This window comes from Hippoglossus stenolepis, chromosome 5, assembly GCF_022539355.2.
Source record: "Hippoglossus stenolepis isolate QCI-W04-F060 chromosome 5, HSTE1.2, whole genome shotgun sequence".
Classification (NCBI taxonomy): domain Eukaryota; kingdom Metazoa; phylum Chordata; class Actinopteri; order Pleuronectiformes; family Pleuronectidae; genus Hippoglossus; species Hippoglossus stenolepis.
In genome coordinates this window covers 17,510,752-17,582,840 of record NC_061487.1, presented here as the reverse complement: position 1 = coordinate 17,582,840, position 72,089 = coordinate 17,510,752, and the positions used below count along the sequence as shown (strand labels likewise).

At 41.9% G+C, this 72,089-nt stretch overlaps 2 protein-coding genes across 3 annotated transcripts in view; one reads left to right on the top strand and one right to left on the bottom strand.

Moving 5' to 3' along the window:
• The window catches only part of LOC118110071 (hepatocyte growth factor), an 18,387-nt gene extending 14,676 nt beyond the window's left edge, over positions 1-3,711 (top strand). The window contains exons 14-18 of the mRNA XM_035157652.2: positions 216-290; positions 498-647; positions 771-877; positions 1,366-1,508; positions 1,974-3,711. Of these exons, the coding sequence (XP_035013543.1) occupies positions 216-290; positions 498-647; positions 771-877; positions 1,366-1,508; positions 1,974-2,153 (655 nt within the window). The 3' untranslated portion in view covers positions 2,154-3,711. The remainder of the gene's footprint in view (positions 1-215; positions 291-497; positions 648-770; positions 878-1,365; positions 1,509-1,973) is intronic.
• Positions 3,712-21,990: 18,279 nt separating this feature from the next.
• Positions 21,991-45,392, bottom strand: lrrc4.2 (leucine rich repeat containing 4.2). 2 transcript variants are annotated; one of them, XR_004696896.2, is made up of 3 exons: positions 44,695-45,392; positions 42,327-44,545; positions 21,991-22,624 (listed from the first exon to the last, which is right to left on the bottom strand). XR_004696896.2 is itself a non-coding variant. In XM_035157906.2 (2 exons), the coding sequence occupies exon 2, from the start codon at positions 44,422-44,424 to the stop codon at positions 42,427-42,429; it is 1,998 nt and encodes a 665-aa protein (XP_035013797.1). In that variant the 5' UTR covers positions 44,425-44,545; positions 44,695-45,392; the 3' UTR covers positions 40,897-42,426. The 2 variants fall into 2 exon arrangements, 1 of the variants encoding a protein (XP_035013797.1); XM_035157906.2 differs by lacking the exon at positions 21,991-22,624 and having other exon boundaries at positions 40,897-44,545.
• Between the last annotated feature and the right edge of the window lie 26,697 nt (positions 45,393-72,089).

Genomic DNA, 72,089 nt, shown 5'->3' with positions numbered 1-72,089 from the left:
GCAGATAGGATGAACGGTTCTTGAGATATGTGAGCCACAGCCAGAGAGACAGACTGACAGCCAGAGAGACAGACAGCCAGACAGACAGATGTCTGGAAGTGGAAGATAGATACACTCCTCAACAATAACAGCAGTAATTCATGGGAAGTCTTTTACAGCTGCTGATGTACTGGATAAGTCTTCTATGTGCCATTCATGTCTTGTTCTTTCCCCAGCTCCGTGCACTGGTGCGGGGGTTCACTGATACGAGAGAAGTGGGTCCTCACTGACAGACAGTGCTTCTCCTCATGGTAACGCTCATCGTCTGTTAAATCTGAATTATTTTCTTCTGCTTAAACCTTCAACTGTCAATGTATTAAATGCAAAACGTATGAGTTCATTTCATATATATATCCCCCTATATTAAAGCTTAATAGACTGGTTTCAGTTGCTACTGTTCCCCAGTAATAAAGGGGGAATATTTTAAAAAGTACTAACTCTGTCTTCTGCGTCTCCAGTGTTCCGGACCTCAGCGAGTATCGGGTGTGGCTGGGAGTCTCTGATATTGGAGAGGGCGCTGCTGACTGGTCCAACAGACAGGAAGTCAGCATAGCTCATGTGATATGTGGCCCAGAAGGCTCGAGTTTAGCCCTCATAAGGCTGTCGAAGTGAGTGCCTGGAAAAATCATCTTGAGGATACACTACATTGATATGCAGCATGTTTGTGTGGGCGAGTGAATATGCGATGTTAATCGTGCTCCGCATTTTCTGTCTTCATTAAATATGTCCAGGCCTGCACTACCTGCAGACAACGTCCATACGATTCAGCTGCCTGTGGCCGGGTGCTCCATCCCAGAAGGAACGATATGTAAAATGTATGGATGGGGCGAGACCAAAGGTAGGGATATTCAATATTGATATTCTATATTTCATATTCACTGCAGCTGCTGCACACATCACTGCAGCTCTGCCAGGTTTACGATATATTGTATTTTTTCCCCCAGCAATCCTGATTTATTTTATTTATTTTATTTCCTTTAAATGATATACGGTGGAGGAGCGACTGTACTGTAACACAGTCGTCTCTTAATAGCTTAGGCCATATGTTTCTGTACCTTGGATGAGTACTGCTCATTGGGTGGCTTGATGTACAGACGGGGTCAAAGTTAAAATGTGTCTGCACGTTTCATTCAGACTTCCCTCTGTGTACTTGAAAAGGGAAGTAAACCTAATGTATCACTATATTATATTTATGTTTATTTATGTTATATTACAGGATCATGTGCACGCCAAACGCGTAGGAGTTCTCCAGCACAATGGCAGCATTTGTATCACATGTGCTGCAATACAATAGAAGCAATAACGTGCGACTTTTAACTCTTTCAGGCACTGGACATGACGATGTATTAAAAGTGGTTAACCTGCCCATCGTCAGCAACGAGCGGTGTCGAGAAATGCACAGAGGGAACTTCCACATCAGCGACACCAAGATCTGTGCAGGAGGCAGGAGGAATGAGGGAGTGTGTGAGGTAAACTGTTACTAAAGAACAATCCACAGTAGAAGTCATGGTGCATTCAGGACTTGTTGGTAAACATGAACAAGCCTTTACACCTTCAGATAAAGGGATTGTTCCCAGTGTGAGTTTCGGAGGATATTAGTGCCTTGGCTCCACATTGCACTTACAAAGCTCAGTTTGATCTAAATCTCAAACAAATGTTCTTTGAATCCAAAGGCTTAGTATTCAGTCTGTTGTAAATAGAGCAGCTGTAGAATGTTGCACTAAATTTCATCAGCGATTAAAGCCTCGGTTTTGTGGTTTCTAGCTTTGGAAAAGAGAGGTCCACGTTCACAAATGCTGCCGGCACTGTCTGTCGCTGAGGGCATAAAAAAAATATTTAGCTTTCATTAAACCCTCTGAAAATGTAAACATTGATGGCAGCCATGTCCTAACCACTGACCCAGAGAAATGTGCTATGTATTTCTTCTTCTGTAGAGGGATTATGGCGGCCCTCTTGTGTGTCAGGATCGAGACAGCAGGGTTATTGTCGGCGTGAGCGTCCATGGCAGAGGCTGCGCTCGGGCCAACCAGCCGGGCATCTTCATCAATGTGCCCTTCTACACCCAGTGGATCCACAAGGTCTTCAAATACTACCCCAACCCTGAGACTGATTAAAGTCAGAGGAGAATAAACCAGAACCAGGGGACAAAATCAAGCCCGGAGCCGCGACTTCTGTAAATCCAGCTGTGCATTAGGACACCAGATGTCTATGTTGTCCATAGCCCACAGGTCAATAAGCAACTGATCAGAGAACAGATGAATGGAAGGGGAAACATTATGATTAAAATGTATTATTAACAGACACCACAGTGATCCTGTGACTCACTGACAGGAATTATGAAGAGGAAAAGAAGTATTCGTATTTCAGAAATGGGAAATGAAGCTACAGCAAAAGAAAATGACCCGTTCCAAGTTTTATGTTACAGTTAAAAGGAAATTTGTCCTTGATTGAGTTTGAAGCACACCAGACAAAACATTTGGTTTTCATGTATTTTTTTTTGTCTTTTGTTTGGCGAAATTCACCAGAGCATGTGTGCATGTGAATACTCTTGATTCCTGGCATTACTTGAATGTTCTAAAACACCAAAGTGCAGTGGTTCAGCAGCTCCCTCGGTAGAGTACCTCAATAGGCCACTTAGAAAAACTATCCAATGGTAGGGCAACGTTAAGGGCACTCCCGCCATAAAGTGGCCCTTACTGTACATAGTATTTTAATGAGTGTATTTGTGACACTCTACAGGTGATTTGGGTCTTATAGATCTATAACAAGAGAAAAATGAATGTCGTGTTTGGCGGATGAATTATGTACAGAATGTTATCTACATTTCAGCTTTTAGCCATGTGTCTGTCTCATCATGCCGGCTCCACAACAAACTCCATGTTCAGTATTGTACTGTTATCACAATACCACTGACTGTATATCTATGGATGCTTGTAGCCTCCTGTGTAGATAAAGGAATGTAAGGCAGTCAGCAGAAAATGTAACGTTCACGTGTACACGCAAGCTTTTTCTATACAAAATCAAATATTTCCTTAATATGCTTATGTTAATTCATCATGGGTGTGTATGTTTGTGTGTTTGTGTGTGTGTGTGTGTGCATTTTTCTGCAGCAGTGCCTGTATGCAAAAAACAAACTGCAGAAGGAGAGTGTGTGTGTGTGCGTGTGCATGTGAGGTTGTACATGTTAGAGCCAGAGCTGAATGAATTATCCTCTCCCAACACTCAGGCCTTGGCAGTCCTCCAATTCCAATCCACTCTGGATATTAGCCTTGCAAAGTCCGTCACTTTAAACTTTGTCATGGAAAAGAAGGTTTGCTCTTTGTAACTGTGTTGTCTGTAATAGACGCTTCACTGAGATGACTGAAAGGCCCTTGAAACAAATTAACACCCCTCTTTTACCAGTGTAAATGATGGAGCTCGTTTTATATTGTAAATACGTTATGTTTGTTTAAGAGTGAGTGGGTAAATGTGTGTGTGTGTGTGTGTGCACTGAAAGATGCTGCAAGCTGCTATACCCTAAAGGTTGTACAGTGCTGTCTTCTGTTCTCTGTATAATGTACATTGACTATAAACTTCATGTCATTTTAACCAACACGCTAAATATAAAACATATTTCCAGCGATTATTTTGAATATTTTATGATGTCTGTCATATTAAATGTTTTTTATCAAATCCCTGAGTTTCCATTTGTCGCATTCTCTGAAAGCCACATTTCAGTGTTCTGAATGCAAATGTCACTCTCTCACTCGCTGTGTAATGAAGTCAAGGCTGTTGTGCTTCCCCACCAGAAGATGGCACCACAGTAGCACACTGCCTGTAAAATGTCGTCCTAATTTGACTAATCTCTCTGTCCCTCTCTCACACATACGTATCCCCACATATACTGACACATCCACTTCGATGGAAGTAAGAGATAGATATGAGGGGTAAAAGAGTTCATGTGTGTGTGTGTGTATAGGTGTGTGTGTGCGTGCGTATGTGCTAGTGTAGGTGTAAGGGCAGAAGAGCAAGAGTCTGACAGCTGTAGATTAAACGCTGAATCCGTCAATGCAGTATTGAGGAACTTATAGAGCAAGCATAAAATACATGGGGATCGACAAATTCTGTTGCTATGCACAATGTGTGCTGACACCACACACACATATGGTATATACACACACACACACACACAGACACACACACAAAGAGAGCGTTCTGTGATAACAGATACGGTAGAAGCATCAAAGGGGGATGAAGCGTAAGAAGATTGCTTTCATCTGCAGGTCAGCTGGACGGACAGAAAGACAGAAAATGCAGACATAACCAGGAAGGCAGATGGAAGGACAACTGTGCACACACACACACACACACACACACACACACACATACACAGAGAGCAAAAGAGAGAAAGAGAGAGAGAGAAAACGAGTGTGAGAATGAGCTGACTTCACCCTGGCTCAGTGCACCGTGAGATCTACAGCATACACGAGTCTAATGATCCAGAGAACATGGCTTGTGTCAGGGCTGTTCAGGCTGGCGTGAAAGCGCTTGTCTCTGTGTGTGTGTGTGTGTGTGTGTGTGTGTGTGTGTGTGTGTGTGTGTGTACACTAGACAGAGAACAGACTAGGAAGTGAGCATTCACTCATGACTCGCAGCTCTCTCAAGTGCATCTTAATTAACACATAAAAGTACCTAGATATCAAATATGTTAAAATTATATACATGTAAAGGACCAATAATAATACTAATATTAATAATAATGATAATAACTTTATACATCTTTCATAATCGATGTAGAAAATGTTACAAGCAGTTTAAAACATTTATGTGTAAAGATTACGCAGGTTAAGATTAAGATTAAACAGGGTAAACTCGTCATCAGGTAAAGCAAGAAATGAAAATGCAGATAAATAAAATAGAATCACGAAGAGAAACAATCATTGGAGAAGGCTGGTAAAACAGAACATGTCAAAAATATTTAGAGCATATGGGAAGAGTTAAGATTTATTCTGTCAGGATAAAATCCTTTAGATGGATCTTAACTTCTTCAAAGGAGTCCCAGAATACAGCGAATGAGTGTGTGTTTTTAATAAGGGCTACACTGGAGATTTCGTGAATTCTGCCGCTACTGCAAAGGACCATGAACATATTCGGAACGAGTTGTTTCCTCATGAATTTCAAACTAAATCTGGAGCTGGTCGGCCATTGAAATTCAGTCACAGTTGCAGGGCACTCTTACTGCATGCAGAGATCTAAGTGCAACTGGTGGCGTCTCGGTCGCTCTGTGTGTGTGTGTGTGTGTTACATGTGTGTGTGTGTGAGAGCGTGGTTGAAAGAGGGAGAAGGAAACTGAGAGAGACTGATTATCCCAGGGAGAAGCTTTTATAAGCCACAGGACTCCCATTACAGATCACTGAGTTTCAGACTTGGTTAGAATAAGAATATCTTTCATAATTTAATTGGGTTGTCTTTGTAATGTCATTTAACCTCTTTTTAGGCCCTCGCTCTCCTCTCTGTGGACTCCTCAGCTTTAGGTCTGAGGTGAGTAAGTGTGCGTGAGTGTATACATCTAGGTGTCATGTGTAGGGCTGCTCCCGTCGAGGCAGAGGAGAGTGTGTGTGAGATGAATAGCAAATTATCCTTCCTGTATCAGCATTTCATACTTGACACATGATCCTGTCCTCATGCTTAGTTTACCGTCAGGCGGATTCTCACTTTTCATAATGTGCTCAGTTGATAAAAAACACCAGTGAGTAGAAAGTTAAGCCTTAATAAACACCTCCAAAAGGAAAGGTACCGTTTGACTTAGACAATAACATTGAGTTCAACTCTTGACACCTTCAATATATATTTGAGCGTTGCTGGATATTGCAATTCAAAAAGTCGGGGACATTGAACTCTCCACATACAGTGAATACAACACGCACAGTCCCGAATCAGACAAAGGATTTGACTCTGTTCGACACTGACTAACTGCCTGCCTGACATCTCATTGTGGAAATGTTCATGTGGGAGATAACATGCAGCAAGCAGTCTTTTTCCAGCTTTTACTTCAGCACTGCGTGATCTTTCTATAATTCTTTACTCCTTATTATTACAACTTCTTACTGCTTACTTTACTCGTCAAACTTGTTTCCGGATGCAGCAGGCAGTTGTTTTCTGTTGTTTTGATAAGCTCCTCTCTGCTCTACCCGCGCAGCACAAAACAGCAGACACCACAAAGGCTTCTGGTGGAAATAGTGAAGCACTGGCCAGTTTAAGAGCCAAATATTCCCCTCGGGAACTAGAGGAGACCAAAACAGAGCTAAAAGGAAAGTGAATATTTAAATGATTATATTTAAGGCAGCTACACACAACCTCCTGGATGCCAACGCTGCTCAGCGTCTGTGGCTGAATGTGTCACACGTTAAAGTATATACACTAGGAGCATTATGTAAACTGTATATAATGTTACTTGGACTTTTTTAAGGGGGATTTTGACTGCTCATATAGATTATTTTTACAAATGCTTTGGTGCAGCTGACTCGAACTAAGATAGGGCTGGCAAACAATTTATTATAGATAATAAGAAAAACTTCATGATGACTCATTCCTGACAAAACGCAGCCTGATGGTAAGACTGATAAACTGAGACTAAAACCAAATTTCCAAAATAGCTGTGTAGGAGATACATCTTTGTGATTCAGGTCAACACAACACAATATGTAGAAAAAACAACCAATTTATGTGAATAGCAAAGTTGCCTCTACTTTTTCATCTGTACAATATATATATTTTCCGTTGTGTAGTTTACGTTACATTTTTGTTGATTTGTTGTGCTTGAAGATAGTTTGAACTGACGGGCGGGTTCGTGCCTGAACACACGATGGAGATAATTAATCTCACTTAAGGACAAGAGAAAGTCGGATATATTTATAGAAATAATTTGTTTTCAACAGTTGGATATTTAGTCGTGAACATTATTCTTCCATCATATTTGTGGGTGCACATATTGTAGCAGCCTGCTCTCTAATCAAGTCCTGTTGGAAATTAAATTGCTTATTTTACCACAAGTCAACTCTCATTCCTGGTTTTGATAGATCTCATAGGAACAGTGATGTGTTACCTGTGCAGCATAATCATATCATATCAATCATATAAATGATATCTTTATCAGTATCCTATTTTTGTATCTTAGTATCACTTTATGTCATCCTGTACCGCTGCACTTTACTAAAATATTTTTCTTCTATACAAACACTATTTTTCTGTAGTGAAGGGTGTATATTATGTACATATTCTGTATCTTTTTTTTATTCTGTTGACTTGGTTCATATTTTTATTCTCTTGTCTACCTCATTCTGACTTCTGACTGAATCTCCCCAGTGTGAGATCAGTTAAGTTTGATCTTATCTTGTCTTTATCCCGATGTTTGGAAAATCTCACTCGTATTGAGTCTGAGTAAAGAGCCCAATCTTTACTTAGCAACTGCTTTGCAAACATTGGGAGTAAATCACTTAAGCAAATAAATTTCATCTTAATTTTCAAACAAATTTACATTAATTTCACAGTGATATATTTTGGGCAGGTGTAAGAACAGTCGATTAAAGAGAGGAGTGCTTTGAATAGGAAAAAGAGAAATTCTCTTTAGGGTCTTTTTCAGCAATGCACACTGATTCTTGGGTTGTCGAGCTCAGATAATTTAGTCTCACAAAAACGTTGCCTGTGGTTCAATCTGCACCTTTTTTTCTGTGACATCTCAAGGTCTGGATCAATGGCTGCGGTAAATCAGTCGCTGTGTCAGTGGCTGTGTTGATATTAATCATTACTTATTCAATCTGGGGCCCCGGGAGCAGCACGACAGACTGAGAGACAGACTGCCAGACAGGCATAGACACAGCAGGGTGAATCATCAGAGGTGGCTGACAGGCTGGGGGACATTAAACAGGATTGTCTGGAAGATCACTAAATCCCAACGTGACAGCCAACTTCCCCAAGTCTTTTTCGCATCAAAAAACGAATCTCCATATGGAAAACTTGATGCATTTCTGATTCGGCGATGATGAGATTCTCCGTGACTGCAGCACACGGCTGAAACATTTGCTGTTGAAACACACGAATAAACAAAAATGCACACGTAGCAGAGTGTGTGTGTGTACACATGCAGCACATCCTCACTCTAAAGCATTTGGATGTTCTTGTTTGCTTGACTCACATTTAAAATGTTTTCAGAGTTAATGCTATACCCTTGTGGGTTGATGCATGCCGGGACATTATGATACCAGTTTCTGCTCTGTCATGTAAAGTATAGTTTGACACGAGGATTTGCCAAATGATATATACTGCATATTCTTATCCATTACGCTGTGACATGCATTTTTTATAAGGAGGTGATCCGCTATTCTGCCGGTCTTTTGTCTGTCAATCTGTCAGACAGTCTTTCTGCTACTTTCCCTTTCACCTTGCCACTATCTGTCTGAGTCTTTCTATCAGACACAGGGATGTTTTATCTTGGTAAAGTACACCATAGTGCGGTAATATCTCCCGAGACAGCCAGGGAGCTGATAGGTATCACTCTACAAACAGGCTGTTCCTTCCAGGGCGCTACACAGAGATAATGTGCTGCTTTCTCTTCCTCCTGTTTTCCCTTCTGTCTGCCTCTGTCTTTGACTCGGTCTCAGACCTTTTTTTCCCTCTCTCTGTCTGTCTGCCTCCCTCTCCGCATGTATCTCTCTCCCTTTCTCCCCTTTTCTATCTATCTCTCTCCGCCAGGACGCTCTCATGGGGATAGAGGTGTGTTACCTCTCCCAGTTGGAGATTCTGCAGATATTAGCCTTCTGTGCTCTCTCCAACCCAGGATGGAATTAGAAACACCTCCCTCTGTGTGAGCGAGACGTCAGTGCTGCATTCAGGTGCAGTGGAATCACATTATTGCCGGTATAGGTGCGTTTGTGTGCGTTTGTGCTGGGTGCCAGCTGTCCTGTAGCGTGTGTGTGTGTCTTGTGCGTCACCCAGCTTTCTCCAGCCCAGGTCCCTGGTGGTGTTCGGCATATGGTAACCATGGGACACGAGCTACAGATAACGCGATGTATCCCACCAACTATCCTTTGACGTCAGAGACCACTCCAATCCTCCATTAACCACTGTTTGACCCTTTCTATTGTGTTCAGAAAAAAAGTATATCCACTGTGCTTTAGATCAAATTGAAGTGCATGCACAAACAGGCAAATAATGACTTCAAATAAGTACAATTCATTGTGGCTTATCTGAGATCCTTAAGAGGATTCAAATTAATCGAATTCAGCAACTGTTTGATGAATATTTCTCATTAAACTTCTGATTATTCTTCTATTATTCTGATGCAGAAATGTTCACAATCTCCAATAGTTAAAATTTTTCGATCATTTTGTATTTCGTAAATACCAACAGCACACTGTGCGGAAGTTGACTTTTGTCAGGAGGCGAAGTTTCGCAGATATTCGGTCATAAATAAAAAAAATTGACACAAGTGTGACATGATGATAAGGTAATGAAGCGTAAGCCACTTTCAACTGTAGAAAATGTCTGTAAAATTGGGCCCAGCTATTTTTTTGCCTTTCACATATGAAGAACTCAGCAGGAGAATCAGACATTTTTTAAAACAACAGGAAAATGTCCAAAACGTTCAGGTGAGGGGAGGAGCCAAAGAAGAATACAGGAAGCAGGACATGACGTATAAATTCCAACACGGAATTGTTTATGTTTACATCACATAGAAACTTGCATCAGCCCCCAGCTCTCGAATCTCGTTTCCTTTTCAAGTTGACAGCTCCGTCGGTGTCTTCTACGTGTACGGCACCTCTTTTTCATCCTGACACATTAGTATTCTGCCAGTTTGTGCTCATGTTAGAAATGTCATCAACACGCCCACTCGCTCGCATAAAATTTTCCATAAATGCCGTAGTCTCACACGGGAACACTCAGAGATTTTGCTGATATTTTGTTGAAGGAAAAATTTGGAAAATGCTCAGAGCAAGTGACTTGGACATTTGTATTCTCACATACAGCCCTGTGTCTGGACTTCAGTGCACGTGTGATAGCAACTTTACATACTTTGCATGGCATCTATTTTTTAAATCATACTTTGACTTAAACTTAATGCTTGATTTTTTTTTATAAGGCTTTAATTTGGAGTACTTATTTAAAACTCCTAAACATTTTTACTCAGACTTATATTACTTGGTGTTAAACTTGTGTGTGCACTTGTACACATGTACTAGTATGTGTTCTCTCTGGAAACATTTTGTACTCTGCTCACTAATCGCTCCTTTTAGATTAGGTCAAAGAGTGATGCCCCAGCACTGCCCTTTGAATTGGCTCACAGCAACACGCTTAAAGTAATTTGTGTTCTGCTCATTTATCGCACTGTGCCACAGAAACCACTTTCTCTTGTTTTCTTCCCTCTCTCTCTCTCTCTCGTTGTGAACTCTTGGACCCTCTGAACAACATTGTTTGGTGACCTTTGAACTTCAGTAAAGAGAGCACTGATGACTGTGTTCCTCCCATATATCCGTGTATACAGCATGAGCCCCACTCCTCTGGCAGAGGCCCGACCGTGCTAACCTGTGACACTGGAGTAAACAGCCGGGGTGAAAAACGGACTGAAAGAAAGACAAGAACAACACTGCAGGGTCCTGTGGTCACATGGCTACACCTCCCACTAAAGCAAAGGGGACAAGCTATGGATCCAACTGCTCAAAGCCATTATGCACCTTGTCTATCCCCACGGCCCCAGAAAAAAATGATCTTAATGATTTTAGCTGTTAATATGATAATCAATTATACATGTGTCAGAACTAATGGCCTCAGCCAACACAAAAGGACATCAATGTTGAACTGAAAGACCAAAGGAATTATTAGAGGAAGCATTATTTCCCCAGGATGCGAGAGAGGATTAAACTCCAGAGCTTGTGGGAGACTGGAATTGTTTTTCCTGTCCCTGGGGTTATCTCAGGTAACAACTATTCAAGTATTATTAAAGAGCTAAAAATGGCCCACACAGTTATAGCAGCCTGAATTCGGGAGCCAAGGGGTATTTGCCCGTGTGTGTGTGTGTGTGTGTGTGTGTGGGTGGTGTGTGTGTGTCAGCGTGCATATGCCATGATTGTGCATGTGCCTTTGCATGCATGTATGAGAATGCCCTTGGAGACATGTGTTTTTGCGCGTTCTGGTGATGTGTGTGCTGACAGAGGCAGTTGGTAGCTGGGATATGTGTCTAATAAGAAAGCGGGGTGAGAAGACCTCCTTAAATGTGCACAGCTCTGCAGAAAACAACTTTGGCATTTGTGCTGGAGCACTGCAAATACACGCGCGCGATAAGTAGGTCTATTTTGTCAATGCAAGCACTGCATATATCCCACGGTATTGAGCAGTATTTTTCAATGATATTTAGTTAGTTTTTGCGCACTGAGAATACAGAGTCTGCTCCGGCTTGTGTCTGTCACAGCTCATGTTGTCAAATCAAGTCTTTTATCTCTCCCACTGCAGTTTTTACAAAAGTCTAGCTAAACTCATAACGTCTTTATCTTTTTTAACGTAGGCGCTAAGAGACGTGTACATAAACAGACACACACATGCACTCAGAGACACTTTTAGCAAGTACTCCAGTGGAGTGGTGGGTTGACCTCTTTCTTCTCCTCTCTGTCCGGCTCTCTCTTTTATCAGCCTCCGCTCCCATTCAGCCATTCATTGTGACATTGACTGTGCCCTCTTTATACGTAAACAAGATTTAATGCCTTTCTGTGCATGTTCGTGTGTGTTGGCACAGGAGGCGGAGGAGTGCTTTGGACATGGTGGAAATTAGGTCAATCACCAATACTGCTCATTATCCTGCACCATAATGGCAGCCATCCACGGACACGGATGACATTTATTGCTACTCTGATCTTAGTCGGAGAGTGCGGCGGCAGCGGTGGCAGCGTGTTTGTGCCTTTTGAAGCTTGTATGATGTATTAAGTGTCTCATCACATCGATAGCCGTGCCCTTGAGGAAATATACAGCAAAGACAAGTGTATCATTGTGTTTGTGCATGTGTGATCATGTCTCTTGATCTGTCTTGAGCTGCTTTGAGTGTACACTACTTGCCTGCGTTCCTGCAGATGTATGTGTATGTGTCTTTGAGTATCTCTACCCCCTTTAAGGCAGAATTCTCTGTAATCTCATCCTCACTGATCTGATGCGGGTTGAGAGCTGCTGACCTTGTGGAGTCTCGCTGGTGTCTAATGCCAAATCTGCTGCTGGCTTCACTCACATCTCGGCCACATTCACACTGCTGGCTGCTAACTTCAGTGGTCTGCTTCACGTCTTCTATCCAAGGCATCATTACAGGCAAGACGCTGCAGCATGATTTCTTGTGCCACTTCTTCTCCCACCACTAAATCCAAAAGCTTCCCATCTTGTTTGAAGTATCTCTGCTTGTTGATTTGAAATAAAAATGATCCATAAGAAGTTCCTACAGGCTGACTTTATTGTTTCCTTTCTCCCGTCTTATCTTCGGCGAAGACTCTCTTCAGAGGCAGGAGGCAGACGCGTCCCACTGAGTTCTGACTGTGTGCGTCTAAACTTGATGTGAGTATTACTAGACAGCTCCACAGCTACCTGTGTTCTTGACCCTCTCCCCTGGCCCGTTCCCTGGTGAGAGCCACTGAGTTCACCTGAAGTTCGCTGCACTCTCTGAAATCTTGTGAACTGACGTTTGTGTTGGGATTAGCCTGCCAGGCTGCAGGAAGACGCAAGGACCCTTGAGTACTTGACTGCATTCACGATTACTCTACTTTGTGTTGCCCTCAATCCCCCTCTTCTCCTTTCTACTCCACTTTCTTTTACAATGTTGGTTTTGGTATAATTCCTTCCATGGCGTGTTTGTTTGTCGGAGGGTCTTTGCGCCCCACTTGAGATTCTCAGACTACTGATGATTGGGTAAATGCCCGGTTATTTATCTCTCTTAGGGAGTGGGTGGGAAGGATAAGCAAACAGTGCTTAGGAACCATCGTTTTCATGCAAATCACATCTGAGTGGAAGTTCATCTCTGAAACTAAAATACATAGCTGCATCTTTATTTATTCAGTATCATTTATTCAACACCATTCGGATGGTAAGTTTTAATATGTATGAGATGACAAGTGAGTCTGGCATTGCGGGATCATAGGGTGTCATTATTTGCATAATTTCAAACAGATTTGCCTACACTTGTGTTTTCACTATAATCTCGACAGATATTGTAATAAGTATTGGTACAAGTCTCATATAGAAGAACTACATTGCTTGACAGGAGAATGATTATTTGTTATCAATAAATTATGGCTTTTTTTTTTTTGCTGTATGTTTATTTTATAAAAACTGGCAAGATATATGATGTAAGGGTTTTGTAAAAGCACTAAGCCAAACAAGGTCAGTTTACAGCTAAAGAGGTTTTAGGTAACAAATTTATTCAGTGACATTTCAACATTTCACAGTAGGAAAAGCACAGGTGTAAATCAAATCAATAATGGCTGCTTCCCTTTCAGGGTCCTGGTGTTGTTCCTGCTGGCTCACTGTCACACACTCGTGTCTTACTGGGGGCGACTGAACCCAACAGAGCCGTACTTCATGTTATCAATAGCACCTGTTGTTTTTCCAACTATGACAAATGTCAAAATGTCTGCTGTGAAAGAGGCTCGTGGTTGCCAGGCAACACACGGACGCAGCCACACACAGAACCAGTGGAGAGCACGAACACAGGGGCGATCATTTCTGGATATCGCCATTCATCGTCTACTTGTGGAAGCTGTCATCAGTTATGTCAGTGATCCTAATCGCAGGTTAGTTTATTGTCCCGAAGGAGAAATCCAGCCTCACAGCAGTGCACATTCACCCCTGCACACTTTGTTCATAGGACAAGAAACAGAGCAACACCTAGAAAACAGTACACACATCATGAGACAATAACAACGATAACAAACAACGACATCTCATAATCCTTAAACTATGGCAGATATCAAAGGGCTGAGTTCAGAGGTGCTGCCATGGCTGCAGGCACCAGGCTTTTGCTGAAGTGGGGCCTGTTGCACCTACACCTGTGTCCTGATGGCTTTATTTAGAGGACTATATAGTGATTAGTGAGTCATATTGTGACACAACCAAGGAGTCCTTTAAGTTTATGGATGACAGACAGTGACTCCATTGGTTCAGGCGCTGGAAATGTGTTTTAATTGCGTCGTAGCAGAAGCAGAGAAACCACTCCAGCATCTCCTTCTGTCGTTGTAGTTCCAGTGCCAGTAATGCTGTAGGAACGATTCACGTTTATGCTCCATCACTGGCGCAGTAATGCTAATGCAAAGCAGTCAAAGATGTGTGTTTATGGGGTATTTTACAACCTCTTCCAACGCGGCTCAGCCAATTATAATCAAGGACCAGAACTGTCTGTTTTATAAGAATCAATAAGCAAGGCTATGATTTGAGTATGGTGTGCCTGTGTGCCATGACTCCCAATGTCCCTCAGCTGCTCTAAAATCACTGTGAACCCCAGCTTCTATGATCTCATGATATCAGCTTTATTTAGACTCTATGAGCTGCTGAAGGCAGCTGTGTCTTCTATTTGTCCCTTGAGTCGCTTTTCAGAAGAATCTCTTTATCTCTGTATGTATGTGTGTGTGTGTGTGTGTGTGTGTGTGTGTGTGTGTGTGTGTGTGTGTGTGTGTGTGTGTGTTTGTGTGCTTATGTTTGTGTATTTGTCTGTGTGCGGTACGTCTCTCTGCCTTTAGAGTGTATTGATTGGGATCGGGCAGTTCTCTTACTTTATGTTCATCAAAGTGTTGCTGGAGGACTGAGATTGGCCAACCTCTGCTCGGACCAGCCTGCACCCTGACGACCATTTGTCTCAGATGTTTTGTGTCGTGTGTGTCTCTGCCTCTGGCTCTCTGTCAAAATGAGCCAGTACCCTCTCGGAACAAGTTATAATGTAATGTGTTGAACTATTTCTCTTATAAAAATACCACAGTCATTCAAGGCACAGGAATGGATGGTTAGGTGGGAGGTTTGGCCACTTTTGCAGAGCAGTGTAATTCTTCAGCAGTGACAGACACAACTGCTCAGGGTTCTGATGGCCTCCTACGTCTGTTAAAGTCCCACTGTTATAACTTTACAGAGCAATAAAATCTTGTCTCAAAAGCTTTGTGGGTCTTATTTCATGTCTAACTGGCACCTGAAACAACACCAGTGTTTCCTCTATACACATCTAACAGCATCGTCCGGGCACTGCTGAAATATGAGTGCCGCTGTTCATTTTATCATATTTTTTATGAGAGGACTTTAGAGAAGAGAAGAGAAGTCAGGAGAGTTGAGTACTGTGTCTCATATCTTCAGTCAGACGGAACTGCATGCCTCATAACTTCAAATGTTGGTAATTAAAGTCCAAATCAGTATTCAAATACTGCTTCTTTTTTTTTTTAAAGACATCTGGAATAACTTCCACATTTTGACGATGAACACAAAAGACAGACATGTCAAATGAACTGGAAATATTGACTTAACCAGTGTTAGAGTTAGTGTGACCTGCATGCTGACAAATGTTCAAGACAGAATTGCGTGGCCCCAATAAGGAACGGAAAATGGAGATGATTCCTACTGTATCGAAACTAGTGTTGTATTTTGGCACTTCATATCCAGGTCAATTCACACACCTGCAAGTAAAGCATTGAGACACTTTGCATATAGACCAACTATTGGGCAGAAGCCACTGTGAAGATAGCTGATGCTCATCACGGTTTTAGATTCATACTTCTGCAAACACATGGAGACAACTGCACACGAGTGTCAGAAAGTAATATTGCAGCAAACACTCTCATTTGATACGAATGCATAAGCAAACATAAATCTGTGAAATAAGCTTTGGATCCATCTTGACAAATATAGCAGGTATTCCACATGCACCTATCGCTTTCTTATCCCTGGAGACTGGCTGTACTAATAATATGGGACTCTGTGAGGGCAGCTGACACACTCCCACACAAAGAGATTAAATTTAAATACTATTTGGATAGGACTCCCTTAAAAAAACCAGTAAATTAAAGTTATTTTATGATGAACATTTTTATTATATAAATAAAAAAATTAACTGTTTAACAATAACTACAACAGTGTGTTGATGCAAGTGGCAAAATAACTTGAAGAGCAATTTTTTTAGGGGCTGTGGCTCAAACCCAAAGCCTCGTCTTAAATTGCGCACATGAGCAGTTTAAAGCATGTACTTAACAGCCTCACACAACATCAACGATATTTCGAAAGCTACAGTGTCACATGACAAGGGGGATAAGGCATTGCTCCACGTATTTCTTTTTGTTTTTGTCTCTCTGGACCATCCCATGTCTTGTATGGGATTTAGCAATCTAGTCTCGGCTGCCAAAACTCCATCCTTAAAGAAACGCTGAGCACAACCACCCTTGTAAATGCTTGTCTTGGTCTGAATGAATGATTAGATGAATCATATCTAATAATATCAACATCTAAAACATTTTCAGAAATACAACATGCAGAGCTGTTCTTATGAAATGCTAACTTACAGTGGGTTTTGAAATAAGACGAGACTGAGATGACTGACAATCCTCAATAGTTCTGCAAATTGAATAACTTAATAAATTAGTACATACACACACACACACACCCCAATACTGTTATCTGTGTCAGCCCTTGGGGCAATGCGATTGGGATGGATATAGGGTCGGTTGCAGCAGTTGCCTAGTAACCGTGTGGTTGATGCTGGGCCTGTGTGTGTGTGCGGGTGGGGTGTGGTTGGGGCAAGCTGAGGGTCAGGTCATCGAGATAATGAGCGTGCTCAATGGGCTTCGCTATAGCAGTCAATTCCTGTCAATTACCTCTTATCTGTGCTTCAGCGCTGAGTAATGGAACATTTCTATTGAATCATGAAGATATGATGGAGGTTTGGGGAAATTAAATCACATTTTCTTTGTGTTTGCTCACATCAACAGAGAAAATGAAATCTTTCTTACAGAACATTTAAAAAAAAGGATATCTGTATAACTTAGGAGCATGCTCTCAGTTAATAAAATCTACTCTTAACCCTGTTTATTTAGGTTAAGACTTAGAGCATTTTAAGAACACATTGACACCTCTTTCCAATATCTGCATAGCACGGAGGGCAAAGAAAAAGGATCAGGTGTACCAGGCATATAAATCATTCAAAAGTATGCATGTAAATCATAACAACATATGTGTTAACTAAAAGTATGGTGTTATGCTGCATTCACACCAAACATGAAGCAAATTTCCACGTTGCATTACACTTCAGGATCATTTGTGTTTACTCACGGTACTCCTGTGAGTAAACACAACCCACGAATATTCGCTCCGTTCTCCAAGTGAAAAGACGGGGGGGAGGACAACTGGCTGAAGTGACTACAATTGCTGCATTGTACCTATTGTGGAAATGCCAGAGAATGTGTGTAAGAGATGTGTGTCTGGAGGCACATAAAACTCAGGGGATTTCACTAACTTTTCCAGGATCTGTGTCTGGATGACGGCCAGTGCTACCTGAGGCCGAACAGTGGCCAGTTCGATCACCTGCTCCGATGATTTTAATTCCTAACCCTGATTGGCTCTCGCAAAATCAATTCACACACATTTTTCTCTCAGGCTCAAATATTTCACCTGGAGGAGGTGAAGCAAATAATGCAAAATGAATGTCTATTTGCATTGACTTTGTATGTAATCTCATTGCACTTGGTTTGGATGCAAAGTGACAAAAGTTGGAACATTTGACAAGTTCCCATTAAAAGCTACTATTTACAGCTTAGTGTAACATTTTGTTAATTGGTTTATAAGTGATGACGTCAGCACCTCAGCTATTCGTGTACAACTCTTTCCCCCAAGAGGATTCCTACAACACATGCATGCACACGCTGTCCATAGCAGGGCAGTGACATTCACTTAAAAACTGTTGCACTACATACAAGAAACACAGATAGAAAAACACAAAATCAAAGTAATAGCTTGAAATCGAAAGAATTTGCAGCGGCAGCTCAGATGAATGAATCCAGATCGCAGGTTTTAGAGCAACAATAGATCTAATGAGCGTACCAGCTGATCAATCAGGTAATCAAGAAGGCAATCACTTCAGTCTGTGGCTCCTTGTTCTTGGCTCGCTCAGATGAAAAGGTCTGTGTCATTTAAATTGCTTGGCTGGAAAAGAGAAGGGGGAAAACCACATGTTGCATACTAATGATTTATCATGTTGGGTAACACTCTCAGTTAATGTAAAACAGTCGGTCTTTCCATTATGTGTTTTTGTCCTATTTGTGCTGAGAGCAATTTTTCACAGAAGGGTCATAAAGCCAGATACCAGTACTATCAATTACACCAGTGATGTAATACTGTACATCGTGATGCTCTTTATCTCCACGTGTAACACAAAATGTGACTATTTAGCTGTAGGACTTTGATTCAGTCATGCATATTGATGGATAATAATAATAATAATCTTGTTAATTGTGCTCTGTGAAAAACCCCTTGGGGAGGCTTTTTGTGTTTGATAAGTGCGGTTTCTCTGGATATGCTCAGCGTTTTGTTTTGTGTGTGTGTGTCTGTGCTGTTTTAACTTTGGCTTCATGCTATTATGAGAGTCCTTGAAATTGCAATACAAAAATAAATGCACGCTGCTGTTTTTTGTCAGAACAAAAGCACTTTTGCTTTGTTTCTGCATGTTTTTTCACCCTGTAACAGATGCTACACAGACTCCAGTGTTATATAAATAAAACTGGCTTGACTTGACCTTGCTCATACATGTGCTCGACATGTCCAGCTGATCAGGATGAGCCCTTTCAAACCTGCTGGAGCCGTTCCTGTGAAAGAGCCAGGCTGACCTCATTCCTCGTCCCCTCTCTTCTTCAGTGACTCCTACATAATGGACAACTGGCCCTAAAATGTCAGGACAGGAAGGATCTGCTGGAAGATCCTGATCTCCCTGGATGGATTGTTTGGTGCCTTTATCTCAGAGCTGGTTTCTGCACCGCTGAGGCATCATCTTCCCTTCAAAGTAAGGCCTCCCCCACCATATCCTCTCAATGAAAATTCATGGTATCAATGAAGAGCAGAGAGAGGAACAGGATCTTTGGCCGGGCCGGCATCTGCGGCTTCCAGTCCACATCTGGAGAAGTGATCAAGGTGATCTCCTCAGTCGCCTGAGGTTGTATCTTGTGAGAGCATTTATTCATTGAAAAATTGTTTCAAAATAAAAGCACCCCTCTGGACTGTATTTCAAAGTGGATACACATCATCCACTTGAAGTGAAATTTGGACCCAGTATTATTTTGCACTCAAACCACTAAGAGAGGTCCGATATTCAGAGTGAAGATTTGTGAAAGAAAAGTAAACGGCCATAGCACCAACACTTACAGAGAGAAAGTGTTTTGCCTGTCAAGCCATTGCTAAAATAAATAAAATAGATCTGTTCCTATTAGACTGCTTGATGGTTCAGAGTAGAGAGTTCTTCAAATGACTTGTATTATCATAATCATCCACTCTTTTTCTTACCACTTGTTTGTGAATAGCAGTGACACATAGATAAAAGAGTGTTTGTCTTTAGTGATCAAACAGATGATTCCTGAACAAGTAACAGCTACAACATGTCTTCAGATACTAATAATGTTAAGGATGTCTACACCGATGATTTAAAGTGGAGCATGCAGCCAGGCGGTGATTTTTAAAGAAGATGCTGAAAAATGAATCTCCTGAAATTGTACGGTGGGCTGAATGTGAAAAAGCAAAAGTTTCCCAGACATTCTGAGGAACTTTTCCTGCCAGCCCCCCTCTATGTATAATGTACGAATGAGCCCAAGTGAGAATACAACAGATTATCCGGAGGATTCACCACAAGCGAGTGGGCACGGTGATTATGTTTCGAAAAATATAATAATAGCAATTTAGGATGAAAAAAGGTTTCATACACTTAGAAGACGAAGATGTCAACTTGGAAAGTTTTTGGTCACGCCTCTGTTGATGTGCTGTAGACAAAGAATACCGCAGCAGAACTAGTTTGCCATTTCCTGTCTCTGGGCATGTTCTACCCAGGCCCTGCCCCACGCCTGAAGGCGCCACAGATTTTCCTGTTATCTACTGCTGTGAAAGGCGTAGCGCAAGTTAAATTTTGACCTGGTCCTTTGCTGCTCTTGTTTCCTGCTCTTTCTGTTCATGCTTACTGTCCTACCAATACAGATGAAACACACAAAAAAATCTAGAAGAGGGTTGTTAGAAAAGTTCGGGCGAAACAGCTGGACTCAAAGTGCATGAGGCACACAAAGCTTATTGACCTGATGCAGCTGTAAACTCATCCCCTTTAGCTATAGTCGATGTGGAATTGTTTGTGTTCAGGGCAGTGAGCGTGTGTGTGTGTGTGTGTGTGTGTGTGTGTGTGTGTGTGTGGTTGTGTGTGTGTGTGTGTGTGTGTCATTGGCAGAGGTCATGTCAGAGTACTGATCTTTATCTACTTGTGCGTCTGGCTGATCATGTCTGCTCGTCTCTGTTGCTGTGTCACAATTCAAGATAGCGTCTGTCTGAGTTAAAGGAGGACATTTCTAGATCAGCTGCACAGAGGACATGCTACATTCACCGATATTTATCCATTCATGTAGACCTGCATTTAACCTTATGTTTGACATGACAAAAACCAGGGCCTGGGGCAGGAGCAACATTTCAGGGTAAACGGTTCAGACAGTAGATCACAACAGTGGAGCTGCTGTGAGACTGAAGAGCTGTGCCAGGAACACACATATATACACAAGCCGCCATGCGACAACAAACCCAGCCCTCATTTATTGGAGGTGTGCCTGTGTGTGTGTCCCTGTCGCTGGAGTTCTCATGTCCTTGTTAGCGGTAATGAAGAGTTATGAGTGTGTGAGTGGCAGTAATGAGTAGCCTACAAACATGGATGTGCTATTAGGCCACCGAATGACCAAGCGTAATATAGATACAAATTCAGCCATCAGCCCCTTGTTGCTACAGTGTTATGATAGTAATCTTATAACTACTATATTAAAGAGACAGCAGGCCGCCCTGTCTTCATCAAGCGACTGCTGACTGGATCTCAATGACCAACGTGTGCAAAGGAAAACTCATTATTATTCATAAGAGAAGGGGGTCAGCCAGGGCCACAAAACACTATTAAGGGGAATGGATGGTGGGAGTGGGTGGAAGGACAGAGAGAGAGAGAGAGAGAGAGAGAGAGAGAGAGAGAGAGAGAGAGAGAGAGAGAGAGAGAGAGAGAATGTTTTGAATGAAACAGAAAAGCTAAATTGCAGCTGAGCCTTGGAGTCTGGTGAGTCATACATCCAGACAGCGGGAGAGAAATGAACAGGGGAGTAAGACAAGGAGGAGAGGAAGTGGGGATAGGGGAGGAAAGTACCCTATGGACTTCTTGGAAGTACAAGTACAACCTTTTCCTCGAGCAGCAAACTCTTTTTGTACAGGAAAATATGATACAGGGAAATCTGATATGTGTTTTCTGTGTTTGTTTGCGTGTCACAAATTCATGTCAGCTTGTTCATACTTGAATTCTTTAGCTTGCAAAGCTGTAAAAGTTCACACAATCCTAACGAGAAATTGGAGGGGAAAATCAGGTATGGTTTTATCTCCCGTATCAGATTAAGTTAGTTAAGATAAAATTTCCCTCAACTCTGGCAGACATAAAATGGATCAGGAAAACTCTTGTTCAAGTTTTTAGTATTGGATCGCTCACTATCTGGTAAAGCGCTACTGCCCGGCGTACCGCAGGTTTGATTCCGACCTGGTCCTTTGCTGATTGTCTTTGCTCTTTCTGTTCATGCTTACTGTCCTACCAATATAGGTGAAAGGCCCCGACAAAATCTAGAAAAGGGGTGTTACAAAAGTTCCCCTTAAACAGCTGGACTCAATGTGCATGAGTCACACAGAGTACAGTAAACTGAAGTTCAATCAGGAGAGACTTGATTCACAATTTAACGATGTTTATTTTGACAAACGTACACAAGTAAAGTGAATATTTATAGTCTTTGGCATTTTAGACCCCTGTGTGATGTCATCAGGATTAGAAGGGGGTGGAGCAGAACATCAAACAGGAATACCCCCCGGGGTCTAGACACTGGTGGTGGTTGATCAGTCAATAGATTGTTTGGATGGCCCATATTATGAGCATAGTCCTATTGGACTTCCCTAAGTGTGACATCCTCTGCCCTTAACCCTCAACAAGAGTAAGGAAAAACTACAAAACCCCTTTTGACGGGGAAAACGTAGAAACCTCAGGAAGAGCCGCATGCGAGGGATCCCTCTCCCAGGACGGACAGAAGTGCAATGGATGCCACGAGTAATAGGTATATTGTTTAGGCAGTCTGTAGATTTTTTAATCTGCAATCAGCTGCCACCATGGTCCACGATCCGTTGTCATGATCCACTGATACTATTGGGATCCTCATCATGGTCCATGATCGCTGTCAAAACGATGTGGGATTTAAACAGTACATACGATCAGTTGAGGTCGGGATCCGGAAGAGGTGATGAAATTCTCTCAAGACTGGAGGAGATTGGGGTGGAGGAGGGGTTATGAGAGTCACTGAAAGACGGCTGACTGCGGAAGAGAGGAGAAGGGATTTTTAAAGTTTGACAGCTGCTGAATGACTGGCTGAAAGAGACCGCGCAGACCTGATTGGATATTTAGGAACGCCCATGATCAGCTGATCAGTATGCAGGTTAAGTCCTCCTGTGGGCGTTCCTGATGTTTAGGACCGCCCACAATCAGCTGATCAGTATGCAGGTTTAAGTCTTCCTGACTGAACTTACGCTAAGCTTCATGATAACCATTCATGATTATTAAAGCTATATCTGTTCAGTTACATTTTCATTTGGAAACTAAGATGGGGCAGTGTCTCTGGTTATTCCCTTGCCTTTTCAAACACAAACATAGCAGTATGGATGTAGCGTAAATAAACAAACAGGAGTCAAATATTCGTTTGATACAGATCGTAGAGAATGGTAGTTATGATGGGCCAGATTGCAGTGATCCCAGTGGTAAGATTTAGAGGTGGTAACAAAATGTGATTTCAAGGTGAGGTTTAGTTGGTTTCAAATATTTTGCAGGTTTAGTATCTTAATATGCAGGGAGTCATCCCAAAATGAGCTGATGATTATTAATTTCAGGTTTCCCACGGACCAACAACAGACTGTGACCGAAAATGTGTCAAACTTGTACAAAACTTTGTAAAGTTTCACAGTGGGAGTGAGGTAATTCCTAGTTAGTTTGGAGAAGGGAGATTAAGTTGGGAGAACAGGGAAACTGCAGGATTACATTGACACTGACACGTATAGATAGACTAAGGAGCTCAGACATCTGGAAGGGGCTTGGAGTTGAGCCACTGCTTCTCTGTGTCGACAGAAGCCAGTCGAGGTGGTTCAGGCATTGGATGAGGATTCTTCCTGGGCGCCTTCCACAGGAGGCCCCCGGGGTAAACCCAGAACACACTGAAGAGAGTGTACATGCCACATCTGGCCGTGGAACAGCCGGAGGGTCCTCCAGGAGCAACTGGGAAGTGTTGGTGATGAGAGGGACCTCTGCCACAGAAAGTTTCCACAAGGATAAAAATATATGCTAACAATAGAGGATGATGTTATTATGCGAGTCAGGTAACACTGTTTGCGACATGTCCACGCTTAACTGTGACAAGGATTTTTAAAGTCATACGATAAAGTCTGCTGCTTTCAGAGCTGTTGTGTATTCACAGTGTGGAGGTGGTTTTTTGAACACTGCTGTTTTTCAAAAGCCATAACTACACCACATATAGTGATTTTCATTAGAGCTTCTCTTATTTCTGGAGGCAGTTACTTAAAGTGCCTGAGTTTGGTCCCCAATTTGATCGCACTTTCAAAATAAACGCTATGCAGACTCACAGTCAGGGATGAAGAAACGGGGGGAACAAAGAGGAAAGAAAAGGAAAGTTTCTCATTTTTAGATAAACTGACAGCACCGAATAGTGGGAAATGGATTGAATAGATAAACCAAGACAGTAATTTTGCTGTCATTATCCTGAACGATACTTTAATCTTGATTTTTCATGTAAACAAAATTATCTTTTCTCAATTGTAGCTATACTCAATAGTGGTGCAAGATTATTTTCTATGTACAGTAACACTCAGGTTGTTTTCAACTGTTCCGCAAAGTGCTTCTCCCACACGTGTGTGTGTGTAAATGGTAAATGGTCTGTATTTATATAGCTTTTCTAGTCTTGATGACCACTTAATTTGCCGTTCATTGCCCAAGGACACTTTGGCATGCAGATTGGGAAGACTAGAATCAAACCGCTAATCTTCTGGTTGGAGGACGACCACCGTACCTCCTCAACCACAGCCACCCCTGTGTGTGTGTGAGTGTGTGTGTGTGTGTACAGTACAGTTTGTGTGTGAGAGGGAGGAAAACCATAACTTGGGAAGATTTGGCCGCTTGGTTGGAGGAATAGAAATTCATGCCTCACCAAGATATATAAGTGATATATGGGTAAGAGTTACTTTGTGCTTTCCCATCTCTCTCTCTCTCTCTCTCTCTCTCTCTCTCTCTCTCTCTCTCTCTTCTAGTGATCGTGACTGTACTGACAAAAGCTCTCATCTGGGGAAGTTGGTTAGTCTCCATGTGCAGACACCCTGGTTGCCGGGGAAACCAGTCTAAAGTGAGCAAGAGGCGGTGCAGGCCTCTGCAGTGCAGCAGAAAAACAGCAGCACAAGTCTGAACTTGGAGTGACGGCATACACAGCAGCACTCATCACGATACAAGCAGTCACGCAGTCCTGCGAACTCTGCATCAGCGCTCACCTGGAGAAACGAAGCGCACGTGCACAGCGGTTGCAGTATGTGTGTGGGTGGGTTCCACTCTGGGTGGAGCAGCACGTCGGGTTAGCAGCAACAAGTCACTCGGACAGCAGAGTGAAAGGAAGTCCTCGAGTACACACTTTATGTATGAGAGATTATTGTGCTATTACACAAGAGCTGAAGTAAACAAAACCCAACAACTAAACAGGCGGACAGTTAAGTTTTCAAACTTTCAAGGGATTCAAACAATTACTCACAAATTCACTTCTCTGTTGACTTAACTACTAGTGTTCAGTCATGTAATGGATCACATTTAGAAAAATGTCATCAACACATGTATTCATTACTGGAGGAATTTATATCTGCCTCTTGAATGTAGATTATCTGCCCATCACGCTCTCCTTGATATGTTCTTTCAGAATGCTAATGGTGCTCAGACCTTTCAATCATAAGCATTCATGATTTAATCACTTGGAAATTCTATTTATTTAATACATTTATCCATCCGTGTATCCTTATTTATATTCTAAGAGCTTTCATTATGCAAAAAGCAGGGGAGAACCTTGAACATGCTGCCTCTCTATTTTACACTCAGAAATAACGTATTCATCTAACATCATCTCATCACTGTTGCACTGATATTTATCCCTGTTCTCAGAACCTGATGTGGGAACATGTGCAGTAAACAGCTGATATTTGTTGTTTATAGGCTCCAGTGGAAAGGAGGTGGGATTCAGCAGTAGCAGCAGAAGAAGAAGGTGCATCCAAACTGGGCACTGCAGCAGCAGCAGGGGCGTTGCATAGGTAGGCAAAGCAGACAAATGCCTGGTGCCCCGAGCTGAGTGGGGCCCCACCGGAGAACAGCTGAATATACAAGTCACCAGCAACAGCAGTTGCTGTGAGAACCCCCTTAAATTCTATGAGCTGCTTTGTACAAGACACAGCAACAACATCGTGGTCGGTTTGGTATATCCTAGGTTCCCCCAAGGTCCCTTTTGCCTCGGGCCCCAAAGTTCCTTGAAACGCTCCTGAGGAGGAGTGTAGGAATTCATTCAAAAGTGTGAGCAGCTTCAACAAGCTACCATTTTTTTTTACCAATTATGACTGTTGTAGTTTTTTGTCACCTGTGAGTGCAACAAGCACAATTCCAGCTGTCTGCCTGAACCAGCCTCGCAGGCTTTGGTCCATTTATTGTTGTTTCACTCGACAAACTGCACACGCACAAGCCTTGTTTGTCTCAGTTTAACAGTGCCTGTAAAAATGTCAGCTTTCCTCACAGGTTTTGATGGCAGTAATAGCTTCAGATAATCATTTTTAATTACATGCTATATATACGGCCTAATGTGTGAAATGTAAATAAATGTGACTGTGAAACTCAGCCAGATGAATCTTATGATGCTGTGGAGTCATGCAGCATTTAAATGCCCTACTTAGCATTTCCTCATGTTCTCAGTTTAATTTTGATGGCTTCTTGGAAGGTAATGTACCTCAATCAATGGCTGCAAATATTGTGTCTGTGCAGAAAAAGTGCCACTTAAAAGAAAATGATGCAGTTCCACAAACTGCTAGTGTGGTTCACACTATGTGACTTAAATCTAAATCACAGGCTTATTAAGTACAATGATTCACCCAATTTCACTCCCTGTGTGCTTGTCACTGCAGCCAAGGTCAACAAGATTTTTTTTTGTCAGTATTTTTTTTTTACTATTGTCAAACATTTGGAAACTACTGTCTGCCACGAGGAGAGGAAAATATAACTGGAAGAGTCATCATTTTCCTTGTTAGCCATGCATCCGTGCTGATGTTCAAGTCCCTATTATAACCAGGGAATCTAAAAAATATATTTCAGTTACAGTAGCTTGGAGATATTATGTCAGCTAAGACTCAAGGCCTCCTTTTCTCTACTAATAATTTCTCCTACCTCGCTGTCTGTCTTCCTTCGTGTGTGTGTGTGTGTGTGTGTGTGTGTGTGTGTGTGTGTGTGTGTGTGTGTGTGTGTGTGTGTGTGTGTGTGTGTGTGTGTGTGTGTGTGTGTGTGTGTGTGTGCATGGTATGGAGCTTTATAATGCTGACGGGCAGAATGAGAGCAGAGGGAAGCTCAAAAAATGAGAGAGAAGGAGAGACAGAAGGGAAGAGAGAGGAAGAGGATGCGGGGAGGCTGGGTCGCCTGTCAGTCAGAGCACAAACATTATCATTTACAAAAAGACAAAAAGAGTGAGCGAGTAAGCAAGTGTGTGCGTGTGTGTCTGTAAGTAGGTGAAAGGAAAATGAATAACACAAAACTAAATTAAGTCTGTTCGTCAGCAAATGCCAGTCATTGTGTGTGTGGCCGCTGGCATTGAGATTGTTATTGTGGGGAGAGATGTTTTTGCCTATTTCAGCTGAAACTGATATTGTTTGTGATTGATATACCCGAGCCTTGTTAGCGAGGTTGACTACATGTGGTGAAAGGTTTTACCTCCCTCTCGTTTTTACTTCTCTTCACTCACATGATCACTTTTATCGACTAGCAGGAATTAGAAGAGACAGAAACAGAGAGAACTGCAGGCATGATGAGAGCAGCTCGAAACTGGCTTTAATAAGTCAGGCGTATGTGTTTTAACTATATGGATCAGGAAACTCTGACTCACTCCCTTTTTCATTCAAATGCCTTATATATAGCCTACATTCTATGTGCTATATTTGCACCGGCTGACATACACATTCAAATCCCATGCAAGGTGACTAACCATCCATGTGACTGCCAAGCTTCCTTTCTTTGGGAACCAGCACCTGGCAAAATCTTTCTGAAGCCTCACTGCTGTAAGCAACTATTATCAACTTTCTGCTAAAGGTGGTTTGAGGCCTAAGCAGGACATGAGTGGCTGTCCTTGACCTTTTCTTGCCTATTAACATCCTCTCCTCCTCCCATTAAGGGGTAGGAGGACGAAGTGAAAGAAAGGGCAGCATGGGGGAAGAGAGGTTGAGGTGTGGGTGGGTGTGAAATGGGCGAGAGAATCGGTGTGTGTGTGTGCGTGTGTGTCTCATGCTGATCAGCAGTGTTCACTCTGTAGGAGTCCAAAGTGAGCAGGGTTGCCTTCAGCAGCAGAGTAATATATTCAGCTGATGAGGTCTGCTGTGCACTGTAAAATGTTCCCTCCAACCTGCTCCTGTGAGCTCTCCCAGGGTGCAACATGAATAAACACTCTCAGGGCTCCCATGACTCTTCTTTCCAGAGGCTGAATATTTGATACTGTGTTTCTTTAAGGGGGGGCTGCTAATGCTAATCTGATCCGCCACAATTTTAGAACAATTAATATTGAAGATATAACTCATTAAGCATAAGCGGGGGGAGTTGTGTGTTAGCTGTATGGATGCTGTGTGTGTCTGTCATAGTCAACGTTTTAGGTCAAATCCCAGACGTTGCTTGGGAGTAGGTTAGGTTATTGCTGCGGCTGGTCAGATCCTAAGTTTAAACTAAGGATGAGGGTATAGTTCAAACAAGTGGTGGTTATGATTAAGGTAAATCTCCAGGAAATGTTTGCAAGTCTATGTAATGTCCTCAAAAATGGCCAGTGTTAACAGGGTGTGTGTGTGTGTTTGCGCGCGAGCGTGTGTGTGTGTGTGTGTGTGTGTGTGTGTGTATGTGACAGATAGACAGAGGGGGGTACAAAGGGCTGGCTGTGTTTCATGGGCTGGTCCTTACTTCCTGAATGTAGCAAGTAGCAACTTGGAATATCAATGATGCTTGATTACCCGCAGCTTTTACACGTACCCACACACACAAACACACACATTGACACACAAAACCCCTATCACATACTTTGTTCAGCATATATATATATATGCTTATATATATATATATATATATATATATATATATATATATATATATATATATATATATAAGCCACAGCCTTAGACCAAACACCACTTTACAGTTTATAAAGGAAATTACACACATACCCACTGTCGCTCGGGGCGAACGCCTAAATTGGATTGAGAATACAAACTGATCAAAGGAGTTTGTAGCAGAATTGATGCGACTGGGAGTCTTAACCTGCTTAGAAGAACCCTACCCTCTACCCCAACCCACCCACCCCAAACACACACATATACATGTGCACAGACATGCACTCACACAATTAGCTTCAGTGTTCTTTTCAACATTGTGTTGACGTGTGATTCATATATTGTCTAGGAGGCAAAGACTATAGATAAACAAAGAGAGGGGTGAGACTGACTGTGCAGGTGTGTGTGTGTGTGTGTGTGTGTGTGTGTGTGTGTGTGTGTGTGTGTGTGTGCATGGCTGTGGAAATGATTAATACTCTAATCAAGCAAGCCATACCCATAGGACAACAGAACAATCAACAATTCAGGGGCTAAGACGAGCCCAGGGCAGAGAGGGCACAAACTAGTTTTTGCTTTGCATTTACCTGTTAGTTGTGGTCGCTGCAGCTTTTCACAGAGCTCCCTCTATGGCCAACCCACATTAGGTTCCTCAACACTGATGCAAATCATTGATGCTGATGAAGTAGCTCATACATAGCACAGTTTCACCAAGACGGCTTTCTGCACTTTCCCTGGACATCAAACATGAACTCGTTATTGGTCTTGATTTTGAAGATATTGTTCACCAGTTTGCAAATTCAAGGTCAAGTATGTTGGTGCCCAGGGGCCCAGTGAAGTGTGAATCTGGCCCAGTGTGAATCTGGAATACATTAGTACATACTTCGCTGACATTGTTCCCATTTGCCAAGAGTTAATCTAATGATGTTGTCTGCTTGGTTAAAAAGTGTAAGTATTGGTAATTAGTGTAGTAATTATTAACCATGACCCAAGAAATATTGCAATGGAGATGTCAAGTCTGTCTGCCCACCTAGACGGCCGTTTATGTCAGCATGTGTTAAGTTTTTACTCTGGTCTACTCTGGTGACTTCTAGCCCACATTCAGTATACTGTATAATGATGACACAGAATGCTGGGTATACTGTATAATTTTATAACAGTCTCTGAAGTGATGCCATTGGCCTGATTTCCAGTCTAATTCTAACAGGCCCAAGCCAGAATCTCCCCAGAGAGACCTGGCCGTGAGAGCATGAGCGGCAGAGTTAGCCTCCGTGGCATTCTCTATGATTCACTGCTACAGACACCACCTCAGCTGCACAGCCTTAGCAATAATGTCAGAGTCTCTATAGTGACACTTGTTTTCAGTTAAATGATTTAAAATGTCTATTTCCTGAGGGGAAAACAAGTCACATTTCCTCTGAACAGTGCTTCAGTGCAGTAGGTACTTACTTACTCTGGCTTCAAATAGAATTCAAAAACCTCTTCACTTGCTTTAATGTTATAGATTTCATTTTAAATTGATGAAATTGGACTTGCTCCTGTACACCCAATAACCCATAATGACAAAGCCAAAAATATTTTTACAATTTTTGCAAATTTATACAGTGTCCCTTTGCTGCGGCACTCCAGATTGAATTAATCAGACTTATTTTAAAAAGACAGATACCTGTGTGTAGACGGTCCCACAGTTTACACCACACATCAGTGCATGAAGTCCAAACAAGCCTCTGTGGACCTCTTGTTTTGAGGGAAAGGGTATAAAACCCTTTATGAAGCTGTGAGTGTTCCCAGGAGCACAGCGGCTTCAACTGTGGCTTCATTGTAAAATGTGAGAAGTTAGAGAACCCCAGGCCTCTTCATGGTGTTGGCTGCAATACCAAATCAAATTAAAGCTGCAGGCAGCGGCAATCAGGGCTTAAAACTCCCAATGTGCACTAGGGCAAGAAACCGCAAATAGGAGGAGCGCATGAAAGTGCAAAACCTGTCATTTCATGTGTCAAGTAGGGGGCGCTCTAACAATGCAGGTTTTTTATTGAAAATGATGGCGTATAAAACGTATAAAATAGTGAACCCTGTCTACAGCATGGTTGGAATGACTGAAAGCCACACGTAGCTTTATAGTAAATGTGTTTTTTTGTTTTTTTTATTCGTCTGTGTCTCTATTTGTCGTTCTCTCTTTAATTTTAGCTCATCTCTTCTCATGAGACTGTACTTTAGTACTTGTGACCTCTTGTGGTTGTAGTAATTATAACAGGAACAATGCAGGATGTCAGGTAATGTAATATAAAGAGCAATAAAGTCTGTGTTAGGGAAGAGTGTGAGGTGGATGCATGGGTCACACGCGAGACAGTTTCGTTCCCTGTGTTGTCTCTTTTAACCTTGACTGTTCCACAACCTTAACCATGGTTTAGTATTATAATCATGATGGCGAACGTCCTATAATCTTAAGGAAGCTCTTATTGGAATCCAAACCAGAATAGTAATCTATACCTAACTAAGTGATTTTTGTTCGTCAACATAACCCAACCATTACCATTCAACAAGGTTAACTGCATGTTTATTATGATAAACATGGCGGGCATGGTCTAGTACACCTGCAACCATTGGGGGCACTATTTCAAAAGACACTCCTATGGGTCTTATCAGAGAGTAGAAACTCCCAATGTGGCTGTTCCGGCTGGAGGAGTTTTTGCCTCAAAGAGATCCAAGACTGACAATTCCTGCAGGAGCACTATGTACAGACAAACACACACACACACACACACACACACACACACACACACACACACACACACACACACACACACACACACACACATGCAAGTGTGCACACATTGGCATCAGTAAGGGAAACTGTGGTCTTATGTAGCCAGGAGTGATGTATACAGCTAATGGGATTTACTCAGTGTTTACTACCCAGAGACATTTTATCTGATTCTGTGACTTGGAGCGCTGCATGCCAACACTTCAGCACACGGCAACACTTCAGTGCACATAATGCTCTGTTTTCTCCATCATAACGCCTCATCTGATGGCATTTAAAATCCAGGTGATATGATATGAATGAAACGGTATACGCAGTCTTTTGGAGAGTTTTCTATCTATGGACATGCCAAAATACTCGAGAATAAAGGGACTGTTCTGTCAACTGAAGCTAGTGCCAAGTCAACTACCCACACATGCGTGCAAACACAAACACACACACACACACACACACACATAATTCATCCCTTAATTCTCCCTCTCTCTCTGCTCTGTGTTAGACAGACGCATCAGTGGGACAATAATGGAGAGCAGAAGTATATGAGTGAGTCCTGAGATGACAGAGAGCCTGGCGTCCCCAAATCCCCCTCCACTGCACCATGGCTCTTTGTCACGGTATAATCCTTCCTCTCTCGCTGAGAGGCCATGCAGGATGGAGATTCAGGGAGAGGAAGAGGCAAGAAGAAGACAAGGAAAAAAATAAACACGTATTTAAAAGATCTATAGTTGCAGCTGATCAACAAATGCCAGCGGTGGTTCAAAGATGAATAGAGAGATGATATTTTAAAAAGTGAGCTACCCTTAGAGGGAGTGACTATAAGAAAACGGCTTAAAGGAAAGAGTATGACTCAGCCGCATAGGCAATGAGGACAAGGTGCAATTCTTAGACAGAATCCAAATTAAAGAAAGGCATTTAGAAACTGTGCATGTGAGACAGAGAGAGAGAGCAAGGGACAGCGAGAAATAAGAGAGTCTGTGGCCGTTGTGTGTGGGTAGAAGAAAAGCGAGGGAGGGAGGGAGCCGGAATGAAAATAAGAAAGAGTGAAAGACTGAGGCAATTAGCTCATTTGAGTTGACAGAGCTGAACCAGAGTGTTTGGAATTGATAAGGTAGTGAATGTGCAGCACAGGCAGAGGACGAAACAACTGCATCCTCTCAGCCCTCTATTAATACCACTGACACGTCAGTGAACACTCTTGTTTCCAACTTAGTCATTTATGAACAAATACATCTACACACACACACACACACACACACACACACACACACGCACATGCACACAGGCTCTGGCCTGGAGCACATTTGCTCGTGCTAATGGTCTGCGTAATTCAAACACAACAAAATTAGTGTTGGAATAAAAACACATTTATGTCCCCCATGTTTACCAGCAGTTTATTTCCAAGCTGATAGTTTGAATTTGTGAGAGTGATTTGAGGGTAATCTTCTCTGTATTAAGATAAACACTTCTCCTAAGAACAGCATAATTATCCCCCATACAGCATAAAACCTTCGCTTAAGACTTTTAACCTCTCATTCAAAGGTTTTTCCTATGCTGTGAAGAAAGCTGGGCTTCTGTGTGCAGTCACTTACATAATGTGCACGATTGACATTCATTGTGCTTTTTATTTCCCTCTCTGAAACAGTGTATTTATAGGATCACATACATACCTCCTGTCGTCATCGCCTACGTGGGCTGCGTCTACCTATACCTGACATTACATTAATTCAGCTTTTGTATTTGTACAAAGTAATCTTTCTTCTTGAATGGAGAAAATTAATTCTCCACTGCACTTCATTAATTTCCTTGCCACTGTAATATCCTTGGTAGAGTATTACTACAAGCAAAATTAACTTCCTGCTTGTTTAAACATAACATCGGCGGCGAAGACTTCAAGCAATCCTGGGAGCCACTTCTGTTTCCTTTGCTTCTTCCATTATATAATGTCGTCTCAACTTCCTGCAATTGGTCAGAATGTCCCCACTATCCCAAAAAATTAAATTCACAGCAAACAAACCGATCCCTGTTTCAGTTTGATCCAGATGGAGACCACCTCAAAATAGATGTCGCTGACCTTTGATGACCTTTGCCTTTGCACAGACACAGTTGTGTCTCACTTTGTTCAGCCACAGCCATTTGCATGTTTTGAGCACCAAGCCACTTTTCGCACGTTTTTGTCAAGGCAGCACATCAAATTCTACAGCTGTCAAAGTAACAACAGAAATGTTCTACAACATGATGGATAAGTAATCAGCTTCCTAGATTATTGGAATAGTTTGTAGAAGGTCAGAGACGTACAAGTCTCTGCAGCTGCACTCAACAAAACACAGCCTCAAATAAAAACCCAGATTCATCAGTTATCTTTCCTTCACAAAATGAAGAAAGAAAAGGAATACACGTCATTGAGTTCAGGTGAGAAGTTATTGCCTCTTCATTCATGTTTTCATTTTTTTTTTTCCATTCATTTACTTGTGCACACTCCTGAAGTTAAACGGTGAAATATTGAACAGGCTTTTCTGTAAAAATGTAACAATGTCATGTGAGTAGACAGAACGTATAAATTATTCTTCGGTTGATTTATTGATGCGACAATGAAAGTCTCATATTTCATTGGGGAACTTATCATCTATGGCTTTTAGTGGCATTATTAAAATGTAAAGCTGCTTCTTATACAGCCAAAGGAATACAAAGTGTGTTGTATTTGGCAATTGTTATATTTTACAACCCAGCAATCCTAATTTTCAAATGTTTATCTGCCTACAGTGTCTAATACCTTCACTGATCATTTCTAAATTTCTTTAGTGAGTTTCTACAAAAACACAATATAATTAGTTGGATTTTGAGTTAACAGTTAAAGAGATAAAATTCTACAAAACAACTTCATTTGTTCTGTGTCACGGAACTTCATTGTTTTTCCTTTATTTTCCATTAAGACATGTAATTTCACCTAATTAAGTTGTGCAACTTGATGAATTGCTTCACTGAAATTAACTGTCAAGTAGCAATGCACTGTCATTACAGCTCTGCTTTGTGTGATTTTGCAAAACAGCATACATGATTACTTTTATTTTCCCTTTTTCACATCACTCTCTTCTATCTGCCACAGCATGAACTCAACACATAGCAGCCAGTGAATAGGCCCATTGAGGTTTATTTGGAGTGGCTGTCCAACCAAGGTCCTCTAAATAAATATGAATACAGTACATTCTGTCAGGGTCACAGTAAGCTCCCTATTCACACAGGCCCTTTTCTACCACAGTTTCCTCAACAGCCAATCACCATTGCACTGGAATCCAGGGAAACCATAGCAACCGCGGGACACTGAATGCTATTGGCAGGGTCAATGGAATGAAAGTGAAAAGAAACGGAAGTCACCGAAAGAAAAATGAAACTGTGCAAAACTAAAACTGCCAATGATCCGTGGAGATTTGACAGTGAGTCTGTTGATGGAACCTATTATGAGCTCGACAGGCTCTGAGCTGAAGAAGTGCTTTTAGAGGCTCATCACGAGGGACACCAAGTCCCTGCTGCCCCACTCATCAGACCCCCTGCAGTTGGCATACCAGCCCAAAAACTCCACAGATGATGCCATCACCACCAGCTTTCATCTCGCCCTCACCCAACCAGTCCAGATCAAGATCAGCATCTGCAACACCACAACACGGGTGCCGGGGGGTCCACGGGGGTGTGTGCTCAGTCCACTGCTCTTCAATCTGCTGACTCATGAGTGTGCTGCAATGCACAGTTCAAATCACATTAACTAGTTTGCTGATGATGCAACGTTGTGAGTCTGATCTGCCGGGACGAGGAGTCGGCATACAGAGAGGAAGTGCAACGGCTAACTGGCCGGTGCGGAGTCAACAAAGTCTGACTGCGAACAAGAGACAGTTGTTGATTTCAGGGGAGCACAGAGCGACCACGTCCACTGGTCACCATCCGGCCGTCTCTGGAGATCGTACCGAGAACCTTGGTGTTCAACAGCTTCTCTACTCTCTGCTTTTTACAGTCAATAGGAGGATGCATCACTCCATGTAACCATCTCTTCTTTCATCCAGCTGCTCTGTGCTGTGATTTCATTATTATGATTATTCTCTTATTTTCTCATACAAGGTTAATGAGAGGTGCACGTTTGCTCTGAGGGTGGTTTTGCAGTAGGGTCTAGTTTTCAGGTAATTCAAGTCTTGGAGAGTTAAAGTTATCTTCTGAATTGTGAATTTAAATAGTTCTTAGTTTGAGATAATGTAGGTTAAAAAACGTTCTATCTCTTTATCTGACTATTCATTACTGGATAGAATTACTACTCCACCAGCTAATGATGCTCTTAGAATTGCTGTTACAGTAAACTGTCAAATAAACAGGAAGCATTGGAACTTGGATGGTTATTCTGAGGCCATTTCATTCACCTAAACTATTTGTACTTTTAGGCTCAGATTTAACATTGAAGGTCTAATTATTAAATTTATTGTGATGCTTTGTAAGGCTTGTTCATTTGTATAAATTGTTGGACCTTGATAATGGCCTAGTAGCCCGGAACCCACTATCATTTTAGGTTACATCCTGTTTCTATAAATATATGTTAAAATATGAAATATCAGTTCTTCCAATAACCATTCCCTTATCCTAATCTCTCTCCCCCCCATCACTGGGTAAGTCCCTGTCCTAAAAAGTGCTCACACACACACACACACTGCATAGCCATTTTCAATAATGTTGAAAATAGAACCAGTGTCGATGCTGTAGCAATAGAATTGCCGTCTGTAAATGTGATTTTTCAAAAGGCACAGACAAACTGATTAAATGTTAACAAAGGACGAATGATTGTTTTGTCACCTGTTTCTTCTCTGTTGTACTGATACCTCTGTGTTTGGACAGGGGGTCCTGCAGGCAAGCACCAAGCGGGGTAGAGTTGGAAGGATGTTGATTGGTTTTACCATAAGTAATACTAGAGTGAGTACTTTCTTGAAGGTAAATATATTCCCTTAGATAACAGAAGAAATGCATTAGATATTTATTTTCCACTCCTACCCCCTCTGGATATTTTTTCTTTTGCACCGTATGGTTTCCCCTCTGTATTAACATCGACATCTCTTTTTTATGGACTTTGACAATGGCTGTGGAATGTTCTTGACCTGGCTGGATGTTGTGATGTTTTTTTGTTTATTTTCTTCACCAGAGAAATAGTTCTGCGATCAGCTACCTTTAGTTTCTTTCAGGCTATTTGGTGTTGCTGACCTCTGCAGTGCATTACACCCGAACTGTTCATTTTATCACTCATACACTTTCTCCTATCAGCCTTTGTTTTTTTGTTTTCAGCTTAATGATCTCATACATTTTCATAGGCCCTACTTTGAATCACATAATCAGAACTTTTATCTGCTTAATCTTTTATGAAATAATGAGGGAGCAGGCCAAACCTGGCCAGGAAATTGATTGTCAGTCAATTGTCTAATTAATATTGAGCCTCTGACAACGGAGGGACTATGTGTAAAAATGGCTGTAATTCCTAAACCGTTAATGTGATACTTGGTTTAAACCCCTTGAATTATAGTTGAAAGTCTACAATACAATATTGATAATTTTGTTCAATTCCATTTGGGTGTCTTATTAAAAAATGTTTATGACAATTTAATATTTAATAATAAAAACTAAATGATAAAAATGATAAAATGATAAAAATGCTCATAAATATAAATACTTATAAATACTTATAATACATGTAATACTTATGGACACAACTGAAAGTGCATGTGTGTTTATAATATGCTGAGTTATGACTCGGAGAAACCGTATGGTTTTGCTAGCCATCAGTGCTGAAGGGTTTTAAAGCACCTTAATACCTCATGAAAAATTACAGAACAGTTTAATTAAAGCTGCAGAGCTTATCTACTACCTGCACAAGTGTTGGAAACAGAAGAAGAAGCAGCATCGAGTGCACTCTGTCCTCGACTCTACATTCATGTTTCTTATTCCATAAGTCTGCTATTATGCTGCTGTTACTGTTTCTCTGACATATGTCATCATGTATACATTCTGCTTGAAAGTCAGTGAGTGAGAGACGTTAATATAAAAGAACTGTGGTTGTCTGTGCTTTCTTTCTCTCTCTCTCTCACACACTGCACATGATGTGTAAAGACAAACAGACAGACCGACAGAGGAGGACACGTCCAGGAAGAAACTCCGACTGTCACCCCTGGGTACAAATAGAGCCCACTGGTTATATTTAGTAATACCTTTTTTTTTTTACAGTATTTCTTTTATTATTTTTTAAATTGCATCCGATATGCATATGTGGGCATGTGTTGTGTTCGAGGACAGAGGCAATTCAGAGCATATGCCCCAATTATATTTATTACACTCCAATAATTTCCAGAATAATATTCTGACAGCTTTTTATTTCTTTATTTAGTAGCCATCTCGAGGAATTAGATACAAGCACCAAATTCCACAGTGTATCTGAGCTGTACTTCTTAAAATATTCTCCTCTCTCCCTTATTTTGCAGACGTGATTCAAAAAACTGTTTGCAGTGTAATTATAGGAAGTGCCATTGATGGTTCGCTAGATTAATGTGCATGCAACATTTTTTCCCTTAATTATGTGGAGGAAGTGTTTAGGAAATTATAAAAAAATATAATTTAACGCTGAACAATGATGATCAAAGTAGTTGGAACTGGAAATTACTCCTGTAAACTTGTTTGTGGATTTTGTGTGCATGTCGCTGAAAGATGTGTTTGAGGGTTGAAGTTACCTGTTAAACACCAATCTAACTTTAAAAAAAAAACATGCACAGCACAAATACTTATTTAAGTTTAGATTCAAGCTCTTTGAAATTTACTTTTTAAATTGTGTTCACCTCCTATTGTTCCTGTTAAAATAAATCCATCTTTGTTTCGTTTGATTTTATTTTTATGACTTAGTCCTTCGCATTCCATAAAATTTTGTATTTATGATTTGTGGTTGAAGCTGAGACATTTAAGTAGCCAGGCATTTAGGTGTGTTGCATAGGCTAAGACCAGGGCAGCAGAGTGGTAAAAGAGCGCACTCAGGTATAAGCTGACTAATCAAGCGTTGAGAGAGGGATGAGAATTGAGGCTCGGGCCATTTCTCACTTCTAAGAGGACCATGGATCATTTCTTACAATCCCTCTGTGGGTACGGAAAGGCATCAGTCAGCAAAGGAATTGTGACTGAATTGCTGTGGCCTACCACCTGACCACCACCTTTTACTGCCGGAGACTTCATTAACAGATATGGATCTCCAGGCTCAAGGACTTGTTCCCAACAAACCCTTAACCTCATAGAACGCCGGCCGTAGAGCTTTATCCCAGCCCCTTTCCCGTTGTCTCTCTGCAGATCCTATCGCGCCAGCGTGAGACGAGCCATGCTGTGGCAGCTTAGCAATTCTTTTCACCTCTTCCGTCCCCTGCCATCATGGATTGCATGAGCCCCTGACGCCCTCTGACGCGCTTCTTACTTCAAAAAGATGCATCGCGTCTTTGGCTGCAGCTTTATCTGCAACCCTTTGGATGTAAATCAATGGGATTGGGGGGGGGGGAAACAGGTGGCCATTTGTGAGCATGCTCCCGAAGACTATGCAAATATGTGACAGTTGCTGTGCCACAGAGATAACAGGAGAAAGATAACGACAGAGAGGGAGAGAGAGAGAGAGTAAGAGTCTGCCTTAAAACATATCTATGCTATATTGAGGGGGTTTCAGTCAATGATTTTAAGTCAATTAGCGAGTGATGAAAGGGAGGGGGGCAACGAAACGGAGATGGTGGCAGTTATGACAAGACAGCTTCACAGCTCATTTGCAACAAGGCAACATTCAGCCAAAATTCAAAGCATAAGACTGACTCAGCTGCTGGAGATAAGACGGCAGCCACCCCAGAGAAAATATTCATATTAACTCTACTGATGTTGTCAGGGCAGGACTATTGTCTGGGCCTTTGTTTTCAGCAGTTAACACAATGGCCATTCCACCTCAGCCCATAGCCACTTCACCCTTGACATTGGCGCAGCAAACTTGAACTGACTGAATGGCTGATAGCACAATGTTAATCCCCGGACCTGCTTCCTCTTTTTGCTGTTAACGCTGAAGAGGAGGAGGAGGAGGAGGAGGAGAGGGAGGAGGAAGAAGAAGAAAGAGAGAAGGAAGTAGTCGTTAGTGTTCCTTTATGTGGCCGGTTGTCAGGCACAGTCAAGGCTTTTAAAAACAGCCAACATCCTCTTATGAAGCCAAAGCAAGGCCAGAGCCACGCTGTGCTGGGGAAAATAATAAGAGGCTGGTCTTTATCAACCCACACATACTGTAACAACCAAGAACATTCTGTTTTGTCAAAGCAAGGAGCAGGCATCCCATTCTGGCTGTTACTGAATGTTCAGCAGTTTACCTCACTCGTGTTGTCTTGAAGGAAATTAAGAAATACTTGACATAGTCATAGGACTTCCATCTGCTGGTTGGAGCCCTGTGTACTCACAGGTGTGCCAGCGGAAAACACTTACACCTCCGAATCCATCCATTGAGATGTGGGGAAACCTCCGAAATAAGAAAATGATATCAGAGATGCTGCTCTTATTCCTGTAGTGTTCATTTGTTTATACTGTATGTACAGTGTGAACTATTTAAACAAGAAATATATAACAAGCTCCTGAGAGAACTGACTCCTACTCAACCTGTATTCCAGACTGTTACATAATTGCTGTCCCTGTTTTGTTTTACTGCACCAGAGGAGCACCTACTGTAATGCAGTCTTCTTCCCGTGAATGTCAGAGAAAATATGCATATATATACGTGTTGTAACACAATACAAATCACTGTCACTTAGCACTTCATTAGCACATCTCGTGATGGTATACAGGAAGTCCAGTCAGGAGGTTTTTAAATGAAGCCTTGCTGTTCCCGTCAACTTGCCATCCTCTGTAATTATCACAGGGGTAATTCTGTTATTTCCTCCGTATCACTGAAATAGCCCTGGCAGGTGCACTGTTGCATTGCAACATGAACTCAATAAATGACCAGTATTTTGTCAGGTTGAAGGACATTTATCAAAATTGGTGCAGTATAAGGTGCACTGGTGAGTGCTTGTATGAAGGGCAACAGTTTAAGGTCATAGGTAAGGTGTTTCATTCACCACAGAGACCAGGCACACCTCTTTACGGCAGCTGGCCTTTTAACTGCATGACGTCAAGACCGTTCAGAAATGCACTGACACATTCAACATCTGCAAATAAATAAAAGATCAATTGTTTGGTGATATATTTAGATTGAATTCTGGGGAAACTTGCTTTGCATACTTAGACTTATGTCGCACCTGAAGAGCCAGCATCAGAAGTGTGTGTCTTCTTCTTAAATACACAACATATAGGGTTTTTTCTTTCACTCGAAAAATGTCCGATTTAGAATGGAGATAGAATCTGTAGTTGCGCATATAGGAAAAGAAACCCACAAACTGTAGAACTGTGGGATACATGTATTTTTCCCTTCACAGTCACTGAGAAATCAATGTTAAGAACTAAGCTGAGGCATCAAAGACCAACAGCCTATCTGACCTGCATAGAGCCCCACTGTGGGGTATAATGCAGCATTGTACACCAGTTACTTAAAGAACCATTCATGCAGACACTAAGTAAATGCATAGGACCGTAAGATGGGGGTTTCGGGGTAGGATACGATTTACAATACTGCCTCCAGCCTTTACGATTAAACAACTTACACACATATGGAAATATATTCAGAGAAGAAAAAACATCAGATGGAAATTTTTCTGATTAGAGAAATACAAACCAAAGGTTTTTATTTTTCATAGCCTCCTTTTGTCTCTCCATAAAAATAGTGTTGCTCAAAATAAACTGTTAAAAGAAAAAGAAAGAAAGTCATGTTTCAATGTAGTCCATGGAAAAGCCCCAGTATCAGACATTCATTTTGTTCCACTTCAATCCTCTGTTTTTTTTTTCCTCGAAAAAGAGAACGGTCGGCAAAGCCCTGTATCACTGCACCACGTCTGCTCCTTTGAAAAATTAGCCTCAGACGGAGCCCTTGCGGAGACAAGTCAGGCAACTGCTGTAATGCATTACTAAATTAGCCCTAAACACTACACAAGCCATTAAGAAGCATGTCAAAACCTAAGGGAAAAGAAATAATACAAAATGCAACCGAGAACAGAACATAGTATTCGCAAGAGCTGTCATTAGCCTGCACTTCATCTTTACCAGTCGAACCGGTGAGGAATCATGTGCACACTAAATAAACATGTTTAGATACGCTACAACTAAGAAGCACCGGCACTGTCAAATAAACGCAGCTTAGCTCCAGTGAACAGAGGGTTAAATCTTAGCTGCAGAAAATCACTGCAGTCCAAAAGCATTTGGCTGATAGCTACTGAACAGCACATTCTATCTGTGCCATTATGCTGCTATCCTTGGACAAATGTTTCTTTCTATCTAGATTTTGCTTGTGTGTCTTTTTGTGTCTTTAGTCTGGAAATACCATTTTATTGCATATAATATTTGGCACAGTAAAAACTGGAGCTTACATTTGGGCCTGTATTTAGAAACTGTTGCCTGTATAAAGAGTTTTTAATGCATCCTTAATATGATCAAAAAACAAACTAAATGCCTTCTCTCTTCTTACAGTAGACAGTACCACCTTCTATCATCAATCACAAAAGCAATTCAAAGTCTTTTTTAAATAGAAGTCACCAGTTAATAGAAAATAGTTTCAAATTACTTTCTTTTCTAATATAATCTGCATGTCTCACCACCTCCTGACATTAGTTTCATTTATATATATATTTGTATTTTTTTCATATTTATAGACGTACGTATAGGCATGTACAAGAAACAAAAAACTGTCTCTGTTTTGCACTTCTGTACAAAAGAAAGTTACCGTTTTGTTCTTTGTGCATTCTTTTGCATGGAGTGATGAGCAGACAGGTGGAGAGGAGAGTCTGGGGCAGAGTCAGAGATAGATCCACAGAGAGCATAACTCAGATTTGGGTCTCTTGAACCTTCTCCTTGCCGTGAGAAGTCTTAATGACGTAAGGATCAGCAATGGTGCTGATGTGGCTGTGATGCTGTCTGACTGAGCGATGAAGAGAGTTGTTCTGGGTCCAGTGGGCCCCATAGCCCCCTTGGCGGGATGAGGAGGTGGACACGTACCCAGGCCTAAAGATGTTGCTGTTGTGTTCCACTAAAGTAGGCAGTACCAACCCTGTGTCATCTGAGCCACTAGATCCAGAGGTGGGTGGTGGAACAGGATGAACCTCTTCCTCCATCTGTATGATTTCTATGGTCCTGGCTGCTGCCACCGTGCTCCTCTGTTGATGCCGCTTACGCAACTTATAGAACGCTATCAACATGGCCGCTGCCAGTAAGGTAACGGCAACAAAACATCCAATGATGATTTTGGTTGTTTTCATCACCTCATCGAGGCTGGCGGCTGGCCCACTAGGAACTCTGGCAGTGGGAATTGACACCTGCCTTGGAGTCTGAGTATTTTGGAACAACACGGTTGGTGTGGAAATGAAGACGGGCTGAAAGACGGAGGGCGAGGCAGGGACTGTAGGCCCGGGTTTAGGGGTCTCCTCCACTGTGGGCTCCAAAAATTCCACTGTTACTGTGGTAAAGTAGGACAAGTTAGATGTGTTGAGTTCGGCATTGCTGACATTTAGGTAGGCTGAGGCATTCGAATTTCCAGCCATGTTGCTCACCATGCAGGTGTAGACCCCTGTGTCTGATGGGAGGACGTTGGAGAAATTGAGTGTCCCATCGTTAAGGACAGATATCCGTGGGTGATCTGAACCATGGGTCAAGACGGTCCCATTGGGGAGAAGCCATCGGACGGAGCTCATGGCAGCTGTGCGACACTTCAGTTCCGCCACCCTCGCTGCTGAGATGTTCAGATCTCTGGGAGCATCCACTATGAACGGTGCGGAACATTGAAAGGTGGTCTGATCAACTTCCACCAGGTATCGTCCCTTCATGTGGGTCGGGGTGTGGCAGCGTCCACAGCAGGTGGAATTTGTAGGAATGTATTCTCTGAGCCACCAGGAGAGCCACACTACATCACAGTCACATCGCCAAGGGTTGTGGTGCAGGTGTAGCTCCACCAAGTACTGCAGAGGGGTGAAGAGGTTGTGGGGGAGGGACGACAAGTTATTATGGGCTAAGTTGAGCTCCACCAAGGCTGTGATGTCATCAAATGCATTCCTCTCAATGGTAGTGATGGCAGAGTTCATAATCCATAGTTTACGTAAATTCTTGAGCCCACGGAAAGCCCCAGGCTTCAGTTCAGGGAAAAGATTCTCTGATATTTCTAGCTCCTCCAATCCCACCAGAGGTGAAAGATGAGGAAACTCCCTCAGGTTGCACATCCCCAAGTTGAGGTACTTGAGGTTTTGAAGACCCTCGAATGCCCCATCGGAAATGTACTCCAATTTTCTCAGCTCTCCCAGGTCCAGTCTCATGAGTGAGGGGACACGGTTGAAGGCATACGAGGGGATGCTCTCGATGGGGTTGTTTCTAAGCCACAACTCTCTTAACTTTGACAGGTACTCAAACGCTCCACTTGGTATGACCGTCAGTCTGTTGTCAAACAGCTCCAAAGTATTGAGGCTGGTCAGGCCATTGAAAGCCCCCACTTCAATCTGCCTTATGGAATTTCTGCCCAACTGCAGTACCTCCAGGTGATGCAGTTGTCTGAAAGTATCTGCTTGTATAGTCTCTATGCTGTTTTCCATCAGGTTCAAGTACCTGGTGTTGGTTGGGATGTTTGGAGGAACCCTAACCAGGCCTCTGCGTGTACACACCACCTTGCTGAGCTGGTTAGTGCAGGAGCACATACCTGGACAGTTCTGTGGGTTAGCCGAGCCCAACACAGGGCCTGTGGACTGGCACATACTGAGAGCAGGCACCATGAGGGAGAGCACGGCGAGCAGGGCTGCGTTCCAGGTAGGCTGCAAACTAACCTGGCCCAGAGGACTCATGGTGTGGAGGGCTCATTATTTTGCATGGTGGGGGGAGACGGCACACACCAGAGGACAGACCACACTAGCCTGGCTGGAGCAACTCAAGGCTCCCAAGTTCCATTGACAGTGCAGGGAAATGCTACATCAAAAATGATGTGTGCGAGAGGAGGAAAAAAAGAGAGACAGAGAGAGAGGGGGAGAGGGAGATATTAATACAAGAGAAGTAGCGGAGGAAAAGCAGTGCAGCAATATAAGAAAAAGGGTTGAATAAGATAATCAGTGACATACCTCATTAGTTTGAAAGTGGTCCTTTTTGCCTCTTCCCAAATGTTAAATGCAGCAGTCGTGCATCACGTTCCTATACAATTCCATTTCCATGGAGAGACATGGGAAAGATGTTTTCTTGCTTTTCCTTTTTGAAAAAGTGAGGTGGCCCTCTATTAGCCAAGGGTACAAAATGGCTCCTGGTATTAAAGACTGAGAGCAGCATGGAAAACACTCACAGCCAGAGGTAAGGCCAGCAAGGCTTGGCAGGTGCCTGGATCCCCTCTGCCCCCTCTAACTGCCCCCCTGCCATGCTGCAGACTCCAAAATGCAGCTCCACTGTGGATAAATCACAAGGATCCATAAGGCAGTTCAGCATGACAGAGGAGGAAAGAAGAAGTGACCAACTGGAAAAAATGTGAAAAAAATCCCCAGTTCTGTTGAGTCCTGATACATGTGTTGGCTCGTCGACTGGTTGCCTGTTTGGTGGAGAGACCTCCCTCACTGTGACTTTGCCAAGGGCTAGTCGGTCGCTGATTAGCCCCGTTGTGACAGGGACTGAGAGACAGAAAAAGGCTAAAGAACTCGCGGCACAGTCATCCCCCTCTCTTCTCCTCCTCTGTGTTCCTCTCGCTTCCTCCCGATGTTGGGCTGGCCCTGGTCAGAGCAGCTGCGGGCTGCCGTGTGCACAGTTAGCAGTAATCCGTCTATTCCTCCCGGGGGGCGGGGGGGCTGGGGGTGGTGGGAGAGATGGTGGCGCTGGGTGGGGGGTGGAGAAGAGGATGCGCTGCACTGTTGGAGCTTTGCAAAAGGCTGTCGGAAGAGAGAGAGAGAGAGAGAGAGAGTCAGAGAGAGAGAGAGAGAGCGCACTCTTGTCCTCTTCTGCAATGAGAGAAAAGAGAGAGGATGACGTTGAGAGGATGTGTGTGAAAGTGGACTCCGTATCTGTATCCAATAACAGAGAAAGGTATGGAGGATTCTTCTCTCCGCTCGCTGCTTGTCCCCAGCGCTGTCTCCTGCAGTGCTCCTCTGCCTGCTTATCTGTTAGTTTTTTCTCCAGGGCTGAGGTAGTAAGTTGTGGCAGTTAGCCATGTGTGTGGCTGTCAGACTTGCGGCTGGCTGGTGGACTACTGCAGTAGCCAGAGTAGAACAGAGAGAGAGAGAGAGAGAGAAAGAAAGAGAGAGAGAGTGAGAGGGAGAGAGGGAGAGAGAGAGAGAGAGAAGGGGAGAGAGAGACAGAGATAGATTGAGAGAGGAGGAGAGAGAGAGAACCACTGACAGATCAAGAGCAAGAGAAAGACAGAGTGCGCGAAGGAGAGTGTGTGAGAGAGCGATGGTGAGGAGGAGGCACGCGAGTACTCAAACAGGCAGCCCACCATCACAGAAGCAGCAGGAGAACCATTCTGATCCACATCTCCTCTTCTCGTTTATTCTCCAATCTCTCTCTTTTCTCTGCCCCCCCCCCACCCCCCCCTCCGATGTGTGTCGGTGTTGCAGGCAGCTAAGATGCTCGCTCTGCCCCCTCCCTTTGTCCTTCAGTGGGAACGTGAATGTACTGCTGACGCACTCCTCTCAGATGCTCAGCCAGCCTCAGAGCAGTGCATTGGTTTGATGCAGTGTTCCTGTGTATTAACACATTCAACCCCCCCACTGTCCCTCCTTCTCCCCCTTCACTGCAACTATCTGCTCCTCGCTCTTTCCATCTCCGTTTCTCACGTGTTTTGTCCATCTCCTTTCTTGACGTTAACTCTCTCCTTCGCCTCACCTGTGCCGGTCTTCCCCTCTCTCGTGCCGTCTGCCCAAACGCCACCTCCCTCCATCCAATCGTTAAAATTAAAAGCCTCCCATTTCAAAGTAGTGTGCACAGACAAGAGGTCAGACTTTCCACTCCAACTCCAAAGTGGTTTTTGCATTCTCTGTCTCTCTGTCTCACGAGCGCAGAACGTGTGCCTGTGCTTTCCAGTGAAGATGCGGCTTGCTGCCATTTCTCACCTCTTGTAAGGCACAGTTTGGTGAGTGTATCCATCATGCATCATCACCGAAGGGGGGAAATAAACAGAGTTTTTAGTTTATTTCACTTTTGTCAGTTGTGGAGGATTTATTTTGTGTGGATGTGTGTGTCTGTGTGTCTGTTGGAGGATGGGTCAGGGGTCTGTGACATCACAGGGGTGTGAAATGCTGACTCTGCTTCTCTGTGTCTGCTGGGCAGTCTTCTCTTCAGGGAGGAGAACGATGAAAGAGCCTGCACACAGTTATCTCTTAGAAAGACGAGAGAGAGAGAGAAAGTGAGAGACGGAGAGATAGAGGGAAAAGAGAATTACCGAGAGAGTGGGGGAGAGAGATGGGGCCGGGTGGGAGGAGATATATCCACGTCCTTGGTGAAATAAGGCGAAAGAGCCTATAGAAGGAGGTGAGAAATGAGATAAATAGGGACAGAGAGGAAGAATGAGGGAGACAGATGAGCGAACGTACTGCACAGTTGCCTCCTAAGTGAAATGGTACAGAAAGGCAGAGAAAAAGAAGGATGAGGATTATAGGTGAGGAGTAGGAGGGACGGGAGGAGCGTTGATAGTGCTGGATTAAGCATCATTTAAATGCAGGACAAGAAGTCTCCCTCTCTGCCTTTGGTAGTAATGACAACATTCTCTCTCTCTCTGCACCCTCCTGTCACATATATATTTGCTATATATATATATAATCGCTATCAAGAAAACCTCACACACACACAAGACATGCAGACAATAATGGATGTGCCTCTGTCAATTCCAATTTTAATTCCAATTTATGAAATAAATAGGACATGACTGGAATTTTACATCCCACTATGTAAAGATGTTATTGAAAAATGCATGCTCCATTTCCTCATCGGATCATTAAGAGGATGAAGTGATACAGAAGCTAATTTAAATGGATGCATGCTACAGAAGAAGAGAGGACACACTTACGTTAGCGTATGTGATCCCTTGTTTGTGTCAGCATATAAGAATATGAATAAAATATCACATTAAATAAATGATAAAGCTCAGTATTATCTCTTATATACCTTTAAATAATGTAGTAAAGCATGTTATCCTTTACGATGCAATTTACTTGCAACACGTGCATTTTAATTAATCTGCATTCATGTCACCAGTCAGAAACAATAAGCGTTTCCTCATCAGAAAACTGAAGCCTTGACATGTGCTTAGGATAAAGAGGAAAAAACACATTCAACTGACCAAACTAAACAAAATAATGCATTCAAGCTCTAATAGTTTTTACTGCATTGAAATTTAAAGCAATGCAGTATATGTTAGTACAATTGTGTAATATATTTTATAATGTATGTGCTTTATATCTTTTGTTTCATGCCAGCATGGCTTTGCCCTCAGAGGGGTCAAAATGATAATCAAATAAAAAAATGGAGATTTTTTTCAAAAAAAAAAAAGGTTGACCCTGGAAATCAGATTAAAATGATTTGGAATAAATAAAACTAATCTTTGCATAAAAGAGAAATACTGTGTGTGAGGGGTTATGGCTGTAAATGAAGAAAGACGCATGATGTCCTTCATTGCTCTACAGTACTTTGGAGAAAAACCTCTGTATTAGCAGCAAAGGGAATAAATTTAAATCACATTTTGTTTTAAATGCATCAAAGAATGATTTTGAGAGGACCAAATTAACAGATAAAAACAAGGATACTTAAAATAATGTTCTGATATCTGTGTTTTGAAGAGGTAACATGCTAGAAACAGTGAAAAAAGCATGTGGCTCATGTACTAATTCTATAACCATTAGATATGGTGCTTTAAAGTGAGGAGCGGAGGAGAGAAAGAGCATGACGGGGTGGATGAGAGGACAGTTAAGGCGAGATAACTATTAGTTAAGGTGGTGCAGGCAGAGCTGGTCAGATAATTGATGGCCATAGTTGTAGCTGCTGTGTTAATGCCATTACAGGGGGCATGAGCATGGAAAAGGTCAGTTAGCACACTGAATATATGGCGTTTCCTCCTCCTGTCTTCACGGCTGCCTCTCCCTCCCTCTCCTCACCTCTGTCTTTCTTTATGTCCTCATGTTCACAGGGATCCATGTTATCAGAGTAAGGAAGCCACAGTCTCTTTATGGCCCAGTTCTCCCTTTAAATATTTGAAACCAGGTCCGGGGCGAGGATTTATTGTCATCTGAATATAAATATATGGTGTGCGATAAATCACAGGGAGTTTTATGAAATTACTCCGCATGATATATAGCAGCATCCTGTGTTGCAGTGAGTCACTTCCACAACATTAATAAATTTAAAAAATCCGCCATGTCTTTCAAAACGTCATATATAATAAACTGGTGGGGTTATCTGTTTAGCTAATTTCTGTGTTGGGTTCCTTCAAATTAAATCATAAATGACGACAGCGGCCACTGATCACAGACGTGGCGCACCACAGAATTTATCACCGATGTCAAGGAGGTTATGTTTTCACGCGGGTCTGTTTGTTTGTTTATTTTTCAGCGGGATAACACTGAAGCTGACTTGGTGGAGGGATGGGGCATGTACTGGGGATGAACCCATAAATTTTAACGCAGATCCGAATAAAGGGGCGGATCCAGGCATTTTTTTAATCACTTTCCTCCACATAGCACGAAAGGGCATCTTTCATTTTCCTTAATATATGGATCTTGATGAAAAAAAGAAAATCTGACATAGCAAGGATTGTTTGGCCTTGGTTGGAGGTATACGCTCTACTGAGTGCCACTCTACTTTTCACTTTCATTCGCTGCCATTCAAAAAAGTCAGACTTTGTCATTATTATGTAAATGAACACCCTCTCCTGCTCGATAAGCATACGGAGCAGTCAAAGTGCGTGTGTGCTGTTTAACAATTTTCAAACTATTCAAAGAGGTTTGAACATTATCTGTACTTTTAATGCAATAAATGCTGCAGATGAACTAACCTCCCCAAGTACCAGAGTATTGCAGAAATCCAAAGTATGCAAAGGCAAAGAAACAAACTGGACCTCCAAATATTGACAAGAGCTGAACAAATATGGACGTGGTTCAAGAAAGGATGCAACAACCGACAAGCTATTCGTCAGATACTCAATACATGGTCGTACAAATCTGTACCTACACCCTGATGTGTTAAGACCAGACCAGACGACATGACAGCTCCCCACAAGAGAGCTTGCTGCAGTATACATCATAAACCCTGCCTCCTCCATGTTGATGGGATATAGACCAGCAGTCAAAATACATGTTAAGATGTTTTAATGATGGTTTTCAGTAGCTCTTATCACACTGACATTTGTCCAAGTGCTTGTGTCTCTGACAAGTTTTGAATCCTAGTTACTTGATGATGTAAAAACAGGGTGAAAAGTCATTATTGACAACTGAGACTGACAACATGATTGGCCGAGTGTGTTTATTGGCAGGACGGTGATACCGCGGCTCTATCCCCCAATCAGTACTGTGCAAACTCTGGCTCCAATAGCGCAAGATGGTGGTCCCCGTATCCGGGATATTTTGGCTTCATTTTTTTACAATGAGAAGAAAAGGAGAAACGTTGTCCATCTTTGCAAACACTTTATGGTTATCTCACAGGCTTATCGACTCTGAGGCTGTTTGTGTACTGACAAAATATGATGGTGTATTTGCTCCTCTGCAATAGTTGTCACACGTCAAACAAAACCACTTACTTCAGAATAACATATAGGTCTTGTGCATTTTTCCTGAAAGACATCCATTATGGTATGGTCTCAAAGAGGTAAATATAGCAATACATCCAAGACATATGAGGCTCAGCACGGCTGAGTGGTCGAAGGGAGGGTGTGAGTCAATACCATAACAAGATGGAGTGGAGCTGGTGCTAAACATCTTCAGACTAAAAGCGATGTGGCGCAAAAAGTGTACGTCAGGTCAATGCTGAGTGAGTGACATCCTGCCCTACAATGCCGTGTCAGGGTTAGAGGGGAAATTGAATGTAGCAGGAAGTTGAGTGTACATGCTGAGAACTCTCTTTCTCTATGTCGTTCTGTGAGTGTGTGTGTGTGTGTGTATGTTAAGACCCAATTAGACGACTGGGATCAATCGTCTGCCGTGACGCTGCAGCCTTCACAGGTCTGTTGCTCTCAGAGTAGATGGCCCATAATGTAGACATTATACTGCTCTACCTTTTCTGACACTGCTCACTCTTACTGCTGACTGCTGAGGTCTGAAACAGTGTAATGGTAGTAAGCAGCTGTCCTTCCTGAAGTAAGTCTGCGTTAAAAGCCGGAGACAGGCGTTGCTAACTGACCCCATGGTCACGGGCCAAGCACATATGCTATTGAGCCATAAAGGTCAAAACTCCCACAGACGGAGACTAATAGTACTACCGCCAGCTGCTGAAGCTAGCACTACCACTGTCACATTACGATCAGCCATTCCTGCTAATGCTAATTGCACCCCTGCAGCTGAGTAGCTGAGTAGCTGCAGGGCAGGCAAAGCAACATGTAGTTACTGTTAGTGACTGTTTCACCGATGCAGCTTCCCCTCGTTCTGTAGTTAGAGCTGACAGATCTAATTAGCTGCTAGCATTAGCCATTACCTCGCCTTAGCTACTGCCGGCCCCTGTGGATCCTTCGCCACTCAGCCTGTGCTTAGTGTGGCAGGTCAGCAAAGTGCTGGAGCAGCATTTGGCCTGAGAATAGAGGAGCGGGTGGCACGAGAGAGAGAGAGAGAGAGAGAGGAGACTGGTGGAGGCAGATCGATGTGGCCTGTATTCATTAACCCTCGCTCACGGCTCCCTTCCCTCCCCAATCACAACCCCGCCATTTTAGGACGGCAGGAGGTGATTTATTAGCTGTCCTGGCTCAGTCAGCACCATCGACCCACAGTCTGAGGAGAGTTGACTCACACCAGGATATACCGATTCCCTCACTGTGGGCTGAACTCACTCAGTGATCCGACACCATACAAAAAGGAACCACGCTGGTGGAGGCAGGATGATCAACATACATTTATTTCAATTTGTCAGCTTTTGTGTGAAGGCAGGACGAGGGGGCTACAGGCCGGACATTAGTGGTATATTTATTTCAACTGTCATAATAACAAATGATGTTGTCATTTTAATACAAAAACAAAACACTAGGTACTGAGGTGAGTGTGGAGGCTGGTCACAGGAGCTACTGACCCTGTGGTCAGGGGCCAAACATGAGCTACTGAGGTGTGAGGGTCACAGGCCAACCCTCATAATGTTGTGATATAAAGATCACTGATACTATTGAGCATCTATAACAGGGGATGGCATTTAGGTTTAGCAATAGGCGTGGTTTGTTTTTATCACTGTGAGGCAAAGAAAATGTTATCACACGCACAATTAACAGTGTACAGAGAGTGGTGGCGTGGAGTTGTCTGGATGATGCGCTCAAGAAAGCTGCAAACTGGATCAATGCAGGCAAAGTAATCAGCCCCATACTGACGGGCACATTTTGAACGGATACTGTAATAAACAAATAAAGTGTGTTTCCATCTAAAAAAATTAATGGTTTCCAAATTAATTAAACTGTAAATCGTTGATCATTTTCCAATTTTAATTTCCAGTAAAATTACTTACTATTTTAAACTAATATTACGACAGTAACCCCTCACCCTTTCCTTTTTGAGTTATTGCCTTGAAAAAGGACCAAAAAAGTGTTTTTACAGAACATAATGTTACAGTAAAGTTGATCATTTGGAAATTAAATGTCTTCACTTAATCATTTGTTACTTTTAGACATTGATGTTATATTGTATCATAATTCATAGAGGGATTCTTGAGTCAAGCCAGAAGGAAGTCATATTGACCGTGACATTTGATCAGATTCTCCTTGAAGCCAAGTGCCAAATTTAAAGAAATGTGTTCAAAGCATTTTCTTCTGGTGAGTCTCATCATTTCAGCACCGGCAGCTGTCCCCAGTACGACCTGTTAACAGTTTGCAGGCCTTACTGCTAAACACACCCTATATTAGGAGGGTCCTGCCACAGACTCTGTATTTATTGAAAACGTTTCAGATTTCACTTTAGTGTCAAATACTTTTGTATTGGACAAGTATTAAAATGGGAAATAAAGGCATTGAATGAAAAAGTTAACAGTTCATTACATATGAACCAAGTCTTTCAGACAAAAGTATGTCTGTCTGGGACAATCATGCACAAATGTCATATTTTTTTAACATAATCTCATATCTGCAGGCGTATTTTATAAAACCAGTGTAGATCAACAATGGTTTTACATTTATATAGGCACAATACTTTTTTTTATTCCATGTAATTAACAAGAATTCATTCATGATTCACATTGAAACAAATATAATTAATCTCAATTAATCCTGCTTCAAATTTGAAACCTAACATTCTACTTGAAAACCTTTGTGACTTCATAATTTGTCTTTTACACGTGTCACAGTTGTTTAGTTCCATTACACTAAATGCAGACATATTTGAAAGTAGACGAAGGTCTGTCAATGATGTTTGTTCCAGAGACAAAGTGCAAGTCAGACAAAGAATTTCGGAAACGCAAATTGATGAATCGGTCTAATCTTCCCTAAGCAAACAATCAGCTGACCATTTTGTTTCATAAATCCATCATCCACAAGTCACATCTTGTCCGACAAACAGCTCTTAATAGAAACAATGCAGCCCAATGGATTTTATTGATTTCCCTCAACAGAGAACACAGGTTGGTTTAGCAGCTTGCACACAAAAGCCAGTGAATAGGGTGAGATCCTGATCCCACACTGCTCACAAAGGGGGATATGAGACATGCTGTATGTTGTGATTGGCACTTTGCAAATACAATTGATCACATTAGGTGAAAGAAACCTGATGAAAGACACATGATGATGATGAATAAGATGACCAGCAGTCAGCATAAAGATTTTTACGACAAGCAGATCCAATTACTGCATCGTTGTCACAGAATAATAGCATGTGCCCAGTTGACAGGATCCTTTCTTTTTTTTGTCCTTATCAATACATGATTGTTTCACTGCGTTAAATAAACAGCATCAACGTGACGGGATATATTGCTGCTGCACGATCCCTTTGTTTAAAAAAAGTATTAGTTCATGTTAGGGATGCGGGGGACGCTGATAACAGTGATTATGACAGTAAACACTATTAATCAGAGCTGCATGTGTCTGTGGAAAATAAATTAATAAAGTCACCTAGGAAATTAGCCTTCAACAGGTTGCAGTATTTATCTATTTTTGTTTTCACGTCTGGATGCTCAAACACAGTTAATTATATTTGTGTATCCCATTAGTGCCGTGATTGATTTTGCGAAGCTAAAATAAAAAACGTGCCTATCTTTACTTCACATGTGCATTTCTAGATACAAGGCTGTCATTGTTTGCTGACTGATGACCTTCATCACACACTCATTTGTATGTGCGTTGGGTGTGTATGTGTCGCACCCCGTCTTGAAAATGCAACTGGATTACAGCTACAACACATGATCTTCTTCATTAGCGTCAGTGCTGTGTATTACACAGAGCCCATGGGAAGGGATGAGTGAAGTGTTGCTCGTTCAGATTTTAAAACTGTGGTGAGCCACATTGGTTTAAAAGCTCAAAGACGCCCGCCAGGGTAAAGACGGTTCACTGGGCCACAAACCTGGAACCAGAGCTGTGGCCCACTGTGCAGAACCAGGAAATTAAATTTTCTTGCCATAAAAGATTTAACACTCCTGTGTACTCCACTGGAAATATTTGTACTGATTTGAAGAAAGTGGCGTTGGCTCTCTCCCGCTGTAATTCAGTGGCCAAAAAAAGAGAAAAAGGGAAAAAAGACCACTTTTACAAATGATTCACTGGGCAATTTTTTTGTGCCAGCCCCTATTTTGTGACAGACCAACACTCAAGCGTGCACATACATACACACCCCACTATGCTCAAGATGTATGAAGGCAGTGTGTTGTATGGACTCCCTCACCTCTCATATGCAAATAACTTTCCCCCATGCAGCTCAGTGATTGGCTTGCCATTATTAATATTCTGCCAGCGTGTGACTTTGTTAGCCCAGAGTTACTGTGCCAACAGGCAGCACTAAAAAGGGACTTTGTCAATGTTTGATGTCTCATGAAGTGATGCAGTGTGTGTGTGACTCTGTTTTCTAAGGAGATTCAAATTTGGGCAGTGGGAGACACTGATTCCCGCTGATATCAGATTGAGGAGGAAGTGGTTCTGCTTCTGAATTTGACTGTAATTAAATTCTCTGTATGAACACCCAGTTGGTTCCATCTCAGTATGACCGAGCCAGCCACACGGCAGCCTCCATCCGGCCTCCTGAACCACGAGGTCTAAGTTCAGGTTTGGCTTATGGACACTGTCAAGGCACAAACTCAACTTCTTGCTTTCCATCCATTTAGGTGCAGGCCACTGCCAAGTATGCCTGCGCTTGTTAACAGCAAACATCTTTGGCTGAATCATACAAGTCAAACTGAGCCACGTATAGGGATGTGATGTGAAGCCTAAACTAGCTGTGACATATTTGCCTGTGGCCAGCCTTCAGTCAGCCGTCATCGCTCTAAGTCGCTCTGTCACTGCCGTATTTCAACAATGATGGCATGAGCAGTGTGTTCTCAGCACAGATCATAGGGTTTGCCATGACAAGTGCCTTTCTGCTGTGTGTGTATGTGTGTGTGTACGGGAGGGTGTTTGTTTGTGTGTGTGTGTGTGTGTGTGTGTGTGTGTGTGTGTGTGTGTGTGTGTGAGGGTACAGTAAATCCCCAAAACTCAAGTGAGCTTGTGACCCTCGGTAATACATTTCCTTTGGCAGAGCAGTTCTGGATTTCCCTCCCAGCTTTCGTAGAGAGAAAAGTGTAGGGCAGCATTTTCTAAATTGAAGTCAATAACAATCGGCCATTTATCTACAAACACCCTGACGGTGAGGGCATCTAAAGGCGCTTGTGTGCACAAGCATACAAACGCGCACGAGCACACACACATCCGAGTTCTCATCCCAGAAGCTGAATAAATGATTTACAGCCAACAATAATCTAAAAATGAAACTCATTATCTTAATCTTGACTCATTCAAATATTGCCTATTCTCTGAAAGACTCCTATTGTATTATGGCTTGTTTGTATCAGGCTCCCAGGACTGTTTCTTAGGAGGATTGTTTTTTTTTCAAGGAAAAAAGAGGATTTGACAATATAGAAACTAATTACTCCTCTTCACTCTTAAATTCCACAGACTATAGGAAGCACAGCAGTACAAGGGCACATTATGCATACAGCATCAATCAGCTTTCATGCATCTTTGTACTACATACATCCTGAAGATGTTGAGTCATCACGATGGAGCTCGCTCTCTTTACTGTAGGTTATATAAGGCAGTTTATGATTCAACTGGTTCACCTCGTCTGAGTAATGCTGGATATATGATGACATAATGTCTTCGTGCAGGACATGATAACATCTGTGATCTGTTGGCTTTGACCTGAGCAGTGGTTTGCAACTAGATTTTTAATGTTTGGGTTTTAATCAGACTGGACAACATAATAAAAAGCTCTGCAACCTAATTTAGCTAAAAATATGAATCAGATTTCTCATCACATTTTCTATTCAGTTTTCAATTCATGACATATTAAGAATGAATGAACAAATTAATAAATTACTATAAATTGTATTGTCTTAGTTACAAATTACGTTTATTTTCCTATTGTCTTTTGCAATTGTGTTCAACCAATCACTTTTCTGGATTTGTATTTTATTTTCTATATAGATTTTACTGATGATTACATGTTTTGACACAGAGTTGGTGTTGATAAGACAGGGAGATTTTATTGTCTTGGTTTTTAAAACAAAGGGATTATAAATCACAGGTGGTTTTGAGTATTGAAATACCAAAACACACTGAGCCCCATTGTGGAGACCGGTATCAGACATGTTTACAAATGTTTCTGCACCGACAGAAAGAAGCTAAGGAAATGAAAAAAGCTGTGAAATCAGTAACTAAAACAATAAAAAACAGCAAGGGCATTACATTTCTCCTTGAATAAGTTGTATGTTGTTAATCTGATGTTGTCGTCTTGCACAAGCTATTTATAAGATGTAGAGTTTGGTGTTTTGCAACATATTGTGCAAGGTCCCATATCACAATTAGCAACACACTGCAGTGAAAGACACTATCATCAAACAACTTTACAGACCCAGTATATGTGTCATCTTACCTCCCTGCAGCAGTTTGGTGTTTTCTTTATGCATCATTTAAAATAGTGTGCACTGTTCACCTCATTTCATCATGACATTAAAATGACTCCAAACATGTGAGTGTAAGTGTTTACCTGCCGCTTTCCCTGGAGGCTGTCAACTCAATTTCTGCACGATGTTCGACTCGATGAGTAGCGACACAGCTCCCGTGCCACGGAAAGCTGAGGAAACCAAGAGAAACAAACAAACATGCATATGAAAAATTTGGAAAATCTCCCCTTAAAATGAACCCATAAAGAAAAATCTTTAAATTGAGATGAAAACTGATCCATATTGTGTACATTCTTACAAAACGATCCAATGTTAAAACCCCCTTTCTCAACATAATGCACTTGTCAGTGTGAATGAACCACTCTGCGAAAAAATGACTATTGACTGTGTGGCCTTGCGCTGCATGTTTCTGCAGAGTGCAGCTACATTTGTTGTGTAATTTTCTCCATCAGCCCCTTTATTATGGATGCACTCTGCACTCTGATCTATATTCAGGACCTAACCTTGCCCTTTGTGTTGGGGATTACGCGCTATTGAGGCAGGGTAATTTGATATCCATTGATTGAGTCAAGAGCCAATCTGAAATTGAGGAATTGTAGTTATTGCTATTGATTTTAATAACTAGGCTGTTACAGTTCATTCAGCGCGGCTTTAGTCAATACAGAGGGTGAAGTGTTCCCTCCTCTGTGAAAAGCACAGCGACTGATCCCATGGTGTTTTGTGTTATTGCGAAATATGCTGTTGTGCAGTTATAACTCTGCTATTGTTGATTACAGCGTGTCCTGCAAAGAAAACCATTGATGACAATACCCATGACAATAAAACATTAACACTAACTAAAATCCCTGAATATGGAGTGAGCCGTTACGTGTAATATTAATGGATGTGGTATGTGAGCAATTTTTACTCCCTCTGCATGCATACTTTATAGAGCAGCACATATTCCGTTTCAGCCCTTTCAGTAACCTCACAAAGCCTGTTAATTTAATTTAGTCTGTGGAGACCTTCACTCAAAGTTTCTACTGATCCATATTTAACTAGTTATTGGTTTCAGTCTCCCTCAGGAGGAGGCATTCAATAAAGTTTTCACAGTGGAAATATAGACTATAGGTACCTCGTGAAATTTATAAAGCATTTACCACAACCACATTTAACATTAGGTGTTCATTTTCATGGTGATGTCACTTTTTTGGGGGGGAAAAATCCCTGGAGTATTTTCTTGAGTGCCCAGCAGTGTCAGTAAACTGCATCTACATGTTATATATCTGTCTGGTCCGGGAGAGAGAGTAGTGGCAGAGTGAGCCTGAGGCGAAAACCATCGGTCCATCAGTGAGGTGTACGTCTGAATACATGCTTGAGAGGTTTGAGCCAGTATTGACTTGGATTTCAATACTTTTCAGAAATCATTTGACAGGGTAAGACAGGATGGGAGGAGAAGCAAACAGCAGAGGCAAGAATAAAATACATCGGGTATAATGGTGAGAACGTGTTTGTAATAATCTGTGGATTAACCTCAGCTTGGTTTATAGTAATATATATTAGTTGACATTCTCGGCTTGTAATCATTAATTGTTGTTCAGGAATCAAACCATAAATGTAAATGAAACTACCTAAATGAACCAAGTATATATTTAGGAATAGCAAGGCTCTAAACATCAACATGCATGCCATCCTTTCACTGCAGGACAGAACAACTCTGTAAAGGTCATCACGCCAGGGAGGATTTTCACCTCCATATTTACAGTTTCCAGATAAACAGCAGGATGCAACTTTTTGATGGCATATACGGGCTTCTTCACTTTTCTCGTCCACCTATAGGTTATTGAACGAAGCAAGATGACATCACGTCGGGTTGAAGATAAAGTTGAACCACCCTTGTCACATAGATGGCAGTTACACCAGCATGACTTTGCAGCTAGTTTCAATATGAACAAAGCATAAAAACAGATCTACTAACACAGAAAACAGAAAAGACTGAATATTATGCAATCATTTTTGCCTTAGAAACCACAAAGTCCATAATTATGTCTCATCCATCATCCTGATGTTTACTACGACACAAATAAAGATTACAACCAATTCAACACTGGATGATGTCAGGGCGATAATAATCTTAAGGATAATTGTGACAGTAGTTGTAACTTGATGATTTATACAAATATTCAAATCACTGCTGCTGTGCACACCACTGTGACATTTTTTCTGACATATTAATTTTTGATGCTCTCCCTTGAAAATCATATGCATGAGCAACGTGAGTACGGTCATTGTTGGCCCCTCTGCATGGAGCAATGCCGAGCCTGTGTTTGCGCAGTGAGAAGCAATCTTTTCCGAGGAGATGAAGCGTGGCTATTGCAGCTCTAAGTGGGAATGAACGGAGGGCTAATTTGATGGGAGCCACTTTTCTCCCCACCACATTTAAAACCACATTACTCTAACATCCACTATGAATACCCAACAGGTCCTTTGGAGATGAGTGAGCTGCATAGGTCACACACTCCTGCAGATGTATAGAGTGTGTATGCAGCAAACACATAATATGGAAATGACTGGGGTGTGTAAATGTGCCATGGCATACTGGTCACTTAACCATGAACAATTCTCAGCCTTCCAAAGGTTATGGCACACAGAGTCTCTCTCTCTCTCTCTCTCTTTCTCTCTCCATCCCTGTCTTTTCTCCTCTCTCTCTCACACACACACACAAACACCTACACTCACACACACACACCTGTCACCGAGGCCCATTAGCACCCCTGCTGACAGTCTGTTTGGCTTTTAGATTCACACACAGAAGACCCCCCGTTAGGACAGGGACTGGCACTGACGCTCGCCCCCCTCCTCTCCAGTCAACGCCAAGTGGAACGACACAAAAAAAACGCTACTGCACCACAAATACAGTCTGAGGTGAAAGCACGCACATGCACACACACTCATATAGCAGCCTTGCGTGGGATCAACTTCACGGGATTAGAGCAGGTTGAACTTCTCTGAATTTTCATCCTGCGCACAGACCATGCGGTGATCGATTCCACAGTATTAGGTGTGGCAGAGGTCTGGATGCACAAATGGCTTCCTCGCACATTTCTGTGTTTCTCCACGTGCATGCTGAAAAAGTGTGTGTATGTGTTTGTCTGTGTGGGTCGGCTGTGTGAGATCTCTTGTGTAGGTGTATGTGGAGAGGGAAAATATCAATACGTTACAGGAATGTTTTTTTTTCGCTCTCACTGCTGTTATCTTTGCTTTCCCACCTCCATTACACCCCCATCAGCCTGGCATGGATTAAATCAGCAATAAAGACCTCTATCCATGTCTCTGACAAAGACATGAGACACATTAACAGCACATACACAATGAGCAGTCTCGTATCCAGAGGCGGATTTTACAGCATCTGCATTACATTATAGAGTCTATATTGTGTTGTGTGCATCTTTAGGTTTGCGTGTTTGTGCTCTCACGCATGCATCCGTGTGTTTGTGTATGTAAAAAGAAGTGAAATGTAGAAGGAAAGACAAGGGGAATGTGTTAGTCACAGCACCTTGGGCAGTGCACATTCACATGCCCGGCAAATGATTAGAAATGGTTTTTATTGACACTGTAAATGCGTTTTACACAGGCAATAGGCTGCCAAGGGGATAAGACTCACGCTATCAAAGCCACGTGTGGCAGGCCTCCCACAACGCAGGACCGTGTGCGAGCGCCAGTGAGCTTGTGTGCCTGTGTTAAGAGAGTTTTTCATAGCTTTTCTTTTAATTACCCCCCTTGTGAATTAGCTGAGGAATAAGAGACTGGCTATGCAATGTTAAGTATCGCTGGCTGGGAATTATCTGTTTAGTCTGTTTTGTTTGATCTTCAGGAATAAGTCATTAGTTTGCAAGCAATCTTCTCCCTCTCCATCCCTCCCTCTTACTCCTCCCCTGTGTGGTGTCTTTATTTAGGCAGCTTCTTTGGAGCAGGGTGACTCAAACTGTCCGGTTACATAACAAAATGCTATATTGTGCTAAGGAGGAAGGCGCATGAGAGTGTTTGGTGAGGACATGGTTAAGAAAGAAAGTACATCAAGTGAAAAATGATGCTATATATATGTTATTATGATATGAATATTATAAAAATTGCATTTAGGGATTGTGGGAAATGAATGTGTACATTGGTCAGTACATTCTACATGGTCAGCATAGGCTAATCCTCTGTGTGTGTGTGTGTGTGTGTGTTGTTTGGCAGGGTGGGGTCCAAGTATTACTTCCTTGTGGGGACCTAAATCATGTCACATTACGGGAACTTATCGTCCATATGGGAACAAAAGGGCCGTAGCATAAATCATTACATTTTAGGGTGAAGACATGTTTTAAGGTTGGTTTTCAAGATTGAAAACTTAACTGTCCAATAAAAGTACACATTAATGGATATTCTATTACATTACAGAACATGAGAAGACACAGTTACCTGCAAGGATATGAATTGTATTGAGTATTAGGTAAATAAAAGGTTAATATTAGGCAAGCAGCGGTCATGGTAAGGGTAAGCATCTACAAAAATAAAAAATTGTGTGTGTGTGTGTGTGTGTGTGCTGCTCAGACAGGGTGCAGATAAGAAGACTGTTAACACTGGATGAAGAGCAGCCATTAGATGGTAATTGGCTGACCAGATGCTCTTCTCCCCGCATACAAATCACAGTCTTTAACTTCACCATGCCTCTGGCTCAGTCCCTGCCATTACTGGTCAGTGTAGATCCAATTGGAGCCTTCACTCACAAGACAAACCGTATTCGCTTCCGTCTTCCTCGACCATAAGCATCTTTATACCGATGATTTGTCTTTCTATGTTTAACTGTGTCAGTGAAGTGTGGTTAAAATGATTGGATTGTGTCTGTGTTTGATTTTGTTATGACGGAATGTTTCGGTAGAGAAACATTCAAAGGGAAAGTCGGTCTCTCTCTCTCTCTCTCTCTCGGTCTGGGGCGTTTGCTTGGTGTTTCAGGGTTACTCAGAGCACTTTCTGACTCTTTTTCAGACAGGGTGCCAAACTGTGTCAATGCCAAGAGAAGCATTAGCGGACCCTGCGCAGTACACCCCCCCTGCAACACACAGACACACACACCCACACACCCACACACAACCAAATGGATATTAATAAACCCTGCTCCATCTAGCATCTACTCTTCGACCAGTCTCACTTCTTCTCCCTCTCCATCCCCTCTAATCCCCTCCTATCTTACACTCCATCCTCCTTTTAGTTTTCTGTCTCCAGTCTTCTTTGCCTTTAAGTGTCAATAACTCTTGCTTCACACACACACACACACACACACACACACTCACACAGAGGCAGACACACGGGAAGTTGTTGCAGTGTCAGGCTTTCCATGGAGGCTAGTATTGTTATATAGTAGACTCTGTGGGTTTAGTAAAATCCTCATTAGGACTTGGTGTAGGTGTGAGCATCTCTGCTGGTGTCTCACAACAAACTGCTTACCTCAACAGAACGCTCGCACAAACACACACAGCTGCACACGCACTAAACAAAGACGAGGGGCAGACACCAACACGAGGCAGGAAGCATTTACGTCAATGCATAGGTGCACTCACACACAATGTATGGTGATTATTTTAATGTATGCCCCCCCCGCCCGCTTTCCAAACGTCTCAAACACACACTGACTAACAAACATTAAGAGTTAGTGCTGTTGTGTGCTGACATTTTAATGGAGGATGACGTCTTCCCCTAATTAATGTCAGTCAGGATGGCAAAGCATCCAAAAATAACTCTTTGAATAAGGCCTCGTACACTGCGGCGCCATCACCCCGATAAACCAATTATAATACTCCGAGACTATCCAAATATTCTGCATCATTTTTAATCTGACAGCTGTTTGACCTGGATGGTACCGACGAAAGCATTTGTGAGCATTTTTTTTCTTTTGAAATGTTAGAACATGTGAAATTTGTGATTCTTGTTTAAAAAGCGAAATGAATCCTGTGAAATGTCGCGTGCAACATTTCATGTTTGATTCCATTTGCCAAACCACAGATTCTGCTGGTTTTACACCATGTGCTATTTTAAGCTGCGCAGTATGTACAAACTGAGTGGTGGTGAAGTACAGTATGTTATTGGCATCAACCAGTGAGCATCTTCCATCGCCATTCGTACGATTAGAAAGTTGAAACAGAAGGCAGTGGACTGAGAGCTGAGGCCCGAGCCAAGTGACATTAGGTTCATCATCTTAAGTCAATACCAGATCAGACATTTTCAGAGCGACTCCACTCAGAGTAACAGGAGGCCCCGTCTTTGGCAGCAGCGGAGTAGACAACAGTTAGCAATCCAAAACTCAATAAGTGTGAATCATGAAGTTGAAAAGATCTGCAAAGAGTTACAATATTCAAGGACCACGTCACAGAAAATGTCCCTGACAATGAAGTTCGAACATGATGAATAGGCAAAATGTAAGCATTTGACATATTCCATATATAATGATTTCCAAAGTGGCTCCATGTCTGTTTCCAGTTAAAGATTTGTTCTGCCTTGCTCAGCAGACTATTGTATCACCCTGCTGCCTCTGATATGTGTGAAAGCTCCAGCCATTTAAAAAGCTGCTTAACGACTCAATTCAGTGCCAGTTATTTAATCAATTTCGGACTATTTTAAGCTCGATAAACATTAAGAGTTATCATTCTAAGATAAATGTTTTTTGTTGTATGTTTGTCATTTTCTACTTTGTTTGTTGAATTATTCATCTGTAAAGGTCAACTTGACATAAAATGAAATTTCCCTTTCATTTGATTTCTTATCCTCTCAATTATTCACACGTACAAATGTTTTGCTTTATTAGTAATGCTGTCTGTTCTACCTGTTGGTCCACGTTAATTAAAACCAAATTCATCTTGCCCTTTTCAAAATCCTGTCAGGGATTAAAGCAGCAGTGGGCTCTTATAAGTCAACACAGACTCTGCAGAACTACAGTGGGACGCTTTCCAAAAGCACAGGATCCAGCCTGCAGCAGGGAACTATTAGCTCCTGTGTAAAACAGGTCTACTCACTTCACTATGCAAACAGAGGAGCTGCAGAAAAATTCATATGATATGCAAACTCTTGTAAAAACTGAATGGGCATATTTTCTGAAGAATGTCTGACTGCATCTACCTGATTAGAACTAATAGCTCCACATGAGAGCCGACATCCGGCAGAGTGCTGTGACTAATGATGTCTCCGTCTATCCTGGAGAATAGCTGCAGATGTTTAGTTCGATTTAACAAGTTAACATTTACTGTATATTCATGAGTGTAACATATGTAAGGCAGACTGCTTTCCATGAGTGATTGTGAGCGAGTAGCTGTGCAGGCCGGGAGTGATGGAAGGCAAGGAAATGGCAAGCATGTGCGCATGCACGCTAAAAAATTGGCATGCACTTAACTTGTGTGAGCCCTTTCCTCTGGATCCCTCTTGCACTTTTACACACATATACACTTACACTTGAAGGACTGCTCATTTGGCTAACAGACCTCATTAAACGGGTGAATGGACCATCGACCCCTTGGTGGAGGAATTAAAGAAATCTCCCTTTTCTTCTCTTGGGTCCTGCATGTGTGACATGATGTCCTGAAGTTATTTACCTGCCCACTGTAGCATGACAGCTAATTTCATCTGCAGCCTCAAGACCTTGCACATAACAGCTAAAATGTCTGGCGCTAAAGTAGGTGAACAGACGGGTATGTGCTGAAATTCTTCAGGGATTTTGGAGAGTAACATGTTTTTTAATTTTGCATGCAGACAGTGAGCCTCCTAATGATAAGTGGTACTGCAAGGAAATGATGAATAATAATGAAATAAAAAATATATTTTATTGTATTATATTTGTTGCATTGTATATCACTTATGATTGGGATTTCTTCCAAATAATGCTATTGCAACTGGCTTCTCAAAAATGCTAATTTATATACAGTATGGATGAGAAAATAAAGCAATTTTACTTCTAAAGAAATAAGTCATAATGGATGAAAAAGCAGCATCGGTTTGCATGGTAATACCAATAATTTCTTACTGATTCACATCCACATCGTCTGTGACCTCATGTCACTTTTGAGTTGCTCAACAGAATCACTCCACAGATCCACTGTCACCATCGCTGAATATACTTGACCCAAGCTGTTTTGGGGAAATACAAATGATGTCGAATGAGAACACTGCGAGAACACTAATGAGAAAAGGCACAATTTGTTTGATAGAAGATAAGTGTGAATTAAATGTTATACTAACTACAAATGAGAAAAGTAGTGACGGTGAGGGGGTAGTAAAGTACGATTTATGGCATCAGAGAGGAAACTTTGATGAAGGCAACTGAGGGCATCATTTTCAAAGGCGTATCCCTGAGTGCTGAAAGCTGAAGAGCGGGTCATCCCAGGATATGTTGATTGACAGGCTTGTTTACAGCATTGGAGACAAGTTCAAGGATTATGCGTTGGTACTTTTGGATTTAAAGTTGCTCCCAAAATTGGCCACGGTCAGGAGAGAAGTGAGCAGGTTCGATCAAGCTCCGACTGTAAAACATTGATGGGTGTAGATGAGAGCACCGTTCATCAAAAGATAATGTTATGTTGTGTATATTACATGAGGATATAACTAGTGCTCAGAAATGTCCACTGCAGTAGGCTAACCATAAAATGAAAATGGCGTTGAACTTATAAATGCAGTAGGATAAAGAGGATCATATACTCTTTACTTTATTTCTGCACATAATATCTATCAGATTTTGGTGATAAAGAAATATATGCTCTTCTAACCTGTTCTGTCACACCCCAAAAAATAAAAATATCAGTGACCAGTGAAACATGCGGAAAACTAGAACAGCACATACATCTGCCAAGGCCAAACATTACACTTCTGAAACTCAATGTAAATCCTACATCCTTATTTTTTATGGATCTGCAACAAGTTGCACAGTATAGATGCCAGTCCTCTAAATATGCCTATTTTAGTTCCCTCATTATTTCCCTTGAAATTGGTGAAAATGTAAAAAAAAACGACTGTAATGTTAAAGAAAGTGAAATAAAATTCCTGGATCAGGCTCTTTATCCAGATCTGCACCAAAATGTAATGGGTCCCTTCTTGGCCTGTGTCCTATCCTTCCACCAAGTTTTGTGGAAATCAATTTGGTAGTTATTGTGTCACAAATTAACGGACAGGGGAGAAAAGACAACGTCCTTGGTGTAAAGTACAAAGTTGTACCTGGAACACAAATAACTTGAAACCCTCACAGAGGTCGATTGGTCACCTGTCTGAATATAAAGTATTTGACAGACTTGATTCAGACAATACCACCAGCAGCAGTGTGCTGTGGGAGGGACTTCAAAGCAGTAAGGACATTGAAAACAAAATGGAGCCACTCAAAATACACCTTGAAAAAAGTAGTAAACATGTCGCCACCATCCCCCAAACTCACACAAACACATGCAGGAGGCTGTTTGAAGTGCTGATGTGAGTTTTCCTGGCCTTCACATCTAATTCAGACTCCCTTCCCACCAAAGTAGCGGAGGACGTGTCTGGTTCATACACAAATACATCAAGACTCACCTGAACCACATATGTGCACACATGTGATACGGTACGCTAATTTCACCTCATATCTCACAACACCAGATATTATTCATATTGGCCATTAATGTCAGATGACAGTGTTACCTTTATTTATTCTAATTGTGAGGCAATCAGGGGTTCCAGATGTGTCCAGAAGACTGCGGGCCTGTTATGAATTCTGTGGCCACAGTCATGGAGACTTAAATTATAATGACAACACTAATTAACATGATGACAACCAGTTAAATCCCCACCACAGCTGGGCTCTGGTCAACGTGGTAACACATCATAGCCAAGTGTTCTTGACATCCTTTCCAGTACATTGGCCATAGTGTCCCACACAAATATCGCACACACGCACAGACTGCACCGCACTCACACAAACACCACGTGCACTGCAGACACACTCAGCTACAGGCCTTGGGAGGTGTGTACGTGTAACTGGGTTTTGGAACAGCTTAAAGCCATGTCTCATCTTTTGTGACCTCCCAGCTGCAGGCCATTGGAGGGAAATAACACTATCAAACCAATGAAGCTTGGCAAGGCAAAAGTGTGCCTGTGGATTTGACTGTGTGTATATCACAGCTGCACACGTGACCATCAAATGCCTTTGAGGGGAAAAATGCGTCCGGTTGGATTGGGTTTTATTACTCACCGTCCCTCCCCTCAGTCATTCTCTCAGCTTCCCTCCTTCATTGAGAAATCTCTAAGACTTTTGAGGTCACTTTTGGTCAATACCACCCCTCATCTCTCCTCCCTCCCCCCCATCTCTCTCTCCCTTCTACTTCTGCTCATATATTGTATCCCTCAACCTTCCGCCCTGAAGCCCCCATCTCCAATAAAGATGTCAGACAATGGCTTCACACTGATCAAATGAGACAGTATGTCAGTTGCATCACAGGCCACAGGGAACAATGGGACCAAGTGAAACCTTGTGTGTGTGTGTGGGTGGGTGTGTGTGTGTGTTTGTTGCATAGGCGTATAAAATTGGAAGGGTCCAGATGTGTGTGTGTCTGTCTGTGTGTTGTGACGTCAGTGTATGGCCTTAGAGAGCAGGCCAGGAAAAAGAGAAAGCAAAGGAAGGATGTGGTGGGAGAAGGATGACATGCACATCAAGCAGAATGAAAACTGTCCATGCCACAGAAAAACTGTTTTATATATATATATATGATTCACACCCTGTCTCTCTGGTGATGTGATATTCTGTATCCTTCCTCCAAAATATAGATTCTAGCTTTATATAAACCTGAAGAGAATCTAGTCGAGCAGAGGGATCTTGCCTTTTTTCTCTTTTTCTTAGACAGCATGTTCTGGAGGACAAACTACTGCTGATGTGGTCCTGCAAAGTCCACGGATACATTGTATTGTATTCATAAGCAACAAAAATACATATAAAAAGAAAAACTATGTTTAACTTTATTGTTTGTAAAGCCGATTGCTAAATTAAACCTGAATGTGCAACCACCCTGTCTCAACACATTCAATTTTAACGACACCAGTGCAATGTGAGACCTTCTGTAGTTAATCTTTTAAAGGTGGGAAGATGCACTTTTGGTGTTGGGAACTAAACAAAACCCCTGTTCACAGGATCTTGGTGGATCCCTCGGCAGACTTCCACCTCCGTTTTACACAATGACGTCGAGCTATTAACCTTTTATGCAATGATATTTAAAAAAAACGTTTTTGCATGTTGCCCCTCTCAGACCATTTCAAGCTAATGCAGGGCCTTGTACTAAAAACATCTGAGTAGTTTTCAAGTTTGTAATTGTAAATAGTCCGCATAGCATTGTGTGAATACAGCTTTATCAGGGATTGCAGGTAGAAAGGTCCAAATATCCAAAACAGGAGAGAGCGATAACAACTCTAATAGTCCTTTATACAATCTCACAGCCCATCAACTATAGTTTATATAGTTACGTTTTGTAGGCGTTTTAGATCCAGATGACATTTTGGTTAATCTCTATTTACAGCTATCTGCATATGAAAGGAGATATATGAAATAGCCGATGCCAGATGTATTTCGGTCAATGTGATTAGCCTTTGTTGGTCTCACATGCATGGACTGTGAACCTGCAGCCAACCAAAGCCTAGTTAAATGTGACTAGTCAAACTGGAAGTGGAAACCAGAAGGCTTCCGGACCCCAAATCTTGTCCCTAATCTATAGATTTGTCATAATCACATGTAGAATCTGTTTATAGAGATTATATTTATGTGGCAAGGCAAATAGGCCAGTAGAAAAAGGTTGAACCAAGGAATGAACTTGCAACTGCTCAGGTAACATGGGGCGCGCTGTGGCTCAGGAGGTAGAACAGGCCATCTACTCATCGGAAGGTAAATCCCCAGCTCCTCCAGTCTGCAGTCTATACTGATGTGGATATTAGAGAATCGTAAGGAATATGAAGAATGAGTATCTCTTGTGATCGCGTTTTATTTTATTCAGTCTGATGCACATTACCACTTTACCAGGCTCGGAAGTCATAAAACCTGAAAACTTACTTTGCAAAAAATATCTGCAAACCCTGGAAAGACAACGAACAATAAAAAGTCATCTGTTGCTGGGTGTTAAATTTAGTGCTGAGACAATAAACATCGACAGAGATGAAATTAGGATGCAGTGGATAGTATATAAAGTTTCTGTTGCTTTGTAAAATACTAAAAGTTTAAAAAAGAAGAAATATATAAACTGTCAGCGGCATGGTGTCATTCAATGTAATCATATTTCGTATTATAATTGATCCAATCTTTTTTGTCGATTTCTGCATGTGAGGCTGAGTATTATGTGTGAAAATATATATTGTAACATGGGAATAGGAGTCTGTTGCTCCTGCTTTCTAAAACCTTTTATGAATGCAACCCAATTAATTCCATTTGTTTACATGACACATATTGCGGATACATTTGGCACATGCATTCAGCTGCTTGTGCCCTTCTTGCTGCATGTGGTAATTGTTTAAATTCTCACAAAAATATGGTTCTATGTCTATTCAATTATTCGGTGTCTTTCACACCTTTAATAGACTCTAATTTTATTAGATTTCTCTTCCATTTCACACTGCCAGTTATTATTGCTTTCATTATTATAGTCTCTCTTTCACTCACACAATTAATGTTGTTTTACTGCGTTTCAAACCACCATAAGACCCACTTATCAAAGCCAGCAGAAACTCAGACTTAGGCATTTAACTTGTACTACACTTCTCTTTTCTTTAGTGCACATTCAGTGGTTTTTAATATTGCAGAGCAGCGATAACAGTTTCTTGCTTCAGCCACTTTTACTCTTTAACAGCTTTTTTCATCTGAACTTGTCCCCGTTTTCCAGCTGTCTGGTGGAGGTTTGACTTTTGGTAAAATGAAATATTATGAGAAATCTTAGAGTGCATTAAGCTTGATACCATGTTGGTCTATTCAGTTTACTCAGCTCTTAACTCGGTTTCCTAATGTTCATACTGTCACTCTCTTTCAAAGACAGTCCATCAAACTCAGACACAACCATCAGTGACACATAAACACAGACACACACATGCAACTTCAGCCTTTTCCTCTGGGTATTGCTGATGTGACAGAGAAAACCTGGTCTGATGTAGAAGGGTGAGGGATTAGAAATGCAAGCTTTTACATATGCACGCACACACACAAAGACACACACACGCACACACAGGCCTCGAGCAGATGGATAAAGTAGGCAGGATGTGACCAGAGGAATGATGCATGACAAGGACAGCTGTGCTAAGCTCACTTCATTCAAGATATACAAGCTCAGTCACCGTACACAGGCAGCAGGGCAGAGTGTCAAAGCGAGACACAAGTGCAGACACAGAGCGTGCCTATGATGCAGACGCCGAACGGGGGAAAAACACAACATATTGCATATTTCAAAAGGAACAAATGACTCATCAGAAGTGATGGCACCAGTAGATGTATTTCTTCTGTAGTTTTCAATAGAACTTTAAAGAAAGTGATTAATTTCATCTCCACAACAAGAACCTTATCACTGTACAACAACAACATGTTATGTGGTTTCGATCACATATAGTCACTGCTGCTTGCTATATTTGTATTACTCAAGAACGTTAAAGCCCATTCACCAACTTGGATGTGATTGGCCAGTTAGCTCACACAGCACGCCCTTGTGTGGACCTCAACTGGCCCACCAGACAAATCCCAGTTAGCCAACACAGAAACGTTGTACCACCGCTACTGGTAAACACTGTCCAACATCACAATGTGTATCTCTCTTCACAAGTGAACTCAGTGTGACCCCTATTTGGTCGTCATTAGTCATACCTCATTTTACACACCTCAGCTGTACAGTCATTGTTTGCTATTGTGAACAGCCTTTTTGCATAAATTAAAATCATTGTTTTCCAATAACTAAGCAGCCTGGCATTGGGAAATTATTTCGTAAAATGTAATAATGATCAGAATTTTTTTGACACATAAGATAATTGATCTCCCACTTCTCACTCACTCACATACTAGTCTGACTGGCCATCAGCAGTCCCAGGGAAAATCGCACCACGGCAACGTCTGTGGACTTTCAAAACATCCGTTAAGTCTTTACCATCCCTGGCAAGCAGGCAGAACTCAGCATAACACTGATAGTCTCCACTCTAGCTGTTCACATTACTGCAAGAGCATGCCGTTCTCAGCAGGCACATGGACATAACACCCCTCTGCATAACTGTGCTGGCTAAATAGCTATGGCTATAGGGAAAGTTCTAGTACATTTGACAGTCCCATTAAAAAGCTGACTGATCGTAACTTTAGCCTTTAACATAATTTAACAGACTGCAACCATAAAACCAATCATTCCTTTTCAGCAGTTATTTGCTTTATGACCCAGAACGGCTCTGTACCCACAAACTACGATTCCTGTAACAGCTAATTACCGAACACTGAGCCAACAAGGCCATGACCTGTCATGACATGACATAACATGACATGAGACAAACAGCCTGAGCAACAAATCTTGACTGGTTTATACGCTAGGGAGCCATTTTGGGTTTAGCCACTAAAGTTAATATCCACATTGATCTCCTACCCAGGCTCTCTGAACACGTATTGACTAAAACCCAACGCAGTGACAAAGAGCTTCAATCCCTGCTTCTTGATACTGTTTGTAATTCTACAAATAACACAATGACATCATGAAGCATATCTATTTAGTCAATTTCCATATCTTTTGGAAGTGAATGTACTGTATTACATAATTCAGGTGCATGTCAGTAATGGGAAGATAACCTGCCTGTGATCTATGACTGGCTATCAATGGTATCAATTAAATACCTGATATTAATTATTATTGTTTCTATTTTATCCACCTTCCATAAGCAAAAGAGAATCAAGGAGTTCAATAACATGTAAAAGAAGAGCACACTGTTGACCAGGTACAACACTGCACGCATATTGAATAGTTGCTTTATTTAGACATGCAATTTGTTTTATCTATTGACTCTCCCATTACTTCATCAGATTTATATCAAAACAGCCTAAGTAGAGGTTCACAGCTGTAATAAATACACACAAACACTGACTTGTGGAAGGCCAGTGAAACCTTCTTCTAATCTTAATATTTCATACATAACAGCAACGAACAGAAGAGCTCTCCATTTTTAATGACCTGGGGGGGGTTTACTACCAAACCATCAGTGGATTATAGTACAA

Bases quoted from the DNA above. Each gene is read 5' to 3' on its own strand.
- lrrc4.2 (XM_035157906.2), bottom strand. From the start codon at position 44,424: ATGAGTCCTCTGGGCCAGGTTAGTTTGCAGCCTACCTGGAACGCAGCC.